The sequence below is a fragment of the Salmo salar genome, chromosome 09 (genome assembly GCF_965601325.2).
Source record: "Salmo salar chromosome 09, fSalSal1, whole genome shotgun sequence".
In the NCBI taxonomy this organism is placed as follows: domain Eukaryota; kingdom Metazoa; phylum Chordata; class Actinopteri; order Salmoniformes; family Salmonidae; genus Salmo; species Salmo salar.
In genome coordinates, this window is record NC_138299.1 from 136,752,962 (window position 1) to 136,825,050 (window position 72,089).

Consider the following 72,089-nt stretch of genomic DNA (forward strand, 5'->3'; position numbering starts at 1 on the left):
AAAGATTGCATCAATTAATCAATGAATTACAATAATAAATTAAAAAAGAAATACTGTGGACCTCTGGGCCTGCATTTTAACTGCTCTGTTATATAGTGAACCACATGACATGACCTCAATAAATCACAATGAAACTTTATCGTGCTACGTTGATACTTATTTACATTTTGTATTATTTTATTTAATGAGTGCCCAGATCTTGATTTTGTGTCTGTCTGTTGATTCCGTCACCGCACCTCAACCTGGATACTAAGACTGCACTGGCATACACACACCATGGGGAGGCGCTCTACTGCTCAAAACCAGCAGAGAATTAAACCCTTCATCCTTAGGTGAAGCCTGTTTAGGGCCTGTTTTCTGTCCTTGTATCTCCCCACCTATCTTATTTTCACCTTCCTGTCTTCTTCTTTGTCTCTGTCTTATCTTCTTCTAACTCCATCCCTCCATCCTGTCCTCCTGCAGTAAGCCAGTCCCTCCATCCTGTCCTCCTGCAGTAAACCAGTCCCTCCATCCTGTCCTCCTGCAGTAAGCCAGTCCCTCCATCCTGTCCTCCTGCAGTAAGCCAGTCCCTCCATCCTGTCCTCCTGCAGTAAGCCAGTCCCTCCATCCTGTCCTCCTGCAGTAAGCCAGTCCCTCCATCCTGTCCTCCTGCAGTAAGCCAGTCCCTCCATCCTGTCCTCCTGCAGTAAACCAGTCCCTCCACCCTGTCCTCCTGCAGTAAGCCAGTCCCTCCATCCTATCCTCCTGCAGTAAGCCAGTCCCTCCATCCTGTCCTCCTGCAGTAAGCCAGTCCCTCCATCCTGTCCTCCTGCAGTAAGCCAGTCCCTCCATCCTGTCCTCCTGCAGTAAGCCAGTCCCTCCATCCTGTCCTCCTGCAGTAAGCCAGTCCCTCCATCCTGTCCTCCTGCAGTAAGCCAGTCCCTCCATCCTGTCCTCCTGCAGTAAGCCAGTCCCTCCATCCTGTCCTCCTGCAGTAAGCCAGTCCCTCCATCCTGTCCTCCTGCAGTAAACCAGTCCCTCCACCCTGTCCTCCTGCAGTAAGCCAGTCCCTCCATCCTATCCTCCTGCAGTAAGCCAGTCCTTCCATCCTGTCCTCCTGCAGTAAGCCAGTCCCTCCATCCTGTCTTCCTGCAGTAAGCCAGTCCCTCCATCCTGTCCTCCTGCAGTAAGCCAGTCCCTCCATCCTGTCCTCCTGCAGTAAGCCAGTCCCTCCATCCTGTCCTCCTGCAGTAAGCCAGTCCCTCCATCCTGTCCTCCTGCAGTAAGCCAGTCCCTCCATCCTGTCCTCCAGCAGTAAGCCAGTCCCTCCATCCTGTCTTCCTGCAGTAAGCCAGTCCCTGGGAAGGCATGTTTCTCTCTCAGAGAGGAATCAGATTCAGTCATGGACTGGTGTTAGGGGAAAACACTGACCTCTTATCTCTCGCTCTGTCTTTCATTTTTGACTCTCTTTTATGCCTCTTCTTTCTCCACTCCTTTCTTCTTGCTCTCCCGTCTGCCCTCCAGCCTCCTAGACTGTAATCATAGTGATAATAGCAGTGGTGGGAATGGTGACAGAGATGTAAAGAAACATAATATTAGAATAACAAACACTCTCCAGCCAATGGCCATAGACTGACCTCAGCACTGATAGCGCGCGCGTGTGTGTGTGTGTGTGTGTGTGTGTGTGTGTGTGTGTGTGTGTGTGTGCGTGTGCGTGTGCATGTGTGTGTGTGTGTGCTTGCGTGCCCAGCAGTTGTATGTGTGATATAGTGAGGGAGAGTGAGGAGTTTGCTGGCATGCTGTATATACGGTCACTTCCTCTCCAGTTTAAACAGAGCAGGCTGTGCTGGCAGCCTCCACACCCCTCTCCAAATGGTTTGCATCATGTTTAAACCCCCCTGCCACCACCCCTTCCTCTCGCCCCCCTCCCCCCTCTCTCTCTTCCGCTCTTCCTCTCTCTATAAATCATCAAATATCTCAAACTTTATGTGATTTTGAAAGAAAAAACCTGTCCCTTTTTTTCCCCTTGCAGAAGGGCATAAGAGAAAGCTATAAAATGGATCTCTTTCCACTCTCAAACCCCTTCCCTCTCCCCATCCTCCCCCTCCCTCTCCCCATCCTCCCCCTCCCCCACCCTCTCCTCACCCCCGTGTCCTGGTCATGTTACTCTGGTATCAGAGCCCTGCTAGACTTCCCTGAGACTCCACAGCCTGATGGTGAACTGCTATAGGACTCTTATTAAACACAGCATACTGCTGGGCTTATGAGAAGGATTATCTGCATTATGACCTTGTTTCACCCCTGTTTGTGAATCATACTGTAAATCATCATGACATCAGGGTAAATGATTTAACAGGCAGGCGTGTATGAACATGACCAATTCAAAGCCAGGGATGATCTGAATAGAATCCCTTGGTAGGGGAAACAAATAATATATTCTTTAGCTGTGCTAAATTTGATAAGAATCTCTATTGATACGTGTGTGTGTGTGGATATGGATGTGTGTGGGCATGTGTGTAACTTTGGGCCCTGTGAGCTGTGCATCTGGGTGATCTGGGAGATCTGGGTGATCTGGAGGATCTGGGTGATCTGGGGCATCTGGGTGATCTGGGTGAGCCATTGGCATCTGTTTGTGTATTTGTGTATAGCTTTAAATTGAGGGTGTGTGATTATTGAGCACTGTGTGTATGTGTTTTTTGTTGTTTAGCAGTGTGTGTGTGTAGTCGTTTAGCAGTGTGTGTGTGTAGCCGTTTAGCAGTGTGTGTGTGTAGCCGTTTAGCAGTGTGTGTGTGTAGCCGTTTAGCAGTGTGTGTGTGTAGCCGTTTAGCAGTGTGTGTGTGTAGCCGTTTAGCAGTGTGTGTGTGTGTAGTCGTTTAGCAGTGTGTGTGTGTGTAGCCGTTTAGCAGTGTGTGTGTGTAGCCGTTTAGCAGTGTGTGTGTGTGTAGTCGTTTAGCAGTGTGTGTGTGTGTAGTCGTTTAGCAGTGTGTGTGTGTGTAGTCGTTTAGCAGTGTGTGTGTGTGTAGTCGTTTAGCAGTGTGTGTGTGTGTAGCCGTTTAGCAGTGTGTGTGTGTGTAGTCATTTAGCAGTGTGTGTGTAGTCATTTAGCAGTGTGTGTGTGTGTAGTCGTTTAGCAGTGTGTGTGTGTAGCCGTTTAGCAGTGTGTGTGTGTAGCCGTTTAGCAGTGTGTGTGTGTGTGTAGTCGTTTAGCAGTGTGTGTGTGTGTAGTCATTTAGCAGTGTGTGTGTGTGTAGCCATTTAGCAGTGTGTGTGTGTGTAGTCGTTTAGCAGTGTGTGTGTGTGTAGTCATTTAGCAGTGTGTGTGTGTGTAGTCGTTTAGCAGTGTGTGTGTAGTCATTTAGCAGTGTGTGTGTGTGTAGTCATTTAGCAGTGTGTGTGTAGTCATTTAGCAGTGTGTGTGTGTGTAGTCGTTTAGCAGTGTGTGTGTGTAGTCGTTTAGCAGTGTGTGTGTGTAGTCGTTTAGCAGTGTGTGTGTAGTCGTTTAGCAGTGTGTGTGTGTGTAGTCGTTTAGCAGTGTGTGTGTGTGTAGTCGTTTAGCAGTGTGTGTGTGTGTGTAGTCGTTTAGCAGTGTGTGTGTGTAGTCGTTTTGCAGTGTGTGTGTGTAGTCGTTTAGCAGTGTGTGTGTGTGTAGTCGTTTAGCAGTGTGTGTGTGTGTAGTCGTTTAGCAGTGTGTGTGTGTGTGTAGTCGTTTAGCAGTGTGTGTGTGTAGTCGTTTAGCAGTGTGTGTGTGTGTGTAGTCGTTTAGCAGTGTGTGTGTGTAGTCGTTTAGCAGTGTGTGTGTGTAGTCGTTTTGCAGTGTGTGTGTGTAGTCGTTTTGCAGTGTGTGTGTGTAGTCGTTTAGCAGTGTGTGTGTGTGTAGTCGTTTAGCAGTGTGTGTGTGTGTAGTCATTTAGCAGTGTGTGTGTGTGTAGCCATTTAGCAGTGTGTGTGTGTGTAGTCGTTTAGCAGTGTGTGTGTGTGTAGTCATTTAGCAGTGTGTGTGTGTGTAGTCGTTTAGCAGTGTGTGTGTAGTCATTTAGCAGTGTGTGTGTGTGTAGTCATTTAGCAGTGTGTGTGTAGTCATTTAGCAGTGTGTGTGTGTGTAGTCGTTTAGCAGTGTGTGTGTGTAGTCGTTTAGCAGTGTGTGTGTGTAGTCGTTTAGCAGTGTGTGTGTAGTCGTTTAGCAGTGTGTGTGTGTGTAGTCGTTTAGCAGTGTGTGTGTGTGTAGTCGTTTAGCAGTGTGTGTGTGTGTGTAGTCGTTTAGCAGTGTGTGTGTGTAGTCGTTTTGCAGTGTGTGTGTGTAGTCGTTTAGCAGTGTGTGTGTGTGTAGTCGTTTAGCAGTGTGTGTGTGTGTAGTCGTTTAGCAGTGTGTGTGTGTGTGTAGTCGTTTAGCAGTGTGTGTGTGTAGTCGTTTAGCAGTGTGTGTGTGTGTGTAGTCGTTTAGCAGTGTGTGTGTGTAGTCGTTTAGCAGTGTGTGTGTGTAGTCGTTTTGCAGTGTGTGTGTGTAGTCGTTTTGCAGTGTGTGTGTGTAGTCGTTTAGCAGTGTGTGTGTGTGTGTAGTCGTTTAGCAGTGTGTGTGTGTAGTCGTTTAGCAGTGTGTGTGTGTAGTCGTTTTGCAGTGTGTGTGTGTAGTCGTTTAGCAGTGTGTGTGTGTAGTCATTTAGCAGTGTGTGTGTGTGTGTGTAGTCGTTTAGCAGTGTGTGTGTGTAGTCGTTTAGCAGTGTGTGTGTGTGTGTAGTCGTTTAGCAGTGTGTGTGTGTAGTCGTTTAGCAGTGTGTGTGTGTAGTCGTTTTGCAGTGTGTGTGTGTAGTCGTTTAGCAGTGTGTGTGTGTAGTCATTTAGCAGTGTGTGTGTGTGTGTGTAGTCGTTTAGCTGTGTGTGTGTGTAGTCGTTTTGCAGTGTGTGTGTGTAGTCGTTTTGCAGTGTGTGTGTGTAGTCGTTTAGCAGTGTGTGTGTGTGTGTGTAGTCGTTTAGCAGTGTGTGTGTGTAGTCGTTTAGCAGTGTGTGTGTGTGTGTAGTCGTTTAGCAGTGTGTGTGTGTAGTCGTTTAGCAGTGTGTGTGTGTAGTCGTTTTGCAGTGTGTGTGTGTAGTCGTTTAGCAGTGTGTGTGTGTAGTCATTTAGCAGTGTGTGTGTGTAGTCGTTTAGCTGTGTGTGTGTGTGTGTGTGTGTAGACGTTTAGCAGTGTGTGTGTGTGTAGTCGTTTAGCAGTGTGTGTGTGTGTAGTCGTTTAGCAGTGTGTGTGTGTAGTCATTTATCAGTGTGTGTAGTCATTTATCAGTATGTGTGTGTAGTCGTTTAGCAGTGTGTGTGTGTAGTCGTTTAGCAGTGTGTGTGTGTGTAGTTGTTTAGCAGTGTGTGTGTAGTCGTTTAGCAGTGTGTGTGTGTGTGGGTAGTCATTTAGCAGTGTGTGTGTAGCCGTTTAGCAGTGTGTGTGTGTAGTCGTTTAGCAGTGTGTGTGTGTGTGTGTGTGTAGTCGTTTAGCAGTGTGTGTGTGTGTGGGTAGTCATTTAGCAGTGTGTGTGTAGTCGTTTAGCAGTGTGTGTGTGTGTGTGTATTCGTTTAGCAGTGTGTGTGTGTGTAGTCGTTTAGCAGTGTGTGTATGTGCTCAGAGTGTGTGTGTGGTGTTCTGTGTTGGCACTAAGTGTGTCATTAGCCTTGGGTGAGCCATCAGTCTTCCCTGCTCTCCTTGTCCAAACCCCTCCCGGTGTTTAGTCATAAAGAGAATCTCTGTAAACCCTTAGGAGGCTGTATAAATCACAGGGGATGTTTTCAACCTAGCTAGGCGGCTGAGCCCGTCACAGAACGAGGCTGGCTGGCACACACTCCTACTCTACATGGGTGGGCAGACGATACTGTCGTCTCCAGCAGGGGAGCTGATAAAACAGAGGGAGACTGAAGTCTCAGTGCTGCACATGAAGGGAGACACCACACGCACTTGCATGTGCTCACACACACACACACACACACACACACACACACACACGCTAGTACGCATGCACGCACATACACACACACACACACACACACACACACACACACACACACACACACACACACACACACACACACACACACACACACACACTTCCTCATCCCTTATCTTTCTCTCAAACACACACCTAAGGCGTTTGATCTGTGCTCTGTCTTAGAGGATCATGTCTCACCTCAAAGACACAGGAATGTTTATCAAAGCAGCTTAAAAGGCCCAGTTCGGTCAAAAATGTGATTTTTCTGTGTTTTATATATAGTGGCAAGAAAATGTACGTGAACCCTTTGGAATTACCTTGATTTCTGCATAAATTGGTCATCAAATTTGATCTGGTCTTTATCTAAGCCCAACAATAGACAAACATAGTGTGCTTAAACTAATAACACACAAATTATTGTATTTTTCTTGTCTATATTGAATACGTCATTTAAACATTCACAGTGTAGGTTGGAAAAAGTGTGAAAATGTGAACTCCTAGGCTAATGACTTCTCCAAAAGAAAACTGGAGTCAGGAGTCAGCTAACCTGGAGTCCAATCAATGAGATGAGATTGGAGATGTTGGTTGGAGCTGCCCTGCCCTATAAAAAACACTCACAAAATGTGAGTTTGCTATTCACAAGAAGCATTGCCTGATGTGAACCATGCCTCAAACAAAATAGATCTCAGAAGACTTAAATTAAGAATTGTTGACTTGCGTAAAGCTGGAAAGGGTTACAAAAGTACCTCTAAAAGCCTTGATGTCCATCAGTCCACGGTAAGACAAATTGTCTATAAATGGAGAAAGTTCAGCACTGTTGCTACTCTCCATAGGAGTGGCCGTCCTGCAAAGATGACTGCAAGAGCACAGCGCAGAATGCTCAATGAGGTTAAGAGAATCCTAGAGTGTCAGCTAAAGACTTACAGAAATCTCTGGAACATGCTAACACCTTTGTTGACGAGTCTACGATATGTAAAACACTAAACAAGAATGGTGTTCATTGGAGGACACCACGGAAGAAGCCACTGCTGTCCAAAAAAACATTGCTGCAGTTTGAAGTTTGCAAAAGTGCACCTGGATGTTCCACAGCACTACTGGCAAAATATTCTGTGGACAGATGATACTACAGTTGAGTTGTTTGGAAGTAACACACAACACTATGTGTGGAGAAAAAAAGGCTCAGCACAGCAACATCAAAACCTCATCCCAACTGTAACGTATGGTGGAGGGAGCGTCATGGTTTGGAGCTGCTTTGCTGCCTCAGGGCCTGGACAGCTTGCTATCATCGACGGAAAAAATGAATTCCCAAGTTTATCAAGACATTTTGCAGGAGAATGTTTGGCTATCTGTCCACCAATTGAAGCTCAACAGAAGTTGGGTGATGCAACAGGACAACGACCCAGAACACAGAAGTAAATCAACAACAGAATGACATCAACAGAAGAAAATACACCTTCTGGAGGGTTCAGAAACTTTTTCTTGCCATTGTATATTTCCACACTATGAGGATGGAGTAATACTGTGAAATTGTGCAAATGATGATAATGCCCTTTTAGTGTAAGAGCTGTTTGAAAAGACTGGCTGAAGTTTCAGCCTGTTTTGGTGGGATGGAGTTTTACCCTGCCTCTACTAATAACAGCTAGTTTTCCCTCCCCACTCAGACCACTGCCAGACAGTCCTAGCTAAGTTCTTGCTTAGAAATTGCTGTTTGCTAAGAAGCAATTTTTTTTTTTTACATTTTCATTTAAATCAATCACGGTAAGGTACTTAATTGTTACCCAGAAATTATTATATATTGAGATAAAAACGTCTGCATTGGATCTTGAAGTGTTTTTACTGAGCTCTACTGTGCAGTGATATCCATCCATGCACACATCCTTGAAGTACCATGCACACATCCTTGAAGTACCACATCCAAGGGTACCATTGCACACTCAGAAGTGTCCACAATCAAATTGGAACAGAACAGCTCTTTTTAGTAGTCTGTGATCCATTACAAAAGGGATCCTTCAGTAATTCATTTGAGACAGCAGCAGATCAGATTTCACAAGGTAGAATTGGAAGGAAAGGGGGGATTTTAGTGTGTTTTGGTGGTGGTAGAATGGAGCTGCATCGCTCATTTCCATTTCAAACAGACTGTGTTGCCCCCCAGCCGTTGAGCCATTGACTGAACTTGTTCATCACTCAGTGAATTGGACCTGGATCAAAATATATATTTGATTGAACTTATCCAAAGCCCAGGAGCTGAACAACTGGGAGCTCATTCAGCTCCCTCCCTCCAAGGGGTGGGGAACAGGTGTGGGAATGAGAGATGAGGAAGAGTGTGTGTGTGTGTGTGTGTGTGTGTGTGTGTGTGTGTGTGTGTGTGTGTGTGTGTGTGTGTGTGTGTGTGTGTGTGTGTGTGTGTGTGTGTGTGTGTGTGTGTGTGTGTGTGTGTGTGTGTGTGTGTGTGTGTGTGTGTGTGTGTGTGTGTGTGTGTGTGTGTGTGTGTGTGTGTGTGTGTGTAGGCATGCAGGTGTGTGTGTAAGAGACAGAAAGGAAATACAGAAGACAGTTGAAAGCCGGGGGAAGAGTCTGAGAGGTACTAATGAGTGGAAGGAACATCAAGGTGTGTGGCTGGCTGTTTGAATCCCTTCAGTAGGACTATAGGAACACTACAGAAGCTATATAATATGCTGCATTACTGTGTATCAATGTAATTGTAGCCCTTGGTAAGAATTCAACTCTGGTACTAAAATAGTTCCTCCTCTTTCACACACTTACATCTGTCAGTCTCTCTCTCTCTCTTTGCTCTCTCTCTCTCTCTTTGCTCTCTCTCTTTGCTCTCTCTCTCATCCTTTCTGTTCCCTCTCTCTCCTCAGTCTCTCCCCCTCCTTCAATTTCTCTCTACAATTGTATTTATTTTTTATTTATTTCACCTTTATTTAACCAGGTAGGCCAGTTGAGAACAAGTTCTCATTTACAACCGCGACCTGGCCAAGATAAAGCAAAGCAGTGCGACACAAACAACAACACAGAGTTACACGTGGAATAAACAAACATACAGTCAATAACACAATAGAAAAGTCTATATACAGTGTGTACAAATAAGGTAAGATAAAGGAGGTAAGGCAATAAATAGGCCATAGTGGCGAAATAATTACAATTTAGCAATTTAACACTGGAGTGATAGATGTGCAGAAAATTAATATGCAAGTAGAGATCTTGGGGTGCACAGGAGCAAAAAAAACAAATAACAGCATGGGGATGAGGTAGTTGGATGGGCTTTTTACAGATGGGCTATGTACAGGTGCAGTGTTCTGTGAGCTGCTCTGACAGCTGGTGCTTAAAGTTAGAGAGGGAGATATGAGTCTCCAGCTTCAGGGATTTTTGCAATTCGTTCCAGTCATTGGCAGCAGGGAACTGGAAGGAAAGGCGGCCAAAGAGGAATTGGCTTTGGGGGGTGACTAGTGAAATATACCTGCTGAAGCGTGTGCTACGGGTGGCATCGCCAAAGTCAAGGATCGGTAGGATAGTCAGTTTTACGAGGGTATGTTTGGCAACATGAGTGAAGGATGCTTTGTTGCGAAATAGGAAGACGATTATAGATTTAATTTTGGATTGGAGATGCTTAATGTGAGTCTTGAAGGAGAGTTTACAGTCTAACCAGACACATAGGCATTTGTAGTTGTCCACACATTCTAAGTCAGAACCGTCCAGAGTAGTGATGCTGGACGGGCGGGAAGGTGTGGGCAGCAATCGGTTGAAGAGCATGCATTTAGTTTTACTTGCATTTAAGAGCAGTTGGAGGCCACGGAAGGAGAGTTGTATGGCATTGAAGCTCGTCTGGAGGTTAGTTAACACAGTGTCCAAAGAAGGGCCAGAAGTATACAGAATGGTGTCGTCTGCGTAGAGGTGGATCAGAGAATCACCAGCAGCCAGAGCGACATCATTGATATATACAGAGAAAAGAGTCTGGCCCGAGAATTGAACCCTGTGGTACCCCCATAGAGACTGCCAGAGGTTCGGACAACAGACCCTCCGATTTGACACACTGAACTCTGTCTTAGAAGTAGTTAGTGAACCAGGCGAGGCAGTCATTTGAGAAACCAAGGCTGTTGAGTCTGCCGATAAGAATGTGGTGATTGACTGAGTCGAAAGCCTTGGCCAGGTCGATGAATACAGCTGCACAGTATTGTCTCTTATCGATGGCGGTTATGATATCGTTTAGGACCTTGAGCGTGGCTGAGGTGCACCCATGACCAGCTCAGAAACCAGATTGCATAGCGGAAAAGGTACGGTGGGATTCGAAATGGTCGGTGATCTGTTTGTTAACTTGGCTTTCAAAGACCTTAGAAAGGCAGGGTAGGATAGATATAGGTCTGTAGCAGTGGGTCTAGAGTGTCTCCCCCTTTGAAGAGGGGGATGACTGTGGCAGCTTTCCAATCTTTGGGAATCTCAGACGATATGAAAGAGAGGTTGAACAGGCTAGTAATAGGGGTTGCAACAATTGTGGCGGATAATTTTAGAAAGAGAGGGTCCAGATTGTCTAGCCCGCCTGATTTGTAGGGGTCCAGATTTTGCAGCTCTTTCAGAACATCAGCTATCTGGATTTGGGTGAAGGAGAAATGGGGGAGGCTTGGGCAAGTTGCTGTGGGGGGTGCAGGGTTGTTGACCGGGGTAGGGGTAGCCAGGTGGAAGGCATGGCCAGCCATAGAAAAATGCTTATTGAAATTCTCAATTATTGTGGATTTATCGGTGGTAACAGTGTTACCTAGCCTCAGTGCAGTGTGCAGCTGGGAGGAGGTGCTCTTATTCTCCATGGACTTGACAGTGTCCCAGCACCTTTTTGAGTTAGTACTACAGGATGCAAATTTCTGTTTGAAAAAGCTAGCCTTTGCTTCCTAACTGCCTGTGCATATTGGTTCCTAACTTCCCTGAAAAGTTGCATATCGCTGGGGCTATTCGATGCTAATGCAGTACGCCACAGGATGTTTTTTTGCTGGTCAGGGGAGTCAGGTCTGGAGAGAACCAAGGGCTATATCTGTTCCTGGTTCAACATTTTTTGAATGGAGCATGCTTATTTAAGATGGTGAGGAAGGCACTTTTAAAGAATAACCAGGCATCCTCTACTGACGGGATGAGGTCAATATCCTTCCAGGATACCCGGGCCAGGTCGAGTTAGAAAGGCCTGCTCGCTGAAGTGTTTTAGGGAGCATTTGATAGTGATGAAGGATGGTTGTTTGACCGCTGACCCTTTACGGATGCAGGCAATGTGGCAGTGGTCGCTGAGATCTTGATTGAAAACAGCAGAGGTGTATTTGGAGGGTAGGTTGGTTAGGATGACACCTATGAGGGTGCCCGTGTTTACAGGTTTGGGGTTGTACCTGGTAGATTCATTGATAATTTGTGTGAGATTGTAGTAACAGTGATAGTGTTGGATGTATTTCGATTGGTGATTTCCACACACACACACACACACACACACTGACTGGCACACACTTTTGCATACTCTGATCAAGCATAAATGAAACAGAAAAATGTGCCATGTTCAGATAATATCTGAGTGAGAGTGACTAACACAATTAATGGGGGCCCCCTGGAGGTCAGGGCCCCTGGGCCTTGTGTGCCCGGACAGTAATTTGTTGATGATTACTACGAGGTTTAGATAGCTGGCTACACCGTCTGAGTTTTTTGGTCTTGAGCCCCCTAGCGTGTTGTCTGCGCATACACACACACACACACACACACACACACACACACACACACACACACACACACACACACACACACACACACACACACACACACACACACACACACACACAATAGATTCCCCTCTGTTCTCCAGCAGTGGTGTCATACAGTGCTGTAATTGTCCCTGTCTGTTTTGTGTTATAACGTTCAGAGCAGCATAACTGCGGTGAGAGGCTTCTTATGACAATTATACCCTTGCTGCAATCTCCACTCAATTGACAGGCACACTTTAATTAGCCAAATTAAATAGGAGTTGATATGCTCACTTAGCTCACAAGTCGTTGAGGCTAATTAGAGGCGATGGCAGGCCTATCATTTCTACATGGCGGACTCTAAATAAATAATACCAAACATGATTTTACTTTACTGGAGGCTAGTATGAAAGGTTTTGATTAAGAAGGATGAATTTAAATGTAGTTGAATATAGTTGGGACAAATAAGAGCAGTGTGTGTAACCTCAATTATTATGAACATGAAATAGCATTGCATCAGTGTGCGCACACATACACACACACACACACACACACACACACACACACACACACACACACACACACACACACACACACACACACACACACACACACACACACACATCAAGCACACAAATGACATCAGGTCAACAATTTTCTCCAAGAGCGACTCCCAACCAGCAGTTAAGGGTGTCAGTGTTTGTGCCTTCATGTAGTTACACTAGGTTATGGTTAACAGGCGGTCTGTCCCTGTGCCTAACCCAACACCAAGTCAACCCCTTAGCTAATGGAAACCACATGACCTGAAACCCTAGCTAACTCTTGGTTACAGCCTTGTGCTCTGGCTTAATAAATCCTTGTTTTCCTAGCAAGTCGAGCGCAAAATGTGGTACATGTTGCCTCAATAGAGATCATTTGTACACAGATGCTGTGACATGAAGAGAAACCATGCCATCCATTTACTGCAAGAGGCTGTGAAGATTTGTCAAGTATACATACTGTATATTCATCAGCTATAGTACTGGATTGATCTATATTTACAGTCAAGGGGGGTTGGTTGGGGGATTCAGCAGGTTATTATTGAGAGTGAAGGCAGGATGGTGTATGTGTGGAAATTTCCTGGAAACATAGGCTCACTAAGATAATAAATAAGATAAAATTATGATCTTGGTGCTTGGTGTTGTCACTACCTCACCTCCAGTGGTGGCTTGTGGCACTTTAAATCAGAGGAAGGGATCATAGTAATGGGTGGAAGTGAACACATGGTGTCCATTTTGTTGATACCGTTCCATTCACTTCATTTCAGCCATTATTATGAGCCTCGTCTAATCGCCTCCCTGAAGGAAAGTGATTCACTTCACACCTCAGGTGTTTGACATTCACGTTGAGATTCATTTCCCCAGAATATTCTGTTTCTCTGTACTGTGTGTCCATGTTGTCTTTTCTGTGTAACCCCATACAGATGTACACTGAGTGAGCAAAACATTAAGAACACCTGCTCTTTCCATGACATAGACAGACCAGGTGAATCCAGGTGAAAGCTATGATCCCTTATTGATGTCACTTGTTAAATCAATGTAGATGAAGGGGAGGAGACAGGTTAAATAAGGATTTTTAAGCCTCCTGACAATTGAGACATGGATTGTGTATGTGTGCCATTCAGAGGGTGAATGGGCAAGACACAAAACTTAAGTGCCTTTGAACGGGGTATAGTGTTAGCAGTGGAGGTTACTGAGGGGAGGACGGCTCATTATAATGGCTGGAATGGAGTCAATGTAATGGTATTAACCACAAGGAGACCATGTGTTTGATATGGTTGATACCACTCCATTGACTCCATTCCAGACATTATTATGAGCCTTCCTCCCCCCAGCCGCCTCCACTGGGTGGTACGTGTAAGGCACACTGATTTGAGTGTGTTAAGAACTGCAACGCTGCTGGGTTTTTCACGCTCAACAGTTTCCCGTGTGTATCAAGAATGGTCCACCACCCAAAGGACATCCAGCCAACATTGGAGTCAACATGGGCCTGCATCTCTGTGGAACGCTTTCGACACCTTGTAGAGTCCAAGCCCCTGTGTGTGTGTGTGTGTGTGTGTGTGTGTGTGTGTGTGTGTGTGTGTGTGTGTGTGTGTGTGTGTGTGTGTGTGTGTGTGTGTGTGTGTGTGTGTGTGTGTGTGTGTGTGTGTGTGTGTGTGTGTGTGTGTGTGTGTGTGTGTGTGTCTGTGCGTGTCTGTGCGTGTCCTGGCAGGCTGGAGTCACAGACAGACTCGTCTGGCCCGTCCGTGGCTACAGGTGCTTCACATTACTGCTCTTAAGACCCAGCAAGAGAGGAAAATGACTGCCACAATTTGTTTGAGAGGTAAGGGCAGCTTGGAGCAGCACTGTGTATGGTTACACTATATTGACATATTAATTCATGGCCTTGTTGTGTCTGTTGAATGCTTCAGCATTCCAATGCAGTGCCAGAAAAACCCATATTGTTTTTGAATTGAATTCCATCAGGATTAACCCCTCATACTGGCAGTAATTAGGGACAGGAGTGTTTCCAAACCTTGTGACCTGACTAGGAATAACTCTGGACTCTGGGTTGCCTGGAGATTTTCCTTGTCTTGGAATGTGGTCAGAATAAAGTCATGGCCAAAATCAAATGGGAGGGTCTGGACTGTAGTATGGTGAAGAGTCATGCTTTCTGGATTATCACACAGAAAATACATCAACATTCCTTGTATTAGTGCCATGGTCAGCAGATATACCCCCTAACCCTCCCGCTGGCTTACAGTAAATATCCTCAGTGGTTTTGGTGACCACATACAGTATTTCATCATAGACAGGAAATAGATTCCTCTATTGGGTAATATCTGTGGGCACGCTGTAGTCACCGAAATGGGAGTTATTTTGTCACACATGGTTTCTATTCAAAGGATGAAGGGTGGAATGTTGTTGTATTCTCAATATCAGACACTACATTTCATTACTCATACCATTATCTGTCTGCCATATCACTCATGCTCACTACTCTCAATGGGCAAATGCTAGTGATCCTCGTCAGGTCATCTTGAGATGACCTCATACTCTAGTGTTATTTCATCCCAGATCTGAAGCTAATTGACAATAATATGACAGTAGTTATTTCCTGCAGTCAAATGACCTCATGGGTGGAATGTTATTCATATTTTTCATAATTAATCGACATTATTTCAAATAACCTGGTGAAAATCCGGTGTTTCCATGTGAAATGATTTTGTTATACTTCATTCACTCTTCTATAATGTATATGAAGTATAACATTGGGACGCAAACTCAAAATGACATTTCAACTCCATATCTGACATGGTAGAGGTGTCATCTTCTTTAAGTCCATAACCATGTGTGTGAGGTGGATACTTTTGTTTCAAAGTAGATTTGTTTAAGAATACCAAGAAACACTCTATGTGATGCTGATACAGCCCACTGCACTAAATGAAACCTTGCTATCAAACTTTAGTCACAGTCAGTGCAATTCAATTGAATGGGTATTTATTGGTATGACGTTAGGCCTATATCTCTATCATATGTGTTGACATTGTCATGAACTACAGAAAATGTTTTTGTTGCTTTTCGTTGATCAGAAGCCAAAGAAACATGAGATCATTCCAGAATGATGTTTGTTGTAATTGACCCATGTTTTACACGAGTCACTCATGCCTTTAACCATGTCTGCTAAATACAGTATATCTGTGCTGTCTTCCAAACTAAACCACTAAACATGAATCCAAGCTATGCGTCAAACCCAACACAGTTGTCCAAATCTGCTTTTCGATGCCGTTCGTTCGGTTCTACCCAGAGCATGGCAAAGTCAAAAACACACAATGGCTAATAAGATAGATCCTTCCATGTCTTTCTATTGACCTGTACAGATGGTTTAGAGCTTGGTAGCGGTATCCGCAGTACAGCTCAAGCTCTCTGCAGATGATTTCTGATCTAACATCAGCCCTATACACCATACACACCACTGATCTAACATCAGCCCTATACACCATACACACCACTGATCTAACATCAGCCCTATACACCATACACACCACTGATTTAACGTCAGCCCTATACACCATACACACCACTGATCTAACGTCAGCCCTATACACCATACACACCACTGATCTAACATCAGCCCTATACACCATACACACCACTGATCTAACATCAGCCCTATACACCATACACACCACTGATCTAACATCAGCCCTATACACCATACACACCCCTGATCTAACATCAGCCCTATACACCATACACACCACTGATGTAACATCAGCCCTATACACCATACACACCCCTGATCTAACATCAGCCCTATACACCATACACACCACTGATCTAACATCAGCCCTATACACCATACACACCACTGATTTAAAATCAGCCCTATACACCATACACACCACTGATTTAACATCAGCCCTATACACCATACACACCCCTGATCTAACATCAGCCCTATACACCATACACACCCCTGATCTAACATCAGCCCTATACACCATACACACCACTGATTTAACATCAGCCCTATACACCATACACACCACTGATCTAACATCAGCCCTATACACCATACACACCACTGATCTAACATCAGCCCTATACACCATACACACCACTGATCTAACATCAGCCCTATACACCATACACACCACTGATCTAACATCAGCCCTATACACCATACACACCACTGATTTAACATCAGCCCTATACACCATACACACCACTGATTTAACATCAGCCCTATACACCATACACACCACTGATTTAACATTAGCCCTATACACCATACACACCACTGATTTAACATCAGCCCTATACACCATACACACCACTGATTTAACGTCAGCCCTATACACCATACACACCACTGATCTAACGTCAGCCCTATACACCATACACACCACTGATCTAACATCAGCCCTATACACCATACACACCACTGATCTAACATCAGCCCTATACACCATACACACCACTGATCTAACATCAGCCCTATACACCATACACACCACTGATCTAACATCAGCCCTATACACCATACACACCACTGATCTAACATCAGCCCTATACACCATACACACCCCTGATCTAACATCAGCCCTATACACCATACACACCACTGATCTAACATCAGCCCTATACACCATACACACCACTGATTTAACATCAGCCCTATACACCATACAGACCACTGATTTAACATCAGCCCTATACACCATACACACCACTGATTTAACATCAGCCCTATACACCATACACACCACTGATCTAACATCAGCCCTATACACCATACACACCACTGATTTAACATCAGCCCTATACACCATACACCACTGATTTAACATCAGCCCTATACACCATACACACCACTGATTTAACATCAGCCCTATACACCATACACACCACTGATTTAACATCAGCCCTATACACCATACACACCACTGATCTAACATCAGCCCTATACACCATACACACCACTGATTTAACATCAGCCCTATACACCATACACACCACTGATTTAACATCAGCCCTATACACCATACACACCACTGATTTAACATCAGCCCTATACACCATACACACCACTGATTTAACATCAGCCCTATACACCATACACACCACTGATCTAACATTACATTTACATTTTACATTTTAGTCATTTAGCAGACGCTCTTATCCAGAGCGACTTACAGTAGTGAATGCATACATTTCATTATAATTAAAAAATAAAATAAATATATTTTTGTTGTACTGGCCACCTGGGGGAATCGAACCCACAACCCTGGCGTTGCACACACCATGCTGGCGTTGCAAACACCATGCTCTACCAACTGAGCCACAGGGAACGCAATAAGGCACTTACTTTGATAGAAACGCACACATTTCCAAAGTTATTATTAGTAACGAAAACAACAATGATAGCGATGCGGGCAACAGATGGAAAATGTGAACACGTGTGCAGATCCTGTCCTGACGGGAGATGCACAAATGTCTGCAGACTTGAACTGCACAAACAATTGGGAAGTGCGTTGGGAATTTTGTCCGGGTCAGAAATGCCCCAAAAATGTATTGTCCGCAAAAGTAAAAAGGACTATTTTTATGTGAATGAAAGAGGAGGCGGAACACACCTCAATTCAAACTGTTCTTAGAAAATAAAAACTTGTTCGAAAATCATTTGAAATTGAAGTTGAAACAGCCTATAAGTAAAAACAGGCTAAGTTCCTTGGTTTGAGGGCATTGCGGATTAAATGTACTGTTGTGTAACAATCACATTCTGGAATGGAGAGAACGTTCTAACATCACGCGCATAAAAAAAACTCACGCTGGGGCGACCGTTAGAGATATTTGGAACTCTCGCACGAAAGGGTTAAAGGTCTTACTCACTAACATCAGCCCTATACACCATACACACCCCTGATCTAACGTCAGCCCTATACACCATACACACCCCTGATCTAACGTCAGCCCTATACACCATACACACCCCTGATCTAACGTCAGCCCTATACACCATACACACCCCTGATCTAACGTCAGCCCTATACACCATACACACCCCTGATCTAACGTCAGCCCTATACACCATACACACCCCTGATCTAACGTCAGCCCTATACACCATACACACCCCTGATCTAACGTCAGCCCTATACACCATACACACCCGTGATCTAACGTCAGCCCTATACACCATACACACCCCTGATCTAACGTCAGCCCTATACACCATACACACCCCTGATCTAACGTCAGCCCTATACACCATACACACCCCTGATCTAACGTCAGCCCTATACACCATACACACCCCTGATCTAACGTCAGCCCTATACACCATACACACCCCTGATCTAACGTCAGCCCTATACACCATACACACCCCTGATCTAACGTCAGCCCTATACACCATACACAGCCCTGATCTAACGTCAGCCCTATACACCATACACACCCCTGATCTAACGTCAGCCCTATACACCATACACACCCCTGATCTAACGTCAGCCCTATACACCATACACACCACTGATCTAACATCAGCCCTATACACCATACACACCCCTGATCTAACATCAGCCCTATACACCATACACACCACTGATCTAACATCAGCCCTATACACCATACACACCACTGATCTAACATCAGCCCTATACACCATACACACCACTGATCTAACATCAGCCCTATACACCATACACACCACTGATCTAACATCAGCCCTATACACCATACACACCACTGATCTAACATCAGCCCTATACACCATACACACCACTGATCTAACATCAGCCCTATACACCATACACACCACTGATCTAACATCAGCCCTATACACCATACACACCACTGATTTAAAATCAGCCCTATACACCATACACATCACCATTGCCTGGGTTCAGCTCGGTGTCTTCACCAGACTCTAGGTCCGTGTCCCAAATGGCACCCTATTTCCTTTTTAGTACACTACTTCATACCATAACCCCATGGGCCCTGGTCAAAAGTAGTGATTATGTAGGGAATAGGTTGCCATTTTGGATTCAGTTGAGCAGTATGACAGTATGATCCATTGATTGCCAAGGCAGAAGGAAATCAAAACTCTGTTAGAAACCCCGAGGCAATTCACTGTCGGAAAAAACAGTCTTAATCTGTTTACAAATGAGTACAAGACAAGTTTCACAGGCTGCTGTGAGCAGTGGGTAGATGGCAGAGTGCTGAAGGAGACTGTGTGATTGAAGTGTGCCGTACCACACTGGGGGCAGGACTGGAGGTCATGTAATTACAACCATTACCACTTAATGAGGGTCATTTATTCTAATTACAGCTGAAATGTTTACCCTGGGGGATGCTTACACTGAAACAACTAGAAACCAGTGTCTGGTGATGAGGCATTTCATGTAGTACAGCAACACATCAGGTGCACGACATGGTTGAGGAATTCCCTGTGGAGTAAAATATTGTGGAAAGGCACCTGTTTTTATGCACCTGGCCTTTGGGCTTAAGAACCTATGGGCCTTTAGGTCTATAATTCCACTACTCTATGATGATAGCAATCTCCCTCCCCTTACACCCCTCTACCCTACCACATCCCTCCCCTTACACCCCTCTACCCTACCACCTCCCTCCCCTTACACCCCTCTACCCTACCCTACCACCTCCCTCCCCTTACACCCCTCTACACTACCACCTCCCTCCCCTTACACCCCTCTACCCTACCACCTCCCTCCCCTTACACCCCTCTACCCTACCCTACCACCTCCCTCCCCTTACACCCCTCTACCCTACCACCTCCCTCCCCTTACACCCCTCTACCCTACCACCTCCCTCCCCTTACACCCCTCTACCCTACCCTACCACCTCCCTCCCCTACACCCCTCTACCCTACCCTACCACCTCCCTCCCCTTACACCCCTCTACCCTACCACCTCCCTCCCCTTACACCCCTCTACCCTACCACCTCCCTCCCCTTACACCCCTCTACCCTACCCTACCACCTCCCTCCCCTTACACCCCTCTACCCTACCACCTCCCTCCCCTTACACCTCTCTACCCTACCACCTCCCTCCCCTACACCCCTCTACCCTACCATCTCCCTCCCCTTACACCTCTCTACCCTACCCTACCACCTCCCTCCCCTTACACCTCTCTACCCTACCCTACCACCTCCCTCCCCTTACACCTCTCTACCCTACCACCTCCCTCCCCTTACACCTCTCTACCCTAACCTACCACCTTACTCCCCTTACACCCCGCTACCCTACCACCTCCCTCCCCTTACACCTCTTAACCTACCCTACCACCTCCCTCCCCTTACACCCCTCTACCCTACCACCTCCCTCCCCTTACACCTCTCTACCCTACCACCTCCCTCCCCTTACACCCCTCTACCCTACCCTACCACCTCCCTCCCCTTACACCCCTCTACCCTACCACCTCCCTCCCCTTACACCCCTCTACCCTTCCACCTCCCTCCCCTTACACCCCTCTACCCTACCAACTCCCTCCCCTTACACCTCTCTACCCTACCACCTCCCTCCCCTTACACCCCTCTACCCTACCACCTCCCTCCCCTTACACACCTCTACCCTACCCTACCACCTCCCTCCCCTTACACCCCTCTACCCTACCACCTCCCTCCCCTTACACCCCTCTACCCTACCACCTCCCTCCCCTTACACCCCTCTACCCTACCACCTCCCTCCCAATGCACCCCTCTACCCTACCACCCTCCCTCCCCTTACACCCCTCTACCCTACCACCTCCCTCCCCTTACACCCCTCTACCCTACCACATCCCTCCCCTTACACCCCTCTACCCTACCACCTCCCTCCCCTTACACCCCTCTACCCTACCCTACCACCTCCCTCCCCTTACACCCCTCTACACTACCACCTCCCTCCCCTTACACCCCTCTACCCTACCACCTCCCTCCCCTTACACCCCCTCTACCCTACCCCTACCACCTCCCTCCCCTTACACCCCTCTACCCTACCACCTCCCTCCCCTTACACCCCTCTACCCTACCACCTCCCTCCCCTTACACCCCTCTACCCTACCCTACCACCTCCCTCCCCTACACCCCTCTACCCTACCCTACCACCTCCCTCCCCTTACACCCCTCTACCCTACCACCTCCCTCCCCTTACACCCCTCTACCCTACCACCTCCCTCCCCTTACACCCCTCTACCCTACCCTACCACCTCCCTCCCCTTACACCCCTCTACCCTACCACCTCCCTCCCCTTACACCTCTCTACCCTACCACCTCCCTCCCCTTACCCCTCTACCCTACCACCTCCCTCCCCTTACACCCCTCTACCCTACCACCTCCCTCCCTTACACCCCTCTACCCTACATACCTCCTCTCTCCCCCTCTCCCTTACACCCCTCTACCCTACCACCTCCCTCCCCTTACACCCCTCTACCCTACCCTACCACCTCCCTCCCCTTACACCTCTCTACCCTACCACCTCCCTCCCCTTACACCCCTCTACCCTACCACCTCTCTCCCCTTACACCCCTCTACCCTACCACCTCCCTCCACTTACACCCGTCTACCCTACCACCTCCCTCCCCTTACACCTCTCTACCCTACCCTACCACCTCCCTCCCCTTACACCTCTCTACCCTACCACCTCCCTCCCCTTACACCCCTCTACCCTAACCTACCACCTTACTCCCCTTACACCCCGCTACCCTACCACCTCCCTCCCCTTACACCTCTTTAACCTACCCTACCACCTCCCTCCCCTTACACCCCTCTACCCTACCACCTCCCTCCCCTTACACCTCTCTACCCTACCACCTCCCTCCCCTTACACCCCTCTACCCTACCCTACCACCTCCCTCCCCTTACACCCCTCTACCCTACCACCTCCCTCCCCTTACACCCTCTACCCTACCACCTCCCTCCCCTTACACCTCTCTACCCTACCACCTCCCTCCCCTTACACCCCTCTACCCTACCACCTCCCTCCCCTTACACCCTCTACCCTACCCTACCACCTCCCTCCCCTTACACCCCTCTACCCTACCACCTCCCTCCCCTTACACCCCTCTACCCTACCACCTCCCTCCCCTTACACCCCTCTACCCTACCACCTCCCTCCCCTTACACCCCTCTACCCTACCACCTCCCTCCCCTTACACCCCTCTACCCTACCACCTCCCTCCCCTTACACCCCTCTACCCTACCCTACCACCTCCCTCCCCTTACACCCCTCTACCCTACCACCTCCCTCCCCATACACCCCTCTACCCTACCACCTCCCTCCCCTTACACCCCTCTACCCTACCACCTCCCTCCCCTTACACCCCTCTACCCTACCACCTCCCTCCACCTTACACCCCTCTACCCTACCCTACCACCTCCCTCCCCTTACACCCCTCTACCCTACCACCTCCCTCCCCTTACACCTCCTACCCTACCCTACCACCTCCCTCCCCTTACACCCCTCTACCCTACCACCTCCCTCCCCTTACACCCCTCTACCCTACCACCTCCCTCCCCTTACACCCCTCTACCCTACCCTACCACCTCCCTCCCCTTACACCCCTCTACCCTACCCTACCACCTCCCTCCCCTTACACCCCTCTACCCTACCCTACCACCTCCCTCCCCTTACACCCCTCTACCCTACCCTACCACCTCCCTCCCCTTACACCCCTCACCCTACCCTACCACCTCCCTCCCCTTACACCCCTCTACCCTACCCTACCACCTCCCTCCCCTTACACCCCTCTACCCTACCACCTCCCTCCCCTTACACCTCTCTACCCTACCCTACCACCTCCCTCCCCTTACACCCCTCTACCCTACCCTACCACCTCCCTCCCCTTACACCCTCTACCCTACCACCCTCCCTCCCCTTACACCCCTCTACCCTACCACCTCCCTCCCCTTACACCCCTCTACCCTACCCTACCACCTCCCTCCCCCTTACACCCTCTCTACCCTACCACCTCCCTCCCCTTACACCCCTCTACCCTACCACCTCCTCCCCTTACACCCTCTACCCTACCACCCCCTCCCCTTACACCCCTCTACCCTACCACCTCCCTCCCCTTACACCCCTCTACCCTACCACCTCCCTCCCCTATACACCTCCTCCCCTACCCTACCACCTCCCTCCCCTTACACCCCTCTAACCCAACCACCTCCCTCCCCTTACATCCCATCTACCCTACCATCTCCCCCCCCTTACACCCTCTACCCTACCACCTCCCTCCCCTTACACACCTCTACCCTCCCCTACCACCTCCCTCCCCCTTACACCCCTCTACCCTACCACCTCCCTCCCCATACACCCCACTACCCTACCCTACCCCTCCCCTCCCCTTACACCCCTCTACCCTACCACCTACCACCTCCCCCTTACACCCCTCTACCCCTACCACCCTCCCTCCCCTTACACCCCCTCTACCCTACCACCTCCCTCCCCTTACAACCCCCTCTCCCCTACCCCTACCACCTCCCTCCCCTTACACCCCTCTACCCTACCACCTCCCTCCCCTTACACCCCTCTACCCTACCCACCCTCCCTCCCCTTACACCCTCTACCCTACCCTACCACCTCCCTCCCCTTACACCCCTCTACCCTACCACCTCCCTCCCCTTACACCCCTCTACCCTACCACCTCCCTCCCCTTACACCCCTCTACCCTACCACCTCCCTCCCCTTACACCCCTCTACCCTACCACCTCCCTCCCCTTACACCTCTCTACCCTACCCTACCACCTCCCTCCCCTTACACCTCTCTACCCTACCACCTCCCTCCCCTTACACCCTCTACCCTACCACCTCCCTCCCCTTACACCCCTCTACCCTACCACCTCCCTCCCCTTACACCCCTCTACCCTACCCTACCACCTCCCTCCCCTTACACCCCTCTACCCTACCACCTCCCACCCCCTTACACCCCTCTACCCTACCCAACCAACCTCCCACCCCTTACACCCCCTCTACCCTACCACCTCCCTCCCCTTACACCCCTCTACCCTACCACCTCCCTCCCCTTACACCTCTCTACCCTACCCTACCACCTCCCTCCCCTTACACCTCCTACCCTACCCTACCACCTCCCTCCCCTTACACCCCTCTACCCTACCACCTCCCTCCCCTTACACCCCTCTACCCTACCACCTCCCTCCCCTTACACCCCTCCTACCCTACCACCTCCCTCCCCTTATACACCCTCTACCCTACCCTACCACCTCCCTCCCCTTACACCCCTCTACCCTACCAACCTCCCTCCCCTTACACCTCTCTACCCTACCCTACCACCTCCCTCCCCTTACACCCCTCTACCCTACCACCTCCCTCCCCTTACACCCCTCTACCCTACCACCTCCCTCCCCTTACACCCCTCTACCCTACCACCTCCCTCCCCTTACACCCCTCTACCCTACCCTACCACCTCCCTCCCCTTACACCCCTCTACCCTACCACCTCCCTCCCCTTACACCCCTCTACCCTTCCACTCACCCACCCCCTTACACCCCTCTACCCTACCACCTCCCTCCCCTTACACCCCTCTACCCTACCACCTCCCTCCCCTTACACCCTCTACCCTACCACCTCCCTCCCCTTACACCCCTCTACCCTACCCTACCACCTCCCTCCCCTTACACCCCTCTACCCTACCCTACCACCTCCCTCCCCTTACACCCCTCTACCCTACCACCTCCCTCCCCTTACACCCCTCTACCCTACCCTACCACCTCCCTCCCCTTACACCCCTCTACCCTACCACCTCCCTCCCCTTACACCCCTCTACCCTACCACCTCCCTCCCCTTACACCCCCTCTACCCTACCACCTCCCTCCCCTTACACCTCTCTACCCTACCCTACCACCTCCCTCCCCTTACACCCCTCTACCCTACCACCTCCCTCCCCTTACACCCCTCTACCCTACCACCTCCCTCCCCTTACACCCCTCTACCCTACCACCTCCCTCCCCTTACACCCCTCTACCCTACCCTACCACCTCCCTCCCCTTACACCCCTCTACCCTACCACCTCCCTCCCCTTACACCCCTCTACCCTACCCTACCACCTCCCTCCCCTTACACCCCTCTACCCTACCCTACCACCTCCCTCCCCTTACACCCCTCCACCCCACCCTACCACCTCCCTCCCCTATACACCCCTCTACCCTACCACCTCCCTCCCCTTACACCCCTCTACCCTACCCTACCACCTCCCTCCCCTTACCCCTCTACCCTACCACCTCCCTCCCCTTACACCCCTCTACCCTACCACCTCCCTCCCCTTACACCCCTCTACCCTACCCTACCACCTCCCTCCCCTTACACCCCTCTACCCTACCACCTCCCTCCCCTTACACCCCTCTACCCTACCACCTCCCTCCCCTTACACCCCTCTACCCTACCACCTCCCTCCCCTTACACCTCTCTACCCTACCACCTCCCTCCCCTTACACCCCTCTACCCTACCACCTCCCTCCCCTTACACCCCTCTACCCTACCACCTCCCTCCCCTTACACCCCTCTACCCTACCCTACCACCTCCCTCCCCTTACACCCCTCTACCCTACCACCTCCCTCCCCTTACACCCTCTACCCTACCCTACCACCTCCCTCCCCTTACACCCCTCTACCCTACCACCTCCCTCCCCTTACACCCCTCTACCCTACCCTACCACCTCCCTCCCCTTACACCCCTCTACCCTACCACCTCCCTCCCCTTACACCCCTCTACCCTACCACCTCCCACCCCATACACCCCTCTACCCTACCACCTCCCTCCCCTTACACCCCTCTACCCTACCCTACCACCTCCCTCCCCTTACACCCCTCTACCCACTACCACCTCCCTCCCCTTACACCCCTCTACCCTACCACCTCCCTCCCCTTACACCCCTCTACCCTACCCTACCACCTCCCTCCCCTTACACCTCCTCTACCCTACCACCTCTCCTCCCCTATACACCTCTCTCCCTACCCTACCACCTCCCTCCCCTTACACCCCTCCTCCCCTACCCTACCACCTCCCTCCCCTTACACCCCTCTACCCTACCACCTCCCTCCCCTTACACCCCTCTACCCTACCCTACCACCTCCCTCCCCTTACACCTCTCTACCCTACCCTACCACCTCCCTCCCCTTACACCCCTCTACCCTACCCTACCACCTCCCTCCCCTTACACCCTCTCTACCCTACCACCTCCCTCCCCTTACACCCCTCTACCCTACCACCTCCCTCCCCTTACACCCTCTCTACCCTACCACCTCCCTCCCCTTACACCCCTCTACCCTACCACCTCCCTCCCCTTACACCCCTCTACCCTACCACCTCCCTCCCCTTACACCCTCTACTACCCTACCACCTCCCTCCCCTTACACCCCTCTACCCTACCCTACCACCTCCCTCCCCTTACACCCCTCTACCCTACCACCTCCCTCCCCTTACACCCCTCTACCCTACCCTACCACCTCCCTCCCCTTACACCCCTCTACCCTACCCTACCACCTCCCTCCCCTTACACCCCTCTACCCTACCACCTCCCTCCCCTTACACCCCTCTACCCTACCCTACCACCTCCCTCCCCTTACACCCCTCTACCCTACCACCTCCCTCCCCTTACACCCCTCTACCCTACCCTACCACCTCCCTCCCCTTACACCCCTCTACCCTACCACCTCCCTCCCCTTACACCCCTCTACCCTACCCACCCCTCCCTCCCCCTATACACCTCACACCCTACCCTACCACCTCCCTCCCCTTACACCCCTCTACCCTACCACCTCCCTCCCCTTACACCCCTCTACCCTACCACCTCCCTCCCCTTACACCCCTCTACCCTACCACCTCCCTCCCCTTACACCCCTCTACCCTACCACCTCCCTCCCCTTACACCTCTCTACCCTACCCTACCACCTCCCTCCCCTTACACCCCTCTACCCTACCACCTCCCTCCCCTTACACCCCTCTACCCTACCCTACCACCTCCCTCCCCTTACACCCCTCTACCCTACCACCTCCCTCCCCTTACACCCCTCTACCCTACCACCTCCCTCCCCTTACACCCCTCCACCCTACCACCTCCCTCCCCTTACACCCCTCTACCCTACCCTACCACCTCCCTCCCCTTACACCCCTCTACCCTACCACCTCCCTCCCCTTACACCCCTCTACCCTACCACCTCCCTCCCCTTACACCCCTCTACCCTACCACCTCCCTCCCCTTACACCCCTCTACCCTACCACCTCCCTCCCCTTACACCCCTCTACCCTACCCTACCACCTCCCTCCCCTTACACCCCTCTACCCTACCCTACCACCTCCCTCCCCTTACACCCCTCTACCCTACCCTACCACCTCCCTCCCCTTACACCCCTCTACCCTACCCTACCACCTCCCTCCCCTTACACCCCTCTACCCTACCCTACCACCTCCCTCCCCTTACACCCCTCTACCCTACCACCTCCCTCCCCTTACACCCCTCTACCCTACCCTACCACCTCCCTCCCCTTACACCCCTCTACCCACCCTACCACCTCCCTCCCCTTACACCCCTCTACCCTACCCTACCACCTCCCTCCCCTTACACCCCTCTACCCTACCACCTCCCTCCCCTTACACCCTCTACCCTACCCTACCACCTCCCTCCCCTTACACCCCTCTACCCTACCACCTCCCTCCCCTTACACCCCTCTACCCTACCCTACCACCTCCCTCCCCTTACACCCCTCTACCCTACCACCTCCCTCCCCTTACACCCCTCTACCCTACCCTACCACCTCCCTCCCCTTACACCCCTCTACCCTACCACCTCCCTCCCCTTACACCCCTCTACCCTACCCTACCACCTCCCTCCCCTTACACCCCTCTACCCTACCACCTCCCTCCCCTTACACCCCTCTACCCTACCACCTCCCTCCCCTTACACCCCTCTACCCTACCACCTCCCTCCCCTTACACCCCTCTACCCTACCACCTCCCTCCCCTTACACCCCTCTACCCTACCACCTCCCTCCCCTTACACCTCTCTACCCTACCCTACCACCTCCCTCCCCTTACACCTCTCTACCCTACCCTACCACCTCCCTCCCCTTACACCCTCTACCCTACCCTACCACCTCCCTCCCCTTACACCTCTCTACCCTACCCTACCACCTCCCTCCCCTTACACCCCTCTACCCTACCACCTCCCTCCCCTTACACCCCTCTACCCTACCACCTCCCTCCCCTTACACCCCTCTACCCTACCCTACCACCTCCCTCCCCTTACACCCCTCTACCCTACCACCTCCCTCCCCTTACACCCCTCTACCCTACCCTACCACCTCCCTCCCCTTACACCCCTCTACCCTACCACCTCCCTCCCCTTACACCCCTCTACCCTACCCTACCACCTCCCTCCCCTTACACCCCTCTACCCTACCACCTCCCTCCCCTTACACCCCTCTACCCTACCACCTCCCTCCCCTTACACCCCTCTACCCTACCACCTCCCTCCCCTTACACCCCTCTACCCTACCCTACCACCTCCCTCCCCTTACACCCCTCTACCCTACCACCTCCCTCCCCTTACACCCCTCTACCCTACCACCTCCCTCCCCTTACACCCCTCTACCCTACCCTACCACCTCCCTCCCCTTACACCCCTCTACCCTACCCTACCACCTCCCTCCCCTTACACCCCTCTACCCTACCACCTCCCTCCCCTTACACCCCTCTACCCTACCACCTCCCTCCCCTTACACCCCTCTACCCTACCACCTCCCTCCCCTTACACCCCTCTACCCTACCCTACCACCTCCCTCCCCTTACACCCCTCTACCCTACCACCTCCCTCCCCTTACACCCCTCTACCCTACCCTACCACCTCCCTCCCCTTACACCCCTCTACCCTACCACCTCCCTCCCCTTACACCCCTCTACCCTACCCTACCACCTCCCTCCCCTTACACCCCTCTACCCTACCACCTCCCTCCCCTTACACCCCTCTACCCTACCACCTCCCTCCCCTTACACCCCTCTACCCTACCACCTCCCTCCCCTTACACCCCTCTACCCTACCACCTCCCTCCCCTTACACCCCTCTACCCTACCACCTCCCTCCCCTTACACCCCTCTACCCTACCACCTCCCTCCCCTTACACCCCTCTACCCTACCCTACCACCTCCCTCCCCTTACACCCTCTACCCTACCCTACCACCTCCCTCCCCTTACACCCCTCTACCCTACCCTACCACCTCCCTCCCCTTACACCCCTCTACCCTACCACCTCCCTCCCCTTACACCCCTCTACCCTACCACCTCCCTCCCCTTACACCCCTCTACCCTACCACCTCCCTCCCCTTACACCCCTCTACCCTACCACCTCCCTCCCCTTACACCCCTCTACCCTACCACCTCCCTCCCCTTACACCCCTCTACCCTACCACCTCCCTCCCCTTACACCCCTCTACCCTACCCTACCACCTCCCTCCCCTTACACCTCCTCTACCCTACCACCTCCCTCCCCTTACACCCCTCTACCCTACCCTACCACCTCCCTCCCCTTACACCCCTCTACCCTACCACCTCCCTCCCCTTACACCCTCTACCCTACCCTACCACCTCCCTCCCCTTACACCCCTCTACCCTACCACCTCCCTCCCCTTACACCCCTCTACCCTACCACCTCCCTCCCCTTACACCCCTCTACCCTACCCTACCACCTCCCTCCCCTTACACCCCTCTACCCTACCACCTCCCTCCCCTTACACCCCTCTACCCTACCACCTCCCTCCCCTTACACCCCTCTACCCTACCACCTCCCTCCCCTTACACCCTCTACCCTACCACCTCCCTCCCCTTACACCTCTCTACCCTACCACCTCCCTCCCCTTACACCCCTCTACCCTACCACCTCCCTCCCCTTACACCCCTCTACCCTACCCTACCACCTCCCTCCCCTTACACCCCTCTACCCTACCACCTCCCTCCCCTTACACCCCTCTACCCTACCACCTCCCTCCCCTTACACCCCTCTACCCTACCACCTCCCTCCCCTTACACCCTCTACCCTACCCTACCACCTCCCTCCCCTTACACCCCTCTACCCTACCCTACCACCTCCCTCCCCTTACACCCCTCTACCCTACCCTACCACCTCCCTCCCCTTACACCCCTCTACCCTACCACCTCCCTCCCCTTACACCCCTCTACCCTACCACCTCCCTCCCCTTACACCCCTCTACCCTACCACCTCCCTCCCCTTACACCCCTCTACCCTACCACCTCCCTCCCCTTACACCCCTCTACCCTACCACCTCCCTCCCCTTACACCCCTCTACCCTACCACCTCCCTCCCCTTACACCCCTCTACCCTACCCTACCACCTCCCTCCCCTTACACCCCTCTACCCTACCCTACCACCTCCCTCCCCTTACACCCCTCTACCCTACCACCTCCCTCCCCTTACACCCCTCTACCCTACCACCCTCCCTCCCCTTACACCCCTCTACCCTACCACCTCCCTCCCCTTACACCCCTCTACCCTACCACCTCCTCCCTAACCCCTTACACCTCCTCTACCCCTACCCTACCACCTCCCTCCCCTTACACCCCTCTACCCTACCACCTCCCTCCCCTTACACCCCTCTACCCTACCACCTCCCTCCCCTTACACCCCTCTACCCTACCCTACCACCTCCCTCCCCTTACACCCCTCTACCCTACCACCTCCCTCCCCTTACACCCCTCTACCCTACCACCTCCCTCCCCTTACACCCCTCTACCCTACCACTCCCCCCCTTACACCCCTCTACCCTACACCTCCTCCCCTTACACCTCTCTACCCTACCACCTCCCTCCCCTTACACCTCTCTACCCTACCCTACCACCTCCCTCCCCTTACACCTCTCTACCCTACCCTACCACCTCCCTCCCCTTACACCCCTCTACCCTACCACCTCCCTCCCCTTACACCCCTCTACCCTACCCTACCACCTCCCTCCCCTTACACCCCTCTACCCTACCACCTCCCTCCCCTTACACCCCTCTACCCTACCCTACCACCTCCCTCCCCTTACACCCCTCTACCCTACCACCTCCCTCCCCTTACACCCCTCTACCCTACCACCTCCCTCCCCTTACACCCTCTACCCTACCCTACCACCTCCCTCCCCTTACACCCCTCTACCCTACCACCTCCCTCCCCTTACACCTCTCTACCCTACCACCTCCCTCCCCTTACACCCCTCTACCCTACCACCTCCCTCCCCTTACACCCCTCTACCCTACCCTACCACCTCCCTCCCCTTACACCTCTCTACCCTACCCTACCACCTCCCTCCCCTTACACCCCTCTACCCTACCCTACCACCTCCCTCCCCTTACACCCCTCTACCCTACCACCTCCCTCCCCTTACACCCCTCTACCCTACCCTACCACCTCCCTCCCCTTACACCCCTCTACCCTACCACCTCCCTCCCCTTACACCCCTCTACCCTACCACCTCCCTCCCCTTACACCCCTCTACCCTACCACCTCCCTCCCCTTACACCCCTCTACCCTACCACCTCCCTCCCCTTACACCCCTCTACCCTACCACCTCCCTCCCCTTACACCCCTCTACCCTACCCTACCACCTCCCTCCCCTTACACCCCTCTACCCTACCACCTCCCTCCCCTTACACCCCTCTACCCTACCACCTCCCTCCCCTTACACCCCTCTACCCTACCACCTCCCTCCCCTTACACCCCTCTACCCTACCCTACCACCTCCCTCCCCTTACACCCCTCTACCCTACCACCTCCCTCCCCTTACACCCCTCTACCCTACCACCTCCCTCCCCTTACACCCCTCTACCCTACCACCTCCCTCCCCTTACACCCCTCTACCCTACCCTACCACCTCCCTCCCCTTACACCCCTCCTACCCTACCACCTCCCTCCCCTTACACCCCTCTACCCTACCCTACCACCTCCCTCCCCTTACACCCCTCTACCCTACCACCTCCCTCCCCTTACACCCCTCTACCCTACCACCTCCCTCCCCTTACACCCCTCTACCCTACCCTACCACCTCCCTCCCCTTACACCCCTCTACCCTACCACCTCCCTCCCCTTACACCCCTCTACCCTACCCTACCACCTCCCTCCCCTTACACCCCTCTACCCTACCACCTCCCTCCCCTTACACCCCTCTACCCTACCCTACCACCTCCCTCCCCTTACACCCCTCTACCCTACCACCTCCCTCCCCTTACACCCCTCTACCCTACCACCTCCCTCCCCTTACACCCCTCTACCCTACCCTACCACCTCCCTCCCCTTACACCCCTCTACCCTACCACCTCCCTCCCCTTACACCCCTCTACCCTACCACCTCCCTCCCCTTACACCCCTCTACCCTACCACCTCCCTCCCCTTACACCCCTCTACCCTACCACCTCCCTCCCCTTACACCCCTCTACCCTACCCTACCACCTCCCTCCCCTTACACCCCTCTACCCTACCACCTCCCTCCCCTTACACCCCTCTACCCTACCACCTCCCTCCCCTTACACCCCTCTACCCTACCACCTCCCTCCCCTTACACCCCTCTACCCTACCACCTCCCTCCCCTTACACCCCTACCCTACCCTACCACCTCCCTCCCCTTACACCCCTCTACCCTACCACCTCCCTCCCCTTACACCCCTCTACCCTACCCTACCACCTCCCTCCCCTTACACCCCTCTACCCTACCACCTCCCTCCCCTTACACCCCTCTACCCTACCACCTCCCTCCCCTTACACCCCTCTACCCTACCCTACCACCTCCCTCCCCTTACACCCCTCTACCCTACCCTACCACCTCCCTCCCCTTACACCCCTCTACCCTACCACCTCCCTCCCCTTACACCCCTCTACCCTACCACCTCCCTCCCCTTACACCCCTCTACCCTACCACCTCCCTCCCCTTACACCCCTCTACCCTACCACCTCCCTCCCCTTACACCCCTCTACCCTACCCTACCACCTCCCTCCCCTTACACCCCTCTACCCTACCACCTCCCTCCCCTTACACCCCTCTACCCTACCACCTCCCTCCCCTTACACCCCTCTACCCTACCACCTCCCTCCCCTTACACCCCTCTACCCTACCCTACCACCTCCCTCCCCTTACACCCCTCTACCCTACCACCTCCCTCCCCTTACACCCCTCTACCCTACCACCTCCCTCCCCTTACACCTCTCTACCTACCTACCACCTCCCTCCCCTTACACCTCTCTACCCTACCACCTCCCTCCCCTTACACCCCTCTACCCTACCACCTCCCTCCCCTTACACCCCTCTACCCTACCACCTCCCTCCCCTTACACCCCTCTACCCTACCACCTCCCTCCCCTTACACCCCTCTACCCTACCCTACCACCTCCCTCCCCTTACACCCCTCTACCCTACCACCTCCCTCCCCTTACACCCCTCTACCCTACCACCTCCCTCCCCTTACACCCCTCTACCCTACCACCTCCCTCCCCTTACACCCTCTACCCTACCACCTCCCTCCCCTTACACCCTCTACCCTACCACCTCCCTCCCCTTACACCCCTCTACCCTACCCTACCACCTCCCTCCCCTTACACCCCTCTACCCTACCACCTCCCTCCCCTTACACCCCTCTCCTACCCTACCACCTCCCTCCCCTTACACCCCTCTACCCTACCCTACCACCTCCCTCCCCTTACACCCCTCTACCCTACCACCTCCCTCCCCTTACACCCCTCTACCCTACCACCTCCCTCCCCTTACACCCCTCTACCCTACCCTACCACCTCCCTCCCCTTACACCCCTCTACCCTACCACCTCCCTCCCCTTACACCCCTCTACCCTACCCTACCACCTCCCTCCCCTTACACCCCTCTACCCTACCACCTCCCTCCCCTTACACCCCTCTACCCTACCACCTCCCTCCCCTTACACCCCTCTACCCTACCACCCCCTCCCCTTACACCCTCTACCCTACCACCCCCTCCCCTTACACCCTCTACCCTACACCTCCCTCCCCTTACACCCCTCTACCCTACCACCTCCCTCCCCTTACACCCCTCTACCCTACCACCTCCCTCCCCTTACACCCCTCTACCCTACCACCTCCCTCCCCTTACACCCCTCTACCCTACCACCTCCCTCCCCTTACACCCCTCTACCCTACCACCTCCCTCCCCTTACACCCCTCTACCCTACCACCTCCCTCCCCTTACACCCCTCTACCCTACCCTACCACCTCCCTCCCCTTACACCCTCTCCCTACCCTACCACCTCCCTCCCCTTACACCCCTCTACCCTACCCTACCACCTCCCTCCCCTTACACCCCTCTACCCTACCACCTCCCTCCCCTTACACCCCTCTACCCTACCCTACCACCTCCCTCCCCTTACACCCCTCCCCTACCCTACCACCTCCCTCCCCTTACACCCTCTCCCTACCCTACCACCTCCCTCCCCTTACACCCCTCTACCCTACCCTACCACCTCCCTCCCCTTACACCCCTACCCTACCCTACCACCTCCCTCCCCTTACACCCCTACCCTACCCTACCACCTCCCTCCCCTTACACCCCTCTACCCTACCACCTCCCTCCCCTTACACCCCTCTACCCTACCCTACCACCTCCCTCCCCTTACACCCCTCTACCCTACCACCTCCCTCCCCTTACACCCCTCTACCCTACCACCTCCCTCCCCTTACACCCCTCTACCCTACCACCTCCCTCCCCTTACACCCCTCTACCCTACCCTACCACCTCCCTCCCCTTACACCCCTCTACCCTACCACCTCCCTCCCCTTACACCCCTCTACCCTACCACCTCCCTCCCCTTACACCCCTCTACCCTACCACCTCCCTCCCCTTACACCCTCTCTACCCTACCACCTCCCTCCCCTTACACCCCTCTACCCTACCACCTCCCTCCCCTTACACCCCTCTACCCTACCACCTCCCTCCCCTTACACCCCTCTACCCTACCCTACCACCTCCCTCCCCTTACACCCCTCTACCCTACCACCTCCCTCCCCTTACACCCCTCTACCCTACCCTACCACCTCCCTCCCCTTACACCCCTCTACACCCTACCACCTCCCTCCCCTTACACCCCTCTACCCTACCCTACCACCTCCCTCCCCTTACACCCCTCTACCCTACCACCTCCCTCCCCTTACACCCCTCTACCCTACCTACCACCTCCCTCCCCTTACACCCCTCTACCCTACCACCTCCCTCCCCTTACACCCCTCTACCCTACCCTACCACCTCCCTCCCCTTACACCCCTCTACCCTACCACCTCCCTCCCCTTACACCCCTCTACCCTACCACCTCCCTCCCCTTACACCCCTCTACCCTACCCTACCACCTCCCTCCCCTTACACCCCTCTACCCTACCACCTCCCTCCCCTTACACCCCTCTACCCTACCCTACCACCTCCCTCCCCTTACACCCCTCTACCCTACCACCTCCCTCCCCTTACACCTCTCTACCCTACCCTACCACCTCCCTCCCCTTACACCCCTCTACCCTACCACCTCCCTCCCCTTACACCCCTCTACCCTACCACCTCCCTCCCCTTACACCCCTCTACCCTACCCTACCACCTCCCTCCCCTTACACCCCTCTACCCTACCACCTCCCTCCCCTTACACCCCTCTACCCTACCCTACCACCTCCCTCCCCTTACACCCCTACCTACCCTACCACCTCCCTCCCCTTACACCCCTCTACCCTACCACCTCCCTCCCCTTACACCCCTCTACCCTTACCACCTCCCTCCCCTTACACCCCTCTACCCTACCACCTCCCTCCCCTTACACCCCTCTACCCTACCACCTCCCTCCCCTTACACCCCTCTACCCTACCCTACCACCTCCCTCCCCTTACACCCCTCTACCCTACCACCTCCCTCCCCTTACACCCCTCTACCCTACCACCTCCCTCCCCTTACACCCCTCTACCCTACCACCTCCCTCCCCTTACACCCCTCTACCCTACCACCTCCCTCCCCTTACACCCCTCTACCCTACCCTACCACCTCCCTCCCCTTACACCCCTCTACCCTACCACCTCCCTCCCCTTACACCCCTCTACCCTACCACCTCCCTCCCCTTACACCCCTCTACCCTACCACCTCCCTCCCCTTACACCCCTCTACCCTACCCTACCACCTCCCTCCCCTTACACCCCTCTACCCTACCACCTCCCTCCCCTTACACCCCTCTACCCTACCCTACCACCTCCCTCCCCTTACACCCCTCTACCCTACCACCTCCCTCCCCTTACACCCCTCACCCTACCCTACCACCTCCCTCCCCTTACACCCCTCTACCCTACTACCACCTCCCTCCCCTTACACCCCTCTACCCTACCACCTCCCTCCCCTTACACCCCTCTACCCTACCACCTCCCTCCCCTTACACCCCTCTACCCTACCACCTCCCTCCCCTTACACCCCTCTACCCTACCACCTCCCTCCCCTTACACCCCTCTACCCTACCCTACCACCTCCCTCCCCTTACACCCCTCCTACCCTACCACCTCCCTCCCCTTACACCCCTCTACCCTACCCTACCACCTCCCTCCCCTTACACCCCTCTACCCTACCACCTCCCTCCCCTTACACCCCTCTACCCTACCACCTCCCTCCCCTTACACCCCTCTACCCTACCACCTCCCTCCCCTTACACCCCTCTACCCTCCCTACCACCTCCCTCCCCTTACACCCCTCTACCCTACCACCTCCCTCCCCTTACACCCCTCTACCCTACCACCTCCCTCCCCTTACACCCCTCTACCCTACCACCTCCCTCCCCTTACACCCCTCTACCCTACCCTACCACCTCCCTCCCCTTACACCCCTCTACCCTACCCTACCACCTCCCTCCCCTTACACCCCTCTACCCTACCCTACCACCTCCCTCCCCTTACACCCCTCTACCCTACCACCTCCCTCCCCTTACACCCCTCTACCCTACCACCTCCCTCCCCTTACACCCCTCTACCCTACCCTACCACCTCCCTCCCCTTACACCCCTCTACCCTACCCTACCACCTCCCTCCCCTTACACCCCTCTACCCTACCCTACCACCTCCCTCCCCTTACACCCTCTACCCTACCCTACCACCTCCCTCCCCTTACACCCCTCTACCCTACCACCTCCCTCCCCTTACACCCCTCTACCCTACCCTACCACCTCCCTCCCCTTACACCCCTCTACCCTACCACCTCCCTCCCCTTACACCCCTCTACCCTACCCTACCACCTCCCTCCCCTTACACCCCTCTACCCTACCACCTCCCTCCCCTTACACCCCTCTACCCTACCCTACCACCTCCCTCCCCTTACACCCCTCTACCCTACCACCTCCCTCCCCTTACACCCCTCTACCCTACCACCTCCCTCCCCTTACACCCCTCTACCCTACCACCTCCCTCCCCTTACACCCCTCTACCCTACCACCTCCCTCCCCTTACACCCCTCTACCCTACCACCTCCCTCCCCTTACACCCCTCTACCCTACCACCTCCCTCCCCTTACACCCCTCTACCCTACCACCTCCCTCCCCTTACACCCCTCTACCCTACCACCTCCCTCCCCTTACACCCTCTACCCTACCCTACCACCTCCCTCCCCTTACACCCCTCCTACCCTACCACCTCCCTCCCCTTACACCCCTCTACCCTACCACCTCCCTCCCCTTACACCCCTCTACCCTACCACCTCCCTCCCCTTACACCCCTCTACCCTACCACCTCCCTCCCCTTACACCCCTCTACCCTACCACCTCCCTCCCCTTACACCCTCTACCCTACCCTACCACCTCCCTCCCCTTACACCCCTCTACCCTACCACCTCCCTCCCCTTACACCCCTCTACCCTACCCTACCACCTCCCTCCCCTTACACCCCTCTACCCTACCACCTCCCTCCCCTTACACCCCTCTACCCTACCACCTCCCTCCCCTTACACCCCTCTACCCTACCACCTCCCTCCCCTTACACCCCTCTACCCTACCCTACCACCTCCCTCCCCTTACACCCCTCTACCCTACCACCTCCCTCCCCTTACACCCCTCTACCCTACCACCTCCCTCCCCTTACACCCCTCTACCCTACCCTACCACCTCCCTCCCCTTACACCCCTCTACCCTACCACCTCCCTCCCCTTACACCCCTCTACCCTACCACCTCCCTCCCCTTACACCCCTCTACCCTACCACCTCCCTCCCCTTACACCCCTCTACCCTACCCTACCACCTCCCTCCCCTTACACCCCTCTACCCTACCACCTCCCTCCCCTTACACCCCTCTACCCTACCACCTCCCTCCCCTTACACCCCTACCTACCCTACCACCTCCCTCCCCTTACACCCCTCTACCCTACCACCTCCCTCCCCTTACACCCCTCTACCCTACCCTACCACCTCCCTCCCCTTACACCCCTCTACCCTACCACCTCCCTCCCCTTACACCCCTCTACCCTACCACCTCCCTCCCCTTACACCCCTCTACCCTACCACCTCCCTCCCCTTACACCCCTCTACCCTACCACCTCCCTCCCCTTACACCCCTCTACCCTACCACCTCCCTCCCCTTACACCCCTCTACCCTACCACCTCCCTCCCCTTACACCTCTCTACCCTACCCTACCACCTCCCTCCCCTTACACCCCTCTACCCTACCCTACCACCTCCCTCCCCTTACACCCCTCTACCCTACCACCTCCCTCCCTTACCCCCTCTACCCTACCACCTCCCTCCCCTTACACCCCTCTACCCTACCCACCTCCCTCCCCTTACACCCTCTACCCTACCACCTCCCTCCCCTTACACCCCTCTACCCTACCACCTCCCTCCCCTTACACCCCTCACCCTACCCTACCACCTCCCTCCCCTTACACCCCTCTACCCTACCACCTCCCTCCCCTTACACCCCTCTACCCTACCACCTCCCTCCCCTTACACCCCTCTACCCTACCACCTCCCTCCCCTTACACCCCTCTACCCTACCCTACCACCTCCCTCCCCTTACACCCCTCTACCCTACCACCTCCCTCCCCTTACACCCCTCTACCCTACCACCTCCCTCCCCTTACACCCCTCTACCCTACCACCTCCCTCCCCTTACACCCCTCTACCCTACCACCTCCCTCCCCTTACACCCCCTCTACCCTACCACCTCCCTCCCCTTACACCCCTCTACCCTACCACCTCCCTCCCCTTACACCCCTCTACCCTACCACCTCCCTCCCCTTACACCCCTCTACCCTACCCTACCACCTCCCTCCCCTTACACCCCTCTACCCTACCACCTCCCTCCCCTTACACCCCTCTACCCTACCCTACCACCTCCCTCCCCTTACACCCTCTACCCTACCCTACCACCTCCCTCCCCTTACACCTCTCTACCCTACCCTACCACCTCCCTCCCCTTACACCCCTCTACCCTACCCTACCACCTCCCTCCCCTTACACCCCTCTACCCTACCACCTCCCTCCCCTTACACCCCTCTACCCTACCCTACCACCTCCCTCCCCTTACACCCCTCTACCCTACCCTACCACCTCCCTCCCCTTACACCCCTCTACCCTACCACCTCCCTCCCCTTACACCCCTCTACCCTACCCTACCACCTCCCTCCCCTTACACCCCTCTACCCTACCACCTCCCTCCCCTTACACCTCTCTACCCTACCACCTCCCTCCCCTTACACCCCTCTACCCTACCACCTCCCTCCCCTTACACCCTCTCTACCCTACCACCTCCCTCCCCTTACACCCCTCTACCCTACCACCTCCCTCCCCTTACACCCCTCTACCCTACCCTACCACCTCCCTCCCCTTACACCCCTCTACCTACCCTACCACCTCCCTCCCCTACACACCCCTCCACCCTACCAACCCTACCACCTCCCTCCCCTTACACCCCTCTACCCTACCACCTCCCTCCCCTTACACCCCTCTACCCTACCCTACCACCTCCCTCCCCTTACACCCCTCTACCCTACCACCTCCCTCCCCTTACACCCCTCTACCCTACCCTACCACCTCCCTCCCCTTACACCCCTCTACCCTACCACCTCCCTCCCCTTACACCCTCTCTACCCTACCACCTCCCTCCCCTTACACCCCTCTACCCTACCACCTCCCTCCCCTTACACCCCTCTACCCCTACCACCTCCTCCCCTTACACCCCTCTACCCTACCACCTCCCTCCCCTTACACCCCTCTACCCTACCCTACCACCTCCCTCCCCTTACACCCCTCTACCCTACCACCTCCCTCCCCTTACACCCCTCTACCCTACCCTACCACCTCCCTCCCCTTACACCCCTCTACCCTACCACCTCCCTCCCCTTACACCTCTCTACCCTACCCTACCACCTCCCTCCCCTTACACCCCTACTACCCTACCACCTCCCTCCCCTTACACCCCTCTACCCTACCACCTCCCTCCCCTTACACCCCTCTACCCTACCACCTCCCTCCCCTTACACCCCTCTACCCTACCACCTCCCTCCCCTTACACCCCTCTACCCTACCCTACCACCTCCCTCCCCTTACACCCCTCTACCCTACCACCTCCCTCCCCTTACACCCCTCTACCCTACCCTACCACCTCCCTCCCCTTACACCCCTCTACCCTACCACCTCCCTCCCCTTACACCTCTCTACCCTACCCTACCACCTCCCTCCCCTTACACCCTCTCTACCCTACCCTACCAACTCCCTCCCCTTACACCTCTCTACCCTACCACCTCCCCTCCCCTTACACCTCTCTAACCCTCACCTACCACCTCCCTCCCCTTACCACCCCTCTACCCTACCCTACCACCTCCCTCCCCTTACACCCCTCTACCCTACCACCTCCCTCCCCTTACACCCCTCTACCCTACCCTACCACCTCCCTCCCCTTACACCCCTCTACCCTACCACCTCCCTCCCCTTACACCCCTCTACCCTACCACCTCCCTCCCCTTACACCCCTCTACCCTACCACCTCCCTCCCCTTACACCCCTCTACCCTACCACCTCCCTCCCCTTACACCCTCTCTACCCTACCACCTCCCTCCCCTTACACCCCTCTACCCTACCACCTCCCTCCCCTTACACCCTCTCTACCCTACCACCTCCCTCCCCTTACACCCCTCTACCCTACCACCTCCCTCCCCTTACACCCCTCTACCCTACCCTACCACCTCCCTCCCCTTACACCCCTCTACCCTACCACCTCCCTCCCCTTACACCTCTCTACCCTACCACCTCCCTCCCCTTACACCCCTCTACCCTACCACCTCCCTCCCCTTACACCCCTCTACCCTACCCTACCACCTCCCTCCCCTTACACCCCTCTACCCTACCACCTCCCTCCCCTTACACCCCTCTACCCTACCCTACCACCTCCCTCCCCTTACACCCCTCTACCCTACCCTACCACCTCCCTCCCCTTACACCCCTCTACCCTACCACCTCCCTCCCCTTACACCCCTCCCCTACCCTACCACCTCCCTCCCCTTACACCCCTCTACCCTACCCTACCACCTCCCTCCCCTTACACCCCTCTACCCTACCACCTCCCTCCCCTTACACCCCTCACCCTACCCTACCACCTCCCTCCCCTGACACCCCTCTACCCGACCCTACCACCTCCCTCCCCTTACACCCCTCCACCCCAACCCTACCACCTCCCTCCCCTATACACCCCTCTACCTCTACCCTACCACCTCCCTCCCCTTACACCCCTCTACCCTACCCTACCACCTCCCTCCCCTTACACCCCTCTACCCTACCACCTCCCTCCCCTTACACCCCTCTACCCTACCCTACCACCTCCCTCCCCTTACACCCCTCTACCCTACCACCTCCCTCCCCTTACACCCCTCTACCCTACCCTACCACCTCCCTCCCCTTACACCCCTCTACCCTACCACCTCCCTCCCCTTACACCCCTCTACCCTACCACCTCCCTCCCCTTACACCCCTCTACCACCCTACCACCTCCCTCCCCTTACACCCCTCTACCCTACCACCTCCCTCCCCTTACACCCCTCTACCCTACCACCTCCCTCCCCTTACACCCCTCTACCCTACCACCTCCCTCCCCTTACACCCCTCTACCCTACCACCTCCCTCCCCTTACACCCCTCTACCCTACCCTACCACCTCCCTCCCCTTACACCCCTCTACCCTACCACCTCCCTCCCCTTACACCCCTCTACCCTACCCTACCACCTCCCTCCCCTTACACCCCTCTACCCTACCACCTCCCTCCCCTTACACCCCTCTACCCTACCCTACCACCTCCCTCCCCTTACACCCCTCTACCCTACCACCTCCCTCCCCTTACACCCCTCTACCCTACCCTACCACCTCCCTCCCCTTACACCCCTCTACCCTACCACCTCCCTCCCCTTACACCCTCTACCCTACCACCTCCCTCCCCTTACACCCCTCTACCCTACCCTACCACCTCCCTCCCCTTACACCCCTCTACCCTACCCTACCACCTCCCTCCCCTTACACCCCTCTACCCTACCACCTCCCTCCCCTTACACCCCTCTACCCTACCACCTCCCTCCCCTTACACCCCTCTACCCTACCACCTCCCTCCCCTTACACCCCTCTACCCTACCACCTCCCTCCCCTTACACCTCTCTACCCTACCACCTCCCTCCCCTTACACCCCTCTACCCTACCACCTCCCTCCCCTTACACCCCTCTACCCTACCACCTCCCTCCCCTTACACCCCTCTACCCTACCACCTCCCTCCCCTTACACCCCTCTACCCTACCACCTCCCTCCCCTTACACCCCTCTACCCTACCCTACCACCTCCCTCCCCTTACACCCCTCTACCCTACCACCTCCCTCCCCTTACACCCCTCTACCCTACCCTACCACCTCCCTCCCCTTACACCCCTCTACCCTACCCCCTCCCTCCCCTACCCTACCACCTCCCTCCCCTTACACCCCTCTACCCTACCACCTCCCTCCCCTTACACCCCTCTACCCACCTACCACCTCTCTCCCCTTACACCTCTCTCCTCTACCCTACCACCTCCCTCCCCTTACACCCCTCTACCCTACCCTACCACCTCCCTCCCCTTACACCCCTCTACCCTACCACCTCCCTCCCCTTACACCCCTCTACCCTACCCTACCACCTCCCTCCCCTTACACCCCTCTACCCTACCACCTCCCTCCCCTTACACCCCTCTACCCTACCCTACCACCTCCCTCCCCTTACACCCCTCTACCCTACCACCTCCCTCCCCTTACCACCTCCTCTCCCCTTACCACCTCCCTCCCCTTACACCCCTCTACCCTACCACCTCCCTCCCCTTACACCCCTCAACCCTACCCTACCACCTCCCTCCCCTTACACCCCTCTACCCTACCACCTCCCTCCCCTTACACCTCTCTACCCTACCACCTCCCTCCCCTTACACCCCTCTACCCTACCCTACCACCTCCCTCCCCTTACACCCCTCTACCCTACCACCTCCCTCCCCTTACACCCCTCTACCCTACCACCTCCCTCCCCTTACACCCCTCTCTACCCTACCACCTCCCTCCCCTTACACCCCTCTACCCTACCCTACCACCTCCCTCCCCTTACACCCCTCTACCCTACCACCTCCCTCCCCTTACACCCCCTCTACCCTACCACCTCCCTCCCCTTACACCCCTCTACCCTACCACCTCCCTCCCCTTACACCCCTCTACCCTACCACCTCCCTCCCCTTACACCCCTCTACCCTACCACCTCCCTCCTCCCTTACACCCCTCTACCCTACCACCTCCCTCCCCTTACACCCCTCTACCCTACCACCTCCCTCCCCTTACACCCCTCTACCCTACCACCTCCCTCCCCTTACACCCCTCTACCCTACCCTACCACCTCCCTCCCCTTACACCCCTCTACCCTACCACCTCCCTCCCCTTACACCCCTCTACCCTACCACCTCTCTCCCCTTACACCCCTCCCTACCCTCCCACCCCCTCCACTTACCCCGTCTACCCTACCACTCCCCCCCTTACACCTCTCTACCCTACCACCTCCCTCCCCTTACACCCCTCTACCCTACCACCTCCCTCCCCTTACACCCCTCTACCCTACCACCTCCCTCCCCTTACACCCCTCTACCCTACCCTACCACCTCCCTCCCCTTACACCCTCTACCCTACCCTACCACCTCCCTCCCCTTACACCCCTCACCCTACCACCTCTCTCCCCTTACACCCCTCTACCCTACCACCTCCCTCCCCTACACCCTCTACCCTATCACCTCCCTCCCCTTACACCCCTCTACCCTACCACCTCCCTCCCCTTACACCCTCTCTACCCTACCCTACCACCTCCCTCCCCTTACACCCCTCTACCCTACCACCTCCCTCCCCTTACACCTCTCTACCCTACCACCTCCCTCCCCTTACACCTCTCTACCCTACCCTACCACCTCCCTCCCCTTACACACCCCTCTACCCTACCACCTCCCTCCCCTTACACCCCTCTACCCTACCCTACCACCTCCCTCCCCTTACACCCCTCTACCCTACCACCTCCCTCCCCTTACACCCCTCTACCCTACCACCTCCCTCCCCTTACACCCCTCTACCCTACCCTACCACCTCCCTCCCCTTACACCCCTCTACCCTACCACCTCCCTCCCCTTACACCTCTCTACCCCTACCACCTCCCTCCCCTTACACCCCTCTACCCTACCCTACCACCTCCCTCCCCTTACACCCTCTACCCTACCCTACCACCTCCCTCCCCTTACACCCCTCTCCTACCCTACCACCTCCCTCCCCTTACACCCCTCTACCCTACCACCTCCCCTCCCCTTACACCCCTCTACCCCCTACCCTACCACCTCCCTCCCCTTACACCCTCTCTACCCTACCACCTCCCTCCCCTTACACCCCTCTACCCTACCACCTCCCTCCCCTTACACCCCTCTACCCTACCACCTCCCTCCCCTTACACCCCTCTACCCTACCACCTCCCTCCCCTTACACCCCCTCTACCCTACCCTACCATCTCCCTCCCCTTACACCCCTCTACCCTACCACCTCCCTCCCCTTACACCTCTCAACCCTACCCTACCACCTCCATCCCCTTACACCCCTCTACCCTACCACCTCCCTCCCCTTACACCCCTCTACCCTACCACCTCCCTCCCCTTACACCCCTCTACCCTACCCTACCACCTCCCTCCCCTTACACCCTCTCCCTACCCTACCACCTCCCTCCCCTTACACCCCTCTACCCTACCCTACCACCTCCCTCCCCTTACACCCCTCTACCCTACCACCTCCTTCCCCTTACACCCCTCTACCCTACCCTACCACCTCCCTCCCCTTACACCCCTCTACCCTACCCTACCACCTCCCTCCCCTTACACACCTCTCTACCCTACCCTACCACCTCCCTCCCCTTACACCCCTTACACCCCTCAACCCTACCCTACCACCTCCCTCCCCTTACACCTCTCTACCCTACCCTTACCACTTCCCTCCCCTTACACCCCTCTACCCTACCACCTCCCTCCCCTTACACCCCTCTACCCTACCACCTCCCTCCCCTTACACCTCTCTACCCTACCCTACCACCTCCCTCCCCTTACACCCCTCTACCCTACCCTACCACCTCCCTCCCCTTACACCTCTCTACCCTACCCTACCACCTCCCTCCCCTTACACCCCTCTACCCTACCCACCTCCCTCCCCTTACACCCCTCTACCCTACCCTACCACCTCCCTCCCCTTACACCCCTCTACCCTACCACCTCTCTACCCTACCACCTCCCTCCCCTTACACCCCTCTACCCTACCCTACCACCTCCCCTCACCCTCTACCCTACCACCTCCCTCCCCTACACCCCTCTACCCTACCACCTCCCTCCCCTTACACCTCTCTACCCTACCCTACCACCTCCCTCCCCTTACACCCCTCTACCCTACCCTACCACCTCCCTCCCCTTACACCCCTCTACCCTACCCTACCACCTCCCTCCCCTTACACCCCTCTACCCTACCCTACCACCTCCCTCCCCTTACACCCTCTACCCTACCCTACCACCTCCCTCCCCTTACACCCCTCTACCCTACCCTACCACCTCCCTCCCCTTACACCCCTCTACCCTCCTTACACCCCTCTACCCTACCACCTCCCTCCCCTTACACCCCTCTCCCTACCCTACCACCTCCCTCCCCTTACACCCCCTCTACCCTACCACCTCCCTCCCCTTACCACCCCTCGACCCCTACCCTACCCTACCACCTCCCTCCCCTTACACCCCCTCTACCCTACCACCTCCCTCCCCTTACACCCCTCTACCCCTACCCTACACCCTCCCTCCCCTTACACCCCACTACCCCTACCACCTCCTCTCCCCTTACACCCCTCTACCCTACCACCTCTCTCCCCTTACACCCCTCTACCCTTACCACCCCTCTACCCTACCACCTCCCTCCCCTTACACCCCTCTACCCTACCCTACCACCTCCCTCCCCTTACAACCCTCTACCCTACCCTACCACCTCCCTCCCCTTACCACCCCTCTACCCTACCCTACCACCTCCCTCCCCTTACACCTCTCTACCCTACTACCTCCCTCCCCTTACACCTCTCTACCCTACCCTGCCACCTCCCTCCCCTTACACCCCTCTACCCTACCACCTCCCTCCCCTTACCACCCTCTACCCTACCCTACCACCTCCCTCCCCTTACACCCCTCTACCCCTACCACCTCCCTCCCCTTACACCCCTCTACCCTACCACCTCCCTCCCCTTACACCCCTCTACCCTACCACCTCCCTCCCCTTACACCCCTTTAACCTACCCTACCACCTCCCTCCCCTTACACCCCTCTACCCTACCACCTCCCTCCCCTTACACCCCTCTACCCTACCACCTCCCTCCCCTTACACCCCTCTACCCTACCACCTCCCTCCCCTTACACCCCTCTACCCTACCACCTCCCTCCCCTTACACCCCTCTACCCTACCCTACCACCTCCCTCCCCTTACACCCCTCTACCCTACCACCTCCCTCCCCTTACACCCCTCTACCCTACCCTACCACCTCCCTCCCCTTACACCCCTACCCTACCCTACCACCTCTCTCCCTTACACCTCTCACCTCTACCCTACCACCTCCCTCCCCTTACACCCCTCTACCCTACCACCTCTCCTCCACCCTACCACCTCTCTCCTCTACCCTTACCACCTCTCTCCTCTACCCTTACACCCGTCTCCTCTACCCTTTACCACCCCTCTCCTCTACCCTACCACCTCCCTCCCCTTACCACCCCTCTACCTCTGCCCTACCACCCCTCTCCTCTACCCTTACCACCCCTCTACCTCTACCACCTCCCACCCCTTACGCCCCTCTACCCTACCACCTCCCTCCCCTTAACCCCTCTACCCTACCACCTCCTCTCCCCTTACACCCCTCTACCTCTGCCCTACCACCCCTCTCCTCTACTCTACCACCTCTCTACTCTGCCCTACCACCTCTCTCCTCTACCCTACCTACACTCTCCTCTACCCTACCACCTCCCTCCCCCTTACACCCCTCTACCCTACCACCTCCCTCCCCTTACACCCCTCTACCCTACCACTCTCCTCTCCCCTTACCACCCCCTCTACCTCTACCCTACCACCTCCCTCCCCTTACACCCCTCTACCCTACCACCTCTCTCCTCTACCCTTACACCCCTCTCTCCTCTACCCTACCACCTCCCTCCACATACACCCCTCTACCCTACCACCTCCCTCCCCTTACACCCCTCTACCCTACCCTAACCACCTCCCTCCCCTTACACCCCTCTACCCTACCGTACCACCTCCCTCCCCTTACACCTCTCTCCTCTACCCTACCACCTCCCTCCCCTTACACCCCTCTACCCTACCCTACCACCTCCCTCCCCTTACACCCCTCTACCCTACCACCTCCCTCCCCTACCACCCCTCTACCCCTACCCTACCCTACCACCTCCCTCCCCTTACACCTCTCTACCCTACCCTACCACCTCCCTCCCCTTACACCTCTCTACCCTACCCTACCACCTCCCTCCCCTTACACCCCTCAACCCTACCCTACCACCTCCCTCCCCTTACACCCCTCTACCCTACCACCTCCCTCCCCTTACACCCCTCTACCCTACCACCACTCTACCCTACAACCTCCCTCCCCTTACACCTCCCTAACCTACCCTACCACCTCCCTCCCCTTACACCCCTCTACCCTACCACCTCCCTCCCCTTACCACCCCTCTACCCTACCCTACCACCTCCCTCCCCTTACACCCCTCTACCCTACCACCTCCCTCCCCTTACACCCCTCTACCCTACCCCTACCACCTCCCTCCCCTTACCACCCCTCTACCCTACCCTACCACCTCCCTCCCCTTACACCCCTCTACCCTACCCTACCACCTCCCTCCCCTTACACCCCTCTACCCTACCACCTCCCTCCCCTTACACCCCTCTACCCTACCACCTCTCTCCCCTTACACCCCTCTACCCTACCACCTCCCTCCCCTACCACCCTCTACCCTACCCTACCACCTCCCTCCCCTTACACCTCTCTCCTCTACCCTACCACCTCCCTCCCCTTACACCCCTCTACCCTACCCTACCACCTCCCTCCCCTTACACCCCTCTACCCTACCACCTCCCTCCCCTTACACCCCTCTACCCTACCCTACCACCTTCCTCCCCTTACACCTCTCTACCCTACCCTACCACCTCCCTCCCCTTACACCTCTCTACCCTACCCTACCACCTCCCTCCCCTTACACCCCTCAACCCTACCCTACCACCTCCCTCCCCTTACACCCCTCTACCCTACCACCTCCCTCCCCTTACACCTCTCTACCCTACCACCTCCCTCCCCTTACACCCCTCTACCCCTACCACCTCCCTCCCCTTACACCCCTCTACCCTACCACCTCCCTCCCCTTACACCCCTCTACCCTACCACCTCCCTCCCCTTACAACCCCTCTACCCTACCACCTCCCTCCCCTTACACCCCTCTACCCTACCACCTCTCTCCCCTTACACCCCTCCCCTACCACCCCTCTACCCTACCACCTCCCTCCCCTTACACCCCTCTACCCTACCCTACCACCTCCCTCCCCTTACACCCCTCTCCTCTACCCTACCACCTCCCTCCCCTTCCCTACCACCTCTCTCCTCTGCCCTACCACCTCCCTCCCCTTACACATCTCGACCCTACCACCTCTCTCCTCTGCCGTACCACCTCTCTCCTCTACTCTACCACCCCTCTCCTCTACCCTACCACCTCCTCTCCTCTACTCTACCACCCCTCTACCTCTACCCTACCACCCCTCTCCCCTTACACCCCTCTCCTCTCCCCTTACACCCCTCTCCTCTCCCCTACCACCTCCCTCCTCTACTCTACCACCTCACTCCTTTACCAAACCACCGCTCTCCTCTACCCTACCACCTCTCTCCTCTACCCTTACCACCTCTCTCCTCTACCCTACCACCTCCCTCCCCTTACACCCCTCTACCCTACCACCTCCCTCCCCTACCCTACCACCTCTCTCCTCTACCCTACCACCTCCCTCTCCTACCACCCCTCTACCCTACCCTACCACCTCCCTCCCCTTACACCCCTCTACCCTACCACCTCTCCTCCACCCTACCACCCCTCTACCTCTACCCTACCACCTCTCTCCTCTACCCTTACACCCCTCTACCTCTACCCTACCACCTCCCTCCCCTTACACCACTCTACCCTACCACCTCCCTCCCCCTTACCACCTCTCTACCCTACCACCTCCCTCCCCTTACCACCCCTCTACCTCTACCCTACCACCTCCCTCCCCTTACACCCCTCTACCCTACCACCGCCCCCCCCTACCACCCCTCTACCCTACCCTACCACCTCCCTCCCCTTACACCCCCCTACCCTACCACCTCCCTCCCCTTACACCCCTCTACCCTACCACCTCCCTCCCCTTACACCCCTCTACCCTACCACCTCCCTCCCCTTACACCCCTCTACCCTACCACCTCTCTCCCCTTACACCCCTCTACCCTACCACCTCTCTACCCTACCACCTCCCTCCCCTTACAGCTCTCTAACCTACCCTACCACCTCCCTCCCCTTACACCCCTCTACCCTACCACCTCCCTCCCCTTCCACCCCTCTACCCTACCCTACCACCTCCCTCCCCTTACACCCCCTACCCTACCACCTCCCTCCCCTTACACCCCTCTACCCTACCCTACCACCTCCCTCCCCTTACACCCCTCTACCCTACCCTACCACCTCCCTCCCCTTACACACCTCTACCCTACCACCTCTCTCCCCTTACACCCCTCTACCCTATCACCTCCCTCCCCTTACACCCCTCTACCCCTACCACCTCCCTCCCCTTACACCCCTCTACCCTACCACCTCCCTCCCCTTACACCCCTCTACCCTACCACCTCCCTCCCCTTACACCCCTCTACCCTACCACCTCCCTCCCCTTACACCCCTCTACCCTACCCTACCACCTCCCTCCCCTTACACCCCTCTACCCTACCCTACCACCTCCCTCCCCTTACACCACTCTACCCTACCACCTCCCTCCCCTTACACATATCTACCCTACCACCTCCCTCCCCTTACACCCCTCTACCGTACCCTACCACCTCCCTCCCCTTACACCCCTCTACCCTACCACCTCCCTCCCCTACCACACTCTCTCCTACCCTACCACCTCCCTCCCCTTACACCCCCCTACCCTACCACCTCCCTCCCCTTACACCCCTCTACCCTACCACCTCCCTCCCCTTACACCCCTCTACCCTACCACCTCCCTCCCCTTACACCCCTCTAACCCTACCACCTCTCTCCCCTTACACCCCCTCTACCCTACCACCTCTCTACCCTTACCACCTCCCTCCCCTTATACCTCTCTAACCTACCCTACCACCTCCCTCCCCTTACACCCCTCTACCCTACCACCTCCCTCCCCTACCACCCCTCTACCCTACCCTACCACCTCCCTCCCCTTACACCCCTCTACCCTACCACCTCCCTCCCCTTACACCCCTCTACCCTACCCTACCACCTTCCTCCCCTTACACCCCTACTACCCTACCCTACCACTTCCCTCCCCTTACACCCCTCTACCCTACCACCTCCCTCCCCTTACACCTCTCTACCCTACCACCTCCCTCCCCTTACACCCCTCTACCCTACCCTACCACCTCCCTCCCCTTACACCCCTCTACCCTACCCTACCACCTCCCTCCCCTTACACCCCTCTACCCTACCACCTCCCTCCCCTTACACCCCTCTACCCACCCTACCACCTCCCTCCCCTTACACCCCTCTACCCTACCACCTCCCTCCCCTTACACCCCTCTACCCTACCACCTCCCTCCCCTTACACCCCTCTACCCTACCACCTCCCTCCCCTTACACCCCTCTACCCTACCACCTCCCTCCCCTTACACCCCTCTACCCTACCACCTCTCTCCCCTTACACCCCTCTACCCTACCACCTCTCTACCCTACCACCTCCCTCCCCTTACACCTCTCTACCCTACCCTACCACCTCCCTCCCCTTACACCCCTCTACCCTACCACCTCCCTCCCCTTACACCCCTCTACCCTACCACCTCCCTCCCCTTACACCCCTCTACCCCTACCACCTCCCTCCCCTTACACCCCTCTACCCTACCACCTCCCTCCCCTTACACCCCTCTACCCTACCACCTCCCTCCCCTTACACCCCTCTACCCTACCACCTCCCTCCCCTTACACCCCTCTACCCTACCACCTCCCTCCCCTTACACCTCCCTCCCCTACCACCCTCTACCCTACCCTACCACCTCCCTCCCCTTACACCCCCCTACCCTACCACCTCCCTCCCCTTACACCCCTCTACCCTACCACCTCCCACCCCTTACACCCCTCTACCCTACCACCTCTCTCCCCTTACACCCCTCTACCCTACCACCTCTCTACCCTACCACCTCCCTCCCCTTACACCTCTCTAACCTATCCTACCACCTCCCTCCCCTTACACCCCTCTACCCTACCACCTCCCTCCCCTACCACCCCTCTACCCTACCCTACCACCTCCCTCCCCTTACACCCCTCTACCCTACCACCTCCCTCCCCTTACACCCCTCTACCCTACCCTACCACCTCCCTCCCCTTACACCCCTCTACCTACCACCTCCCCCCTTACACCCTCTACCCTACCACCTCCCTCCCCTTACACCTCTCTACCCTACCACCTCCCTCCCCTTACACCCCCTCTACCCTACCCTACCACCTCCCTCCCCTTACACCCCTCTACCCTACCCTACCACCTCCCTCCCCTTACACCCCTCTACCCTACCACCTCCCTCCCCTTACACCTCTCTACCCCACCCTACCACCTCCCTCCCCTTACACCCCTCTACCCTACCACCTCCCTCCCCTTACACCCCTCTACCCTACCACCTCCCTCCCCTTACACCCCTCTACCCTACCACCTCCCTCCCCTTACACCCCTCTACCCTACCACCTCTCTCCCCTTACACCCCTCTACCCTACCACCTCTCTACCCTACCACCTCCCTCCCCTTACACCTCTCTACCCTACCCTACCACCTCCCTCCCCTTACACCCCTCTACCCTACCACCTCCCTCCCCTTACACCCCTCTACCCTACCACCTCCCTCCCCTTACACCCCTTTACCCTACCACCTCCCTCCCCTTACACCCCTCTACCCTACCACCTCCCTCCCCTTACACCCCTCTACCCTACCATCTCCCTCCCCTTACACCCCCTCTACCCTACCACCTCCCTCCCCTTACACCCCTCTACCCTACCACCTCCCTCCCCTTACACCTCTCTACCCTACCACCTCTCTCCCCTTACACCCCTCTACCCTACCACCTCCCTCCCCTTACACCCCTCTACCCTACCACCTCCCTCCCCTTACACCCCTCTACCCTACCACCTCCCTCCCCTTACACTCCTCTACCCTACCACCTCTCTCCCCTTACACCCCTACCCTACCACCTCTCTACCCTACCACCTCCCTCCCCTTACACCCCTCTACCCTACCCTACCACCTCCCTCCCCTTACACCCCTCTCCTCTACCCTACCACCTCTCTCCTCTACCCTACCACCTCTCTCCTCTGCCCTACCACCTCTCTCCTCTGCCCTACCACCTCTCTCCTCTGCCGTACCACCTCTCTCCTCTACTCTACCACCCCTCTCCTCTACCCTACCACCCCTCTCCTCTACTCTACCACCCCTCTCCTCTACCATACCACCCCTCTCCCCTTACACCCCTCTCCTCTGCCCTACCACCTCTCTCCTCTCCCCTACCACCTCTCTCCTCTACTCTACCACCCCTCTCCTCTACCCTACCACCTCTCTCCTCTACCCTACCATCTACCCTACCACCTCTCTCCCCTTACACCCCTTACCCTACCACCTCTCTCCTCTACCCTACCACCTCTCTCCTCTACCCTACCACCTCTCTCCTCTACCCTACCACCTCTCTCCCCTTACACCCCTCTACCCTACCACCTCTCCTCCACCCTACCACCTCTCTCCTCTACCCTACCACCTCTCTCCTCTACCCTTACACCCGTCTCCTCTACCCTACCACCCCTCTCCTCTACCCTACCACCTCTCTCCCCTACCACCCCTCTCCTCTACCCTACCACCGCTCTCCTCTACTCTACCACCCCTCTCCTCTACCCTACCACCCCTCTCCCCTTACACCCCTCTCCTCTGCCCTACCACCCCTTTCCTCTACTCTACCACCTCTCTACTCTGCCCTACCACCTCTCTCCTCTACCCTACCTTCTCTCTCCTCTACCCTACCACCTCTCTCCCCTTACACCCCTCTACCCTACCACCTCTCTCCTCTACCCTACCCCCTCTCTCCTCTACCCTACCACCTCTCTCCTCTACCCTACCACCTCTCTCCCCTTACACCCCTCTACCCTACCACCTCTCTCCTCTACCCTACCCCCTCTCTCCTCTACCCTACCACCTCTCTCCTCTACCCTACCACCTCCCTCCCCTTACACCCCTCTACCCTACCCTACCACCTCCCTCCCCTTACACCACTCTACCCTACCACCTCCCTCCCCTTACACCTCTCTACCATACCACCTCCCTCCCCTTACACCCCTCTACCCTACCCTACCACCTCCCTCCGCTTACACCCCTCTACCCTACCACCTCCCTCCCCTATCACCCCTCTACCCTACCCTACCACCTCCCTCCCCTTACACCCCCCTACCCTACCACCTCCCTCCCCTTACACACCTCTACCCTACCACCTCCCTCCCCTTACACCCCTCTACCCTACCACCTCCCTCCCCTTACACCACTCTACCCTACCACCTCTCTCCCCTTACACCCCTCTACCCTACCACCTCTCTACCCTACAACCTCCCTCCCCTTACACCCCTCTACCCTACCACCTCCCTCCCCTTACACCCCTCTACCCTACCCTACCCTACCACCTCCCTCCCCTTACAACCCTCTACCCTACCAACTCCCTCCCCTACCACCCCTCTACCCTACCCTACCACCTCCCTCCCCTTACACCCCTCTATCCTACCACCTCCCTCCCCTTACACCCCTCTACCCTACCACCTCCCTCCCCTTACAGCTCTCTACCCTACCACCTCCCTCCCCTTACACCCCTCTACCCTACCACCTCCCTCCCCTTACACCCCTCTACCCTACCACCTCCCTCCCCTTACACCTCTCTACCCTACCACCTCCCTCCCCTTACACCCCTCTACCCTACCACCTCCCTCCCCTTACACCCCTCTACCCTACCCTACCACCTCCCTCCCCTTACACCCCTCTACCCTACCACCTCCCTCCCCTTACACCCCTCTACCCTACCCTACCACCTCCCTCCCCTTACACCCCTCTACCCTACCCTACCACCTCCCTCCCCTTACACCCCTCTACCCTACCACCTCCCTCCCCTTACACCTCTCTACCCTACCACCTCCCTCCCCTTACACCCCTCTACCCTACCCTACCACCTCCCTCCCCTTACACCCCTCTACCCTACCCTACCACCTCCCTCCCCTTACACCCCTCTACCCTACCACCTCCCTCCCCTTACACCTCTCTACCCTACCCTACCACCTCCCTCCCCTTACACCCCTCTACCCTACCACCTCCCTCCCCTTACACCCCTCTACCCTACCACCTCCCTCCCCTTACACCCCTCTACCCTACCACCTCCCTCCCCTTACACCCCTCTACCCTACCACCTCTCTCCCCTTACACCCCTCTACCCTACCACCTCTCTACCCTACCACCTCCCTCCCCTTACACCCCTCTACCCTACCACCTCCCTCCCCTTACACCCCTCTACCCTACCACCTCCCTCCCTTTACACCCCTCTACTCTACCACCTCCCTCCCCTTACACCCCTCTACCCTACCACCTCTCTCCCCTTACACCCCTCTACCCTACCACCTCCCTCCCCTTACACCCCTCTACCCTACCACCTCCCTCCCCTTACACCCCTCTACCCTACCACCTCCCTCCCCTTACACCCCTCTACCCTACCACCTCCCTCCCCTTACACCCCTCTACCCTACCACCTCTCTCCCCTTACACCCCTCTACCCTACCACCTCTCTACCCTACCACCTCCCTCCCCTTACACCCCTCTACCCTACCCTACCACCTCCCTCCCCTTACACCCCTCTCCTCTACCCTACCACCTCTCTCCTCTTCCCTACCACCTCTCTCCTCTGCCCTACCACCTCTCTCCTCTGCCCTACCACCTCTCTCCTCTGCCGTAACACCTCTCTCCTCTACTCTACCACCCCTCTCCTCTACCCTACCACCCCTCTCCTCTACTCTACCACCCCTCTCCTCTACCCTACCACCCCTCTCCCCTTACACCCCTCTCCTCTGCCCTACCACCTCTCTCCTCTACCCTACCACCTCTCTCCTCTACCCTACCACCTCTCTCCTCTACCGTACCACCTCTCTCCTCTACCCTACCACCTCTCTCCCCTTACACCCCTTTACCCTACCACCTCTCTCCTCTACCCTACCACCTCTCTCCTCTCCTCTACCCTACCACCTCTCTCCTCTACCCTACCACCTCTCTCCCCTTACACCCCTCTACCCTACCACCTCTCTCCTCCACCCTACCACCTCTCTCCTCTACCCTTACACCCGTCTCCTCTACCCTACCACCCCTCTCCTCTACCCTACCACCTCTCTCCCCTACCACCCCTCTCCTCTACCCTACCACCCCGCTCCTCTACCCTACCACCCCTCTCCTCTACCCTACCACCGCTCTCCTCTACTCTACCACCCCTCTCCTCTACCCTACCACCCCTCTCCCCTTACACCCCTCTCCTCTGCCCTACCACCCCTTTCCTCTACTCTACCACCTCTCTACTCTGCCCTACCACCTCTCTCCTCTACCCTACCTTCTCTCTCCTCTACCCTACCCCCTCTCTCCTCTACCCTACCACCTCTCTCCTCTACCCTACCCCCTCTCTCCTCTACCCTACCACCTCTCTCCTCTACCCTACCACCTCTCTCCCCTTACACCCCTCTACCCTACCACCTCTCTCCTCTGCCCTACCACCTCTCTCCTCTGCCCTACCACCTCTCTCCTCTGCCCTACCACCTCTCTCCTCTACCCTACCCTACCACCTCTATCCTCTACTCTACCACCTCTCTCCTCTGCCCTACCACCTCTCTCCTCTACCCAACCACCTCTCTCCTCTACTCTACCACCTCTCTCCTCTACCCTACCACCTCTCTCCTCTACTTTACCACCTCTCTCCTCTGCCCTACCACCTCTCTCCTCTACCCTACCACCTCTCTCCTCTACCCTACCACCTCTCTCCTCTACTCTACCACCTCTCTCCTCTGCCCTACCACCTCTCTCCTCTGCCCTACCACCTCTCTCCTCTGCCCTACCACCTCTCTCCTCTACTCTACCACCTCTCTCCTCTGCCCTACCACCTCTCTCCTCTGCCCTACCACCTCTCTCCTCTACTCTACCACCTCTCTCCTCTGCCCTACCACCTCTCTCCTCTACCCTACCACCTCTCTCCTCTACTCTACCACCTCTCTCCTCTGCCCTACCACCTCTCTCCTCTACCCTACCACCTTTCTCCTTTGCCCTACCACCTCTCTCCTCTGCCCTACCACCTCTCTTCTCTGCCCTACCACCTCTCTCCTCTACTCTACCACCCCTCTCCTCTGCCCTACCACCTCTATCCTCTGCTCTACCACCTCTCTCCTCTGCTCTACCACCTCTCTCCTCTGCCCTACCACCTCTCTCCTCTGCCCTACCACCTCTCTCTTCTACCCTGCCACCTCTCTCCTCTACCCTACCACCTCTCTCCTCTGCCCTACCACCTCTCTCCTCTGCCCTACCACCTCTCTCCTCTACCCTACCATCTCTCTCCTCTGCCCTACCACCTCTCTCCTCTGCCCTACCACCTCTCTCCTCTGCCCTACCACCTCTCTCCTCTACTCTACCACCTCTCTCCTCTACCCTACCACCTCTCTCCTCTGCCCTACCACCTCTCTCCTCTACTCTACCACCTCTCTCCTCTACCCTACCACCTCTCTCCTCTACCCTATCACCTCTCTCCTCTGCCCTACCACCTCTCTCCTCTGCCCTACCACCTCTCTCCTCTGCCCTACCACCTCTCTCCTCTACTCTACCACCTCTCTCCTCTACCCTACCATCTCTCTCCTCTGCCCTACCATCTCTCTCCTCTACTCTACCACCTCTCTCCTCTACCCTACCACCTCTCTCCTCTACTCTACCACCTCTCTCCTCTACCCTACCATCTCTCTCCTCTGCCCTACCATCTCTCTCCTCTACTCTACCACCTCTCTCCTCTACCCTACCACCTCTCTCCTCTACCCTACCACCTCTCTCCTCTACCCTACCACCCCTCTCCTCTGCACAACCACCACTCTCCTCTACTCTACCACCTCTCTCCTCTACTCTACCACCTCTCTCCTCTACCCTACCACCTCTCTCCTCTGCCCTACCACCTCTCTCCTCTGCCCTACCACCTCTCTCCTCTACTCTACCACCTCTCTCTTCTACCCTACCACCTCTCTCCTCTGCCCTACCACCTCTCTCCTCTACTCTACCACCTCTCTCCTCTACCCTACCACCTCTCTCCTCTACTCTACCACCTCTCTCCTCTACCCCACTTCCCTCTCTTCCTTCTCCCCCCTCCCCAGACCAGTGGTGTAGTGTTGTCTGAGCAGATGGCAGCAGAGCTGAAGTGTTTCCTGCAGGGCTTGAGTGGACAGGAGGAGCCGCTGCTCTGCTGCTGGTCCCCAGCCCTCCACCGCGCCAGCCCAGACCATGGGTGGAAAAGTATGTGTTGTGGGCCACACTCCCACCTCCTCTCCTTCTCCAACCTCTCTCCTCTTTCCCACCTCCTCCCACCTCCAAGCCTGGGAACGGAAGCAGGGAGCCGCCAGGGAAAACAAGCAGACAATCAGGTGGGCCTGAGTTGAGAGAGAAAGAGAGAGAGACAGAGAGAGAGACAGAGAGAGAGAGACAGAGAGAGGAGGAGCCTTTTGATACGTCAGGTTCATAAAGTCTCAATTAAGGCTAAAGGAAAATCGTCAAGTTGTAACAGGGATTTGGGATCAAGTATGTGTGTGTGTTTGTGTGTTTAGTGTGTGTGTGTTTGTGTGTTTAGTGTGTTTAGTGTGTTTGTGTGTTTAGTGTGTTTAGTGTGTTTGTGTGTTTAGTGTGTTTGTTTGTGTGTTTAGTGTGTTTAGTGTGTTGTGTGTTTAGTGTGTTTGTTTGTGTGTTTTGTGTGTTTAGTGTGTTTAGTGTGTTGTGTGTTTAGTGTGTTGTGAGTTTAGTGTGTTGTGTGTTTAGTGTGTTTAGTGTGTTGTGTGTTTGTGTATTTAGTATGTTTGTATGTTTGTGTGTTTAGTGTGTTTAGTGTGTTTAGTGTGTTTTGTGTGTTTAGTGTGTTTAGTGTGTTTAGTGTGTTTAGTGTGTTTAGTGTGTTTAGTGTTTAGTGTGTTGTGTGTTTTGTGTGTTTAGTGTGTTGTGTGTTTGTGTGTTTAGTATGTTTGTATGTTTGTGTGTTTAGTGTGTTTGTGTGTTTAGTGTGTTTGTTTGTGTGTTTAGTGTGTTTGTGTGGTCCCGTGTGGCTCAGTTGGTAGAGCATGGTTTTTGCAACGCCAGGGTTGTGCGTTTGATTCCCACGGGGGACCAGTACTGGGAAAAAAAATGTATGAAATGTATGCATTCACTCCTGTAAGTCGTTCTGGATAAGAGCGTCTGCTAAATGACTAAAATGTAAAAATGTAGTGTGTTTAATGTGTTTAGTGTGTTTAGTGTGTTTAGTGTGTTTAGTGTGTTTAATGTGTTTAGTGTGTTTAGTGTGTTTAATGTGTTTAGTGTGTTGTGTGTTTAGTGTGTTGTGTGTTTAGTGTGTTTAATGTGTTTAGTGTGTTGTGTGTTTAGTGTGTTTAATGTGTTTAGTGTGTTGTGTGTTTAGTGTGTTTCATGTGTTTAGTGTGTTGTGTGTTTAGTGTGTTTAATGTGTTTAGTGTGTTTAATGTGTTTAGTGTGTTTAGTGTGTTTAGTGTGTTTAGTGTGTTTAGTGTGTTTAGTGTGTTTAATGTGTTTAGTGTGTTTAGTGTGTTTAATGTGTTTAGTGTGTTTAGTGTGTTTAGTGTGTTTAGTGTGTTTAATGTGTTTAGTGTGTTTAGTGTGTTTAATGTGTTTAGTGTGTTTAATGTGTTTAGTGTGTTTAATGTGTTTAGTGTGTTTAGTGTGTTTAATGTGTTTAGTGTGTTTAGTGTGTTTAATGTGTTTAGTGTGTTTAATGTGTTTAGTGTGTTTAGTGTGTTTAATGTGTTTAGTGTGTTTAATGTGTTTAGTGTGTTGTGTGTTTAGTGTGTTGTGTGTTTAGTGTGTTTAATGTGTTTAGTGTGTTGTGTGTTTAGTGTGTTTAATGTGTTTAGTGTGTTGTGTGTTTAGTGTGTTTCATGTGTTTAGTGTGTTGTGTGTTTAGTGTGTTGTGTGTTTAGTGTGTTTAATGTGTTTAGTGTGTTTAATGTGTTTAGTGTGTTGTGTGTTTAGTGTGTTGTGTGTTTAGTGTGTTTAATGTGTTTAGTGTGTTGTGTGTTTAGTGTGTTTAATGTGTTTAGTGTGTTGTGTGTTTCATGTGTTTAGTGTGTTGTGTGTTTAGTGTGTTTAATTTGTTTAGTGTGTTTGTGTGTTTAGTGTGTTGTGTGTTTAGTGTGTTTAATGTGTTTAGTGTGTTGTGTGTTTAGTGTGTTGTGTGTTTAGTGTGTTTAATGTGTTTAGTGTGTTTAATGTGTTTAGTGTGTTGTGTGTTTAGTGTGTTTAATGTGTTTAGTGTGTTGTGTGTTTCATGTGTTTAGTGTGTTGTGTGTTTAGTGTGTTTAATTTGTTTAGTGTGTTTGTGTGTTTAGTGTGTTGTGTGTTTAGTGTGTTTAATGTGTTTAGTGTGTTGTGTGTTTAGTGTGTTGTGTGTTTAATGTGTTTAGTGTGTTGTGTGTTTAGTGTGTTTTGTGTTTAGTGTGTTGTGTGTTTAGTGTGTTGTGTGTTTAGTGTGTTTAATGTGTTTAGTGTGTTGTGTGTTGTGTGTTTAGTGTGTTTAATGTGTTTAGTGTGTTGTGTGTTTAGTGTGTTGTGTGTTTAGTGTGTTGTGTGTTTAGTGTGTTGTGTGTTTAGTGTGTTTAATGTGTTTAGTGTGTTGTGTGTTTAGTGTGTTGTGTGTTTAGTGTGTTTAATGTGTTTAGTGTGTGCATTTCCTCTTTCATCAAAGAAAGTGAAAGGATGTGTGTGGTTTTGAAAGGACTAGCGTTTTGAGAGGTGTGTGTGTGTGTGTGTGTGTGTGTGTGTGTGTGTGTGTGTGTGTGTGTGTGTGTGTGTGTGTGTGTGTGTGTGTGTGTGTGCGCGAATGCGTGTGTTGGTGAAACATAATCCAATGTAAGAGTTCACAGAATGTTTGTACAGTGTCTGTGGGTGTGTGAGAAAGTGTCGCAGTGTGTTTGTGTGTGTGTGTGTGTGTGTGTGTGTGTGTGTGTTCCTTTGTGTGTTTAGGTAAGGACAGTGGCCAGCAGGGGACAGGGTGGGTTCAGGGAAGAGGGTAAAGGGGATGCCTATGGGGAGAGAGATCATGGTGTTCACTTTCCACCAAGGGGGTCCTGTCGTCCTGCACGTAACACAGTGTGTGGGTGGGGGGCACAGTCCTTTCTCTGGCTCTTTGGCTCTCTGGCTCCCTCTCCTCGCTCTGTCTTGCTCTGCCTCTCTGCCTCTCTTACTCTCTCTCCCTCTCTCTCTCTCCCTTTCTCTTTCTCTCTCTCTGTGTCTCTCACTCTCTCTCTGTCCCTCTCTCTCTCTCGCCTCTCGCCCTCTTACTGACTCTCTCTGTCTCTCTCTCTCTCTCTGTGTCTCTCTCTCTCTCTCTCTGAACTGAAAGTGAATGGACCGAATAGTACAGGGTATTCCAAGAGAATGATGTAAACTGAAGTGAATGACTGTTGTGAATGGGCCCTGTAAATGAAATAACATGAATGAATGAGTGAGTGCATTGCATTTATGTAGTGTATGGGTGAATATTTTTCTGAGTGAGTGAGTGAGTGAGTGAGTGAGTGAGTGAGTGAGTGAGTGAGTGAGTGAGTGAGTGAGTGAGTGAGTGAGTGAGTGAGTGAGTGAGTGAGTGAGTGAGTGAGTGAGTGAGTGAGTGAGAATATTCAACAGTGATTGTGTTAATGACTGAAGTCGAGAATGCAGTTGTGTATAATGTTAAGTGTATGGTCATAGGTCAAGCTCCTGCCCAGAGAGAGTAGCAGTGTTACAGCTGTGGGGAGTTCACCGCTGCTCAACCTTAATGAGTTGAAATAATGTGTCAGCCCCAATAACGCTCCTCCTAATGAAAACTGGTGGGTAGACATGTAAAGTCTATTATACAGCTATACATATAGGTTATTTCTGACTTTCCCCGTTCCTGTCCAACCAACAAGAGTTAACAAATATTTCATTAGTCATCAGCTCCAGAGGGGGTTTCAGTGCACTTCAGTGCTCTTTATGGCCCGTCCACTTATAAATCTGTCAGTCATTTCCTCCCAATAGCCAGGCCATTTTAAAGACTGTATCAAAAGGTGCTTCATGTCCACGGTCATCATGTGACACTGTTTGCTAGCTGTTCTCCCAGGACTTGTGAGGTTTTCTTTTTCCTCTCTTGTAAACTGCACTGACACTACTGAATTACATGAACCAATAAAGTGATTATATTGTGTTACGGTATTATGAAACCCCTGATGTTTCATTTACAGAGCTTTTATTTACAGCCTCCGTTTTATGGTTATATAATTGTTACATGTTTATAGGAGAATTAAGTAAGTTCCTTGTTTATACTATTAATATATGGGCAGTTATACGGTTTTGTGTGTGTTAAGTGCCTGTGTCGTCTGTCTGTCTGTCTCTGCTTCCGCCCGTCCCTCTGTCTCTCTGTCTGGCTGTGTGTGGTACGTGCTTCATTGACGGTCCCAAGTCTCAGTGGGACGTCAGTGATTGAAGTCGGGTTGAGAGAATGGGAGAGAGGGGAGAGAGGGGACATGGGGGAGTGGACGTGACATTCCCAGCTGGCCTGTGACATCACTCAGGGACGCACCAGAGACAGGAAGCAGGGGACTTGGTGGGTTATGATAGGGTAGGAGAGAGAGAGAGAGCAGGGTGACATCACAACTCTGTCTGGGGCTCGCTACAGTCTTCCAGCTGGGTTAACTACAGACCCCACTCTCCCTTTGTCTTTCTAACACACACACACCGCACCCGCGCATTGACACCCACATACATGTGGAGACACACACACACACTATACACTACCACTGTTCGAGCTGATTTAATAAAGGTACTACCACCTCCGTGACTCACTGCCTTTGTTTCATAATTACACCCTTGATCGGTTTTACAGTACATTCTTCTGTTACTCCGTCTCTCTGTTTTACAGTACATTCTTCTGTTACTCCGTCTCTCTGTTTTACAGTACATTCTTCTGTTACTCCGTCTCTCTGTTTTACAGTACATTCTTCTGTTACTCCGTCTCTCTGTTTTACAGTACATTCTTCTGTTACTCCGTCTCTCTGTTTTACAGTACATTCTTCTGTTACTCCGTCTCTCTGTTTTACAGTACATTCTTCTGTTACTCCGTCTTTCTGTATTACAGTACATTCTTCTGTTACTGCGTCTCTCTGTTTTACAGTACATTCTTCTGTTACTCCGTCTCTCTGTTTTACAGTACATTCTTCTGTTACTCCGTCTCTCTGTTTTACAGTACATTCTTCTGTTACTCCGTCTCTCTGTTTTACAGTACATTCTTCTGTTACTCCGTCTCTCTGTTTTACAGTACATTCTTCTGTTACTCAGTCTCTCTGTTTTACAGTACATTCTTCTGTTACTCCGTCTCTCTGTTTTACAGTACATTCTTCTGTTACTCCGTCTCTCTGTTTTACAGTACATTCTTCTGTTACTCCGTCTCTCTGTTTTACAGTACATTCTTCTGTTACTCCGTCTCTCTGTTTTACAGTACATTCTTCTGTTACTCCGTCTCTCTGTTTTACAGTACATTCTTCTGTTACTCCGTCTCTCTGTTTTACAGTACATTCTTCTGTTACTCCGTCTCTCTGTTTTACAGTACATTCTTCTGTTACTCCGTCTCTCTGTTTTACAGTACATTCTTCTGTTACTCCGTCTCTCTGTTTTACAGTACATTCTTCTGTTACCCCGTCTCTCTGTTTTACAGTACATTCTTCTGTTACTCCGTCTCTCTGTTTTACAGTACATTCTTCTGTTACTCCGTCTCTCTGTTTTACAGTACATTCTTCTGTTACTCCGTCTCTCTGTTTTACAGTACATTCTTCTGTTACTCCGTCTCTCTGTTTTACAGTACATTCTTCTGTTACTCCGTCTCTCTGTTTTACAGTACATTCTTCTGTTACTCCGTCTCTCTGTTTTACAGTACATTCTTCTGTTACTCCGTCTCTCTGTTTTACAGTACATTCTTCTGTTACTCCGTCTCTCTGTTTTACAGTACATTCTTCTGTTACTCCGTCTCTCTGTTTTACAGTACATTCTTCTGTTACTCCGTCTCTCTGTTTTACAGTACATTCTTCTGTTACTCCGTCTCTCTGTTTTACAGTACATTCTTCTGTTACTCCGTCTCTCTGTTTTACAGTACATTCTTCTGTTACTCCGTCTCTCTGTTTTACAGTACATTCTTCTGTTACTCCGTCTCTCTGTTTTACAGTACATTCTTCTGTTACTCCGTCTCTCTGTTTTACAGTACATTCTTCTGTTACTCCGTCTCTCTGTTTTACAGTACATTCTTCTGTTACTCCGTCTCTCTGTTTTACAGTACATTCTTCTGTTACTCCGTCTCTCTGTTTTACAGTACATTCTTCTGTTACTCCGTCTCTCTGTTTTACAGTACATTCTTCTGTTACTCCGTCTCTCTGTTTTACAGTACATTCTTCTGTTACTCCGTCTCTCTGTTTTACAGTACATTCTTCTGTTACTCCGTCTCTCTGTTTTACAGTACATTCTTCTGTTACTCCGTCTCTCTGTTTTACAGTACATTCTTCTGTTACTCCGTCTCTCTGTTTTACAGTACATTCTTCTGTTACTCCGTCTCTCTGTTTTACAGTACATTCTTCTGTTACTCCGTCTCTCTGTTTTACAGTACATTCTTCTGTTACTCCGTCTCTCTGTTTTACAGTACATTCTTCTGTTACTCCGTCTCTCTGTTTTACAGTACATTCTTCTGTTACTCCGTCTCTCTGTTTTACAGTACATTCTTCTGTTACTCCGTCTCTCTGTTTTACAGTACATTCTTCTGTTACTCCGTCTCTCTGTTTTACAGTACATTCTTCTGTTACTCCGTCTCTCTGTTTTACAGTACATTCTTCTGTTACTCCGTCTCTCTGTTTTACAGTACATTCTTCTGTTACTCCGTCTCTCTGTTTTACAGTACATTCTTCTGTTACTCCGTCTCTCTGTTTTACAGTACATTCTTCTGTTACTCCGTCTCTCTGTTTTACAGTACATTCTTCTGTTACTCCGTCTCTCTGTTTTACAGTACATTCTTCTGTTACTCCGTCTCTCTGTTTTACAGTACATTCTTCTGTTACTCCGTCTCTCTGTTTTACAGTACATTCTTCTGTTACTCCGTCTCTCTGTTTTACAGTACATTCTTCTGTTACTCCGTCTCTCTGTTTTACAGTACATTCTTCTGTTACTCCGTCTCTCTGTTTTACAGTACATTCTTCTGTTACTCCGTCTCTCTGTTTTACAGTACATTCTTCTGTTACTCCGTCTCTCTGTTTTACAGTACATTCTTCTGTTACTCCGTCTCTCTGTTTTACAGTACATTCTTCTGTTACTCCGTCTCTCTGTTTTACAGTACATTCTTCTGTTACTCCGTCTCTCTGTTTTACAGTACATTCTTCTGTTACTCCGTCTCTCTGTTTTACAGTACATTCTTCTGTTACTCCGTCTCTCTGTTTTACAGTACATTCTTCTGTTACTCCGTCTCTCTGTTTTACAGTACATTCTTCTGTTACTCCGTCTCTCTGTTTTACAGTACATTCTTCTGTTACTCCGTCTCTCTGTTTTACAGTACATTCTTCTGTTACTCCGTCTCTCTGTTTTACAGTACATTCTTCTGTTACTCCGTCTCTCTGTTTTACAGTACATTCTTCTGTTACTCCGTCTCTCTGTTTTACAGTACATTCTTCTGTTACTCCGTCTCTCTGTTTTACAGTACATTCTTCTGTTACTCCGTCTCTCTGTTTTACAGTACATTCTTCTGTTACTCCGTCTCTCTGTTTTACAGTACATTCTTCTGTTACTCCGTCTCTCTGTTTTACAGTACATTCTTCTGTTACTCCGTCTCTCTGTTTTACAGTACATTCTTCTGTTACTCCGTCTCTCTGTTTTACAGTACATTCTTCTGTTACTCCGTCTCTCTGTTTTACAGTACATTCTTCTGTTACTCCGTCTCTCTGTTTTACAGTACATTCTTCTGTTACTCCGTCTCTCTGTTTTACAGTACATTCTTCTGTTACTCCGTCTCTCTGTTTTACAGTACATTCTTCTGTTACTCCGTCTCTCTGTTTTACAGTACATTCTTCTGTTACTCCGTCTCTCTGTTTTACAGTACATTCTTCTGTTACTCCGTCTCTCTGTTTTACAGTACATTCTTCTGTTACTCCGTCTCTCTGTTTTACAGTACATTCTTCTGTTACTCCGTCTCTCTGTTTTACAGTACATTCTTCTGTTACTCCGTCTCTCTGTTTTACAGTACATTCTTCTGTTACTCCGTCTCTCTGTTTTACAGTACATTCTTCTGTTACTCCGTCTCTCTGTTTTACAGTACATTCTTCTGTTACTCCGTCTCTCTGTTTTACAGTACATTCTTCTGTTACTCCGTCTCTCTGTTTTACAGTACATTCTTCTGTTACTCCGTCTCTCTGTTTTACAGTACATTCTTCTGTTACTCCGTCTCTCTGTTTTACAGTACATTCTTCTGTTACTCCGTCTCTCTGTTTTACAGTACATTCTTCTGTTACTCCGTCTCTCTGTTTTACAGTACATTCTTCTGTTACTCCGTCTCTCTGTTTTACAGTACATTCTTCTGTTACTCCGTCTCTCTGTTTTACAGTACATTCTTCTGTTACTCCGTCTCTCTGTTTTACAGTACATTCTTCTGTTACTCCGTCTCTCTGTTTTACAGTACATTCTTCTGTTACTCCGTCTCTCTGTTTTACAGTACATTCTTCTGTTACTCCGTCTCTCTGTTTTACAGTACATTCTTCTGTTACTCCGTCTCTCTGTTTTACAGTACATTCTTCTGTTACTCCGTCTCTCTGTTTTACAGTACATTCTTCTGTTACTCCGTCTCTCTGTTTTACAGTACATTCTTCTGTTACTCCGTCTCTCTGTTTTACAGTACATTCTTCTGTTACTCCGTCTCTCTGTTTTACAGTACATTCTTCTGTTACTCCGTCTCTCTGTTTTACAGTACATTCTTCTGTTACTCCGTCTCTCTGTTTTACAGTACATTCTTCTGTTACTCCGTCTCTCTGTTTTACAGTACATTCTTCTGTTACTCCGTCTCTCTGTTTTACAGTACATTCTTCTGTTACTCCGTCTCTCTGTTTTACAGTACATTCTTCTGTTACTCCGTCTCTCTGTTTTACAGTACATTCTTCTGTTACTCCGTCTCTCTGTTTTACAGTACATTCTTCTGTTACTCCGTCTCTCTGTTTTACAGTACATTCTTCTGTTACTCCGTCTCTCTGTTTTACAGTACATTCTTCTGTTACTCCGTCTCTCTGTTTTACAGTACATTCTTCTGTTACTCCGTCTCTCTGTTTTACAGTACATTCTTCTGTTACTCCGTCTCTCTGTTTTACAGTACATTCTTCTGTTACTCCGTCTCTCTGTTTTACAGTACATTCTTCTGTTACTCCGTCTCTCTGTTTTACAGTACATTCTTCTGTTACTCCGTCTCTCTGTTTTACAGTACATTCTTCTGTTACTCCGTCTCTCTGTTTTACAGTACATTCTTCTGTTACTCCGTCTCTCTGTTTTACAGTACATTCTTCTGTTACTCCGTCTCTCTGTTTTACAGTACATTCTTCTGTTACTCCGTCTCTCTGTTTTACAGTACATTCTTCTGTTACTCCGTCTCTCTGTTTTACAGTACATTCTTCTGTTACTCCGTCTCTCTGTTTTACAGTACATTCTTCTGTTACTCCGTCTCTCTGTTTTACAGTACATTCTTCTGTTACTCCGTCTCTCTGTTTTACAGTACATTCTTCTGTTACTCCGTCTCTCTGTTTTACAGTACATTCTTCTGTTACTCCGTCTCTCTGTTTTACAGTACATTCTTCTGTTACTCCGTCTCTCTGTTTTACAGTACATTCTTCTGTTACTCCGTCTCTCTGTTTTACAGTACATTCTTCTGTTACTCCGTCTCTCTGTTTTACAGTACATTCTTCTGTTACTCCGTCTCTCTGTTTTACAGTACATTCTTCTGTTACTCCGTCTCTCTGTTTTACAGTACATTCTTCTGTTACTCCGTCTCTCTGTTTTACAGTACATTCTTCTGTTACTCCGTCTCTCTGTTTTACAGTACATTCTTCTGTTACTCCGTCTCTCTGTTTTACAGTACATTCTTCTGTTACTCCGTCTCTCTGTTTTACAGTACATTCTTCTGTTACTCCGTCTCTCTGTTTTACAGTACATTCTTCTGTTACTCCGTCTCTCTGTTTTACAGTACATTCTTCTGTTACTCCGTCTCTCTGTTTTACAGTACATTCTTCTGTTACTCCGTCTCTCTGTTTTACAGTACATTCTTCTGTTACTCCGTCTCTCTGTTTTACAGTACATTCTTCTGTTACTCCGTCTCTCTGTTTTACAGTACATTCTTCTGTTACTCCGTCTCTCTGTTTTACAGTACATTCTTCTGTTACTCCGTCTCTCTGTTTTACAGTACATTCTTCTGTTACTCCGTCTCTCTGTTTTACAGTACATTCTTCTGTTACTCCGTCTCTCTGTTTTACAGTACATTCTTCTGTTACTCCGTCTCTCTGTTTTACAGTACATTCTTCTGTTACTCCGTCTCTCTGTTTTACAGTACATTCTTCTGTTACTCCGTCTCTCTGTTTTACAGTACATTCTTCTGTTACTCCGTCTCTCTGTTTTACAGTACATTCTTCTGTTACTCCGTCTCTCTGTTTTACAGTACATTCTTCTGTTAGTCCGTCTCTCTGTTTTACAGTACATTCTTCTGTTACTCCGTCTCTCTGTTTTACAGTACATTCTTCTGTTACTCCGTCTCTCTGTTTTACAGTACATTCTTCTGTTACTCCGTCTCTCTGTTTTACAGTACATTCTTCTGTTACTCAGTCTCTCTGTTTTACAGTACATTCTTCTGTTACTCCGTCTCTCTGTTTTACAGTACATTCTTCTGTTACCCCGTCTCTCTGTTTTACAGTACATTCTTCTGTTACCCCGTCTCTCTGTTTTACAGTACATTCTTCTGTTACCCCGTCTCTCTGTTTTACAGTACATTCTTCTGTTACTCCGTCTCTCTGTTTTACAGTACATTCTTCTGTTACCCAGTCTCTCTGTTTTACAGTACATTCTTCTGTTACTCCGTCTCTCTGTTTTACAGTACATTCTTCTGTTACTCCGTCTCTCTGTTTTACAGTACATTCTTCTGTTACTCCGTCTCTCTGTTTTACAGTACATTCTTCTGTTACTCCGTCTCTCTGTTTTACAGTACATTCTTCTGTTACTCCGTCTCTCTGTTTTACAGTTCATTCTTCTGTTACTCCGTCTCTCTGATTTACAGTACATTCTTCTGTTACTCCGTCTCTCTGTTTTACAGTACATTCTTCTGTTACTCCGTCTCTCTGTTTTACAGTACATTCTTCTGTTACTCCGTCTCTCTGTTTTACAGTACATTCTTCTGTTACTCCGTCTCTCTGTTTTACAGTACATTCTTCTGTTACTCCGTCTCTCTGTTTTACAGTACATTCTTCTGTTACTCCGTCTCTCTGTTTTACAGTACATTCTTCTGTTACTCCGTCTCTCTGTTTTACAGTACATTCTTCTGTTACCCCGTCTCTCTGTTTTACAGTACATTCTTCTGTTACTCCGTCTCTCTGTTTTACAGTACATTCTTCTGTTACCCCGTCTCTCTGTTTTACAGTACATTCTTCTGTTACTCCGTCTCTCTGTTTTACAGTACATTCTTCTGTTACTCCGTCTCTCTGTTTTACAGTACATTCTTCTGTTACTCCGTCTCTCTGTTTTACAGTACATTCTTCTGTTACTCCGTCTCTCTGTTTTACAGTACATTCTTCTGTTACTCCGTCTCTCTGTTTTACAGTACATTCTTCTGTTACTCCGTCTCTCTGTTTTACAGTACATTCTTCTGTTACTCCGTCTCTCTGTTTTACAGTACATTCTTCTGTTACTCCGTCTCTCTGTTTTACAGTACATTCTTCTGTTACTCCGTCTCTCTGTTTTACAGTACATTCTTCTGTTACTCCGTCTCTCTGTTTTACAGTACATTCTTCTGTTACTCCGTCTCTCTGTTTTACAGTACATTCTTCTGTTACTCCGTCTCTCTGTTTTACAGTACATTCTTCTGTTACTCCGTCTCTCTGTTTTACAGTACATTCTTCTGTTACTCCGTCTCTCTGTTTTACAGTACATTCTTCTGTTACTCCGTCTCTCTGTTTTACAGTACATTCTTCTGTTACTCCGTCTCTCTGTTTTACAGTACATTCTTCTGTTACTCCGTCTCTCTGTTTTACAGTACATTCTTCTGTTACTCCGTCTCTCTGTTTTACAGTACATTCTTCTGTTACTCCGTCTCTCTGTTTTACAGTACATTCTTCTGTTACTCCGTCTCTCTGTTTTACAGTACATTCTTCTGTTACTCCGTCTCTCTGTTTTACAGTACATTCTTCTGTTACTCCGTCTCTCTGTTTTACAGTACATTCTTCTGTTACTCCGTCTCTCTGTTTTACAGTACATTCTTCTGTTACTCCGTCTCTCTGTTTTACAGTACATTCTTCTGTTACCCCGTCTCTCTGTTTTACAGTACATTCTTCTGTTACTCCGTCTCTCTGTTTTACAGTACATTCTTCTGTTACCCAGTCTCTCTGTTTTACAGTACATTCTTCTGTTACTCCGTCTCTCTGTTTTACAGTACATTCTTCTGTTACCCCGTCTCTCTGTTTTACAGTACATTCTTCTGTTACTCCGTCTCTCTGTTTTACAGTACATTCTTCTGTTACTCCGTCTCTCTGTTTTACAGTACATTCTTCTGTTACTCCGTCTCTCTGTTTTACAGTACATTCTTCTGTTACTCCGTCTCTCTGTTTTACAGTACATTCTTCTGTTACTCCGTCTCTCTGTTTTACAGTACATTCTTCTGTTACTCCGTCTCTCTGTTTTACAGTACATTCTTCTGTTACTCCGTCTCTCTGTTTTACAGTACATTCTTCTGTTACTCCGTCTCTCTGTTTTACAGTACATTCTTCTGTTACTCCGTCTCTCTGTTTTACAGTACATTCTTCTGTTACTCCGTCTCTCTGTTTTACAGTACATTCTTCTGTTACTCCGTCTCTCTGTTTTACAGTACATTCTTCTGTTACTCCGTCTCTCTGTTTTACAGTACATTCTTCTGTTACTCCGTCTCTCTGTTTTACAGTACATTCTTCTGTTACTCCGTCTCTCTGTTTTACAGTACATTCTTCTGTTACTCCGTCTCTCTGTTTTACAGTACATTCTTCTGTTACTCCGTCTCTCTGTTTTACAGTACATTCTTCTGTTACTCCGTCTCTCTGTTTTACAGTACATTCTTCTGTTACTCCGTCTCTCTGTTTTACAGTACATTCTTCTGTTACTCCATCTCTCTGTTTTACAGTACATTCTTCTGTTACTCCGTCTCTCTGTTTTACAGTACATTCTTCTGTTACTCAGTCTCTCTGTTTTACAGTACATTCTTCTGTTACTCCGTCTCTCGGTTTTACAGTACATTCATCACACATCACACACACACACATCTCTCCATCTCTCCATCTCTCTATAACTCCATCTCTCCATCTCTCTATAACTCCCTCTATAACCCCATCTCTCCATTTCTCTAACTCCATCCCTCCATCTCTCTATAACTCCATCTCTCTATAACTCTCTCTATAACCCCATCTCTCCATTTCTCTATAACTCCATCTCTCCATCGCTCTAAAACTCCATCCCTCCATCTCTCTATAACTCCATCTCTCCATCTCCCTATAACTTCATCACTCCATC